Here is a 72,089-nt window from a genome sequence, read left to right on the forward strand (position 1 = left end):
TGGGAGGTGCATGGCCTTCTCTCTCAGTGTTTTGGGTAGGGTATGCTTCCATGATTTCTGAGTCGGAGGAGGAATCACTAGCGGCTATTTTAGGGTCTTGGGTGGTGCTACCTTGTGTCCCCGCTGAGGGTCTAGAGCCTATCGTGGATGGGTAATGGGTGTCCGTATGAACAGAGGCACCCTCAATATGCTCGTGTTCTAGCACCCGCCCAGAGCGTAAGTGCATGTGCTTTTGATACCCTAAGGTGTCAAAAAGCTGCTCTAGGAGGCCTTGTGACTAGTTTTTAGCGTGTTTTTTGTTTGTTTTTTTGCTAGATTTTTTAGAGCGTGTCGTGGAATGGGCCGTGTGATAGCTCGAAACGAGCGTATCGCTAGGAGGGACACGCTGTGCTTTACAGCCCACCGTTTGGTTCTATTTTGCTCTAGAAAAGCCCGAAACAGTCTTTTCCTAGCTGGGGAACTATGCTCCAAATAGCAAGTCTAAAGGTGCAAGTGGGAAGAGAAGGGAGGAGAGTGGAGGACTTGTCCCACATGCTCTCATTCCCTCTTGAGGAGGTAGGGTATATATATAAGAGTGAGTCTAGTCTATATCATAAGACTGAGGACTGAGGCCTGGGCTTGGGCTTGGGGAAATGATCCCGATCTAACTTCCAACCCGTCCGTTTTTATAACTCACGTTTTTTTTTCCAAAAATCTAGCCTCCCCCTCGCTCACGTTTTTATTTTTCGATTTTTTTTTTGAAAACATTTTTTATTTTTTTTCCCAATTTTTTTTATTTTTGTATTTTTTATTTTTTTTGTAAGATATTATTTGGTACGCGTTTTGGTGCGCGTTGACCTCACCTAACTATTTACTGTCCCACCTACCTACTGACCTGCTAATCAGTGGTTCACCTAATTACTAACCTACTTAATTAACTAACTGTGCGCCTAACTGTGCACAAACCAGAAAACACAGAAAACACAGAAAATGCAGAAATTGAAACTTGACAGAACTGTGCAGTGAAAACACAGAAAATGCAAAAAAACGCAAGAAATGCTAACTGTGTGACTAATGCTAACTGTGTGCAAACAGAAAAACAGAATTTTGCTAACTGTCTAACTAATACTAAATGTACGCAACAGAAAAACAGAAAATGCAAGCTGTGCGCAACAGAAAAACAGAATTAACAATTTGCAGAAAAAATACGCCTTCCTCTCCCTCTTCTTTCCTACTGCAAACCACTCATACAAGAAGCACAAAGTGCCTCTTGGGCTTAGTGCAGGGCTATTCCCTGGCAGCGGCGCCAAAAATGTGCGCTCCTTGCCGCACTGTCGAAGCAAGGGACTTGCCGATACACCGTGTACGAGCCGCAGACGGCTCCAAGCACACAACTAGTTTAACTAGTAAGCTCAAAGAGGGCAATGGTGTGTCACTCACCGCCTTATGCTCCTGCCGTAGAGGATTCCTCGCCGCGAAGAAGAGGGAGACGCCGCTACGCCGCGCTCAACCGCCTCGCCGCCGTCGTGCCGCCGCAACACTCGATCGCACACACACTCTCACACACTCTCTCTCTCTCTCTCACACGCACACACACAAGGAGATGGTGAAGGAGAAGGTGGAGATGGAGCAAGAGCAGCTTCTATTGCACAATGAGAGAATGACTCAATTTTAGGTTTAATTGGCTTTTATGTGAGCTCACCCCATTCACACTTGGGCGCCCATGCTTAGCCAACTAACCCTAGCATGTTCGTGTTAGAGTGCGCCTCTCATCGGCGATCACTCTACCTTTCCCTATTGGACCGACAAGCCCGGTGCCTGACTCTACTTAAATAAATAATACGGTTACAGTGTCCGTCGTAGGCGATAGGGTGTCCGTGAGCCACGAGGGTTAACATTTCTATATGTCATTGCATTCACAACAAGTTGAGCTACACTTTAGGCCTTAAAATACTGAGAATCGATGACCTGTAATTTTTGGCTTGTCTTCATACATATTTTTTGCACCAAGTGTTTGCAGGTCTCCTTGAGTTTCGTGAAAATTTGACAACATTAGGTCATGTTTTGGAGAGAGTAGCCGTTGTAAGTAAGGTAGGGATTGTGCATACTTAGTGTGCTTTGAGTTGATCTCCCTTGGTAGTGATTGTCTCTAGAAGGTTGAGTAGGCGATTGACACCCATCTATTTGTTTCCATGCGCCTATGGGTCAAGCTCCATCCTTGGTTGTCATGTTGTTTGTTGGCATAGTTCTCACTTTGTTAGCAATTGCAAGCAGTGTATCTACCCAACAACATCTTTCATCCACTCTCGCAAGAGTGAGGATTGCATATGCTCATGTGGCTACATATTACAGGCAGTCACAAGCTTTGTATGTTTTTTGTAAATTTTTGCGGGCAATATTCTTATAGCGTATGTTTTGAGCTTATTTGCTCATTACTTGTGTATTATTTGCTTTACACTTGATTGAGCTATTTGTCCCAGATTGTATGCCTATAGATATAGGAGCTATTTTATGCATATGTGAGTATCGATTTTGATGTGATTGATATGTTCTATGCATATCTGAGCATTGGTTTTGAGGCAATTGATCATGGTTTTCATGATTGTGTAGTATTCAAGTCGATCTCCCACTTTGACATTCACTTATGGTCGCAGATATGTGTGACAGGCTAGAGTCGAAAGTCATGACTCGTGAGAGACGACAGTCTTGCAATTGTCAATATATGCGATGTTGGGATTGTGGTCACACAGGGCATATTAGGTGGCACTTTTTTAGATTTATGAGGCAACAACGATGATCTATTCATGATGCAGATACGGTTTGACACATGCTAGAGTGATGGCTACATATGCCAGTGACATTGATGTCATGTTTGCCTTTAGCGTTCCTCTTGATTACATGTCTTATAGAGGTGACACTTCTCCCTGGTGGTTGTTGGATGAAGATGCACTTTTTCACATCACACCACATTGTGACTGGTTTAGCACCTTCTCCAATGGGAGCTTTGGTTGTCTACACTTGACCGATGGTTTGGTGTTTGACATTGCAGGTGCAAGAGATGTTTCTTTGTCATTGCTGAGTGGTGCATCCTATACGCTACGACATGTGTGTAATGTTCCTCAGCTGAGATAGAGCTTGATCTCAGATGAAATTTTGCAAATCGTGGATGTTAGAAACTGCTTAGAGAACAATCTTTCCAAATGCATTGCGGATTACTAGTGATTTCCAGGGGAGCCCGTAGTGGCTTGCTATATCCTATGCATGTATCTGAGGTACAGGATGACATAGTCTAGGTTTTTTTGTTCGCATACGTTGAGAGAGAAATGAGGCATGTCTCCTTCATGGGTGAGCTCCACTATGCTCAATAGACAGGGCATTTCACTATGTAGGACATGCTAGTAGACTCTATATAGATACAGGTAGAGAGATAGCGCTCTAATGAGACACAACATGTGTTGTCAGAGTCTTTGCAGGCAGAGATAAAGTAGGTTTTCTCCCTAGAGACACAAATAGAGATGACGAACATGGAGCTCTTTGATATGGGTGATAGGGATGTAGAAATCCCACTCTTGACGATGACACATCCATACACAATGGGTAGTCTTCATGATGTAGTGCATGCATATAGCGCAAGGGAGGCTAGGATAACTAGGTTTGCATGGATTTTGTCAGCATTTGGGCATCTCATGTACGATCTACTAGTGTCGAGGCCCAACCTAGCAATTATAGTGGTATAATACACTTAGAAAATTTCTTGGTTTTGAGGTTAATTTTGGAGCATTTGCCGATATTTACATTAAAACTTGTAAAATTTTATTGGATTTATTCAAGGCAAGCTCATAATCTAGCCGAGATTTTGCAATATTAGAATGTTAATATTCATAACCTAGTTGAGATTTTGTTAATCAATTACCGTGCCATGCAAGGATGGACACACACACCCCCAAAGCACATACGCTCCATAAAAAGTACGAGCATTTAGAACTTAGATTTTTTGTGTAATACACCGTCATAAGGTCTCTATAAAACAAACATATTGCATGAGAAAAGCTTTCTCATTTTTAGTGAAATCTCTTTCTACTCCTTTATGTGTGTGCATCACCTTTGTGTATCACAACAATGATTCCTCCAACCATGGATTCAATAGTGGCTTGCTAGAGAACATATTGAAGAGGTTCTCATAGCATAGCCAACCCATCGCTGACGTTGTCTTGCAACATGATCTTACTCTTACATTAGAAAAAAAACTGAATGTGATTTGTGTCTGCACCCTGAATAGCCAATGCGAGCAATCCTCGTCCAACAACCACCGCGAGAAATCCTCGTTGGTCCCCTGCCTTGACTGTCGTCTGTCTGGATCGTCCCCCCTCAAATGGACCTCGCCTTGGATCAACTGATACTCCCCGTTTTTATGGAATTTACTCGAGTTGGTACCCCCGACTTGAGTGATGATGGTGGTGTGTAGTTAAATCCAATTCCAAGATGATAGTGCTGTGCAATAAGAAAACGGTGGTGAGTTGGTGAATGATTTGTGCGGGATCCACAAAATACCAACCATGATTCTCAAAAATGGTGGTGATTCTCACAATGAAAAGCGTGATGCAAACTACATAATATATATCATGGTCATCAAAGTCAAAGTCAACCATGATAGCTTTCTAGACAATATATATGCTGGCAAGGTAATCAAGACAAGACACAATGATCAAAGTGCCAAGGACCTTGTGCTACATGAGACCACAATAGTTCCATTCACCCATTAGGCCTCAACCCATACTCCAATAGACCTCCCACATGTGCCTCGAGAGGCTACATACGGAAGGAAAGTGTATGCCATTTAGTAAGGGATTCAAAGATGTGGAGGGCATCTTAGAGCTAGTGAGGGACAACATATGGCACATCATCAATGGTTTATGTATGAGCCTACCACTTTGCTCCTTCATCATCTTGCCCAATTGTCCATCTGACTTGTAGGGCTGGCATCCACTATCACAATTATGGGTCTTCCATGATCATATTTAACGTTAACTTTCCTTAAAGCCAATTGAAAGACAAAATCAATTACGTTTTCAAATTTCTCATAGCAAGTTTAGGCACTTCTTGCCATTGAAACTTAAATTTGATTCTTCCTCGAGTGTTGAGTAAAGAAAATATGCTATATGTGCATAGTACAAAATCCATATGAGATAAAAGACACATGCACCTAAAAGCCTTTGAACCTTAGTGATAGATGCACATCTCTTTCATCTCATCAATATTTTTTATTTAATTTTGGCAAGACTCACAATTATGAGTGATTGTATTAAAATGTCACCAACAAATTATTGGGTCCTTGATAAAATCAGAACAAAAATGAGAAGGTGGGACTATACTCTTCTCTCATTCTCGAGCCGGATTAGAGTGATAAATTCATTCATGCTCCCTTATATTGCCTTCACGAGCCCACTTCTTAAGATGGCTAAGTGTCACTAGAAAGAATTCTTAAAACCATTAAAAAGATTCTTATGGAAAAACAACACTAAAACCTCCCGACCATGACAGTGGGTCACATGGAAGCCAGTCGCTTAACCAGTGGACCAAGGAGGTCTTGGAATTCTTAACCCAGTTGCGCATGCTAAGGCCCCGTGTACCAAATTTATGATCTCCTTGGCTAAGCAAGACCAACGCGAATGCGGTGCATGTGCGGAGAGTGAGAAGGGGGGGAGAAAGAGAGAACACATGATGTGGGTGGAGCAGCTCAACACTATGTGTGAGAGAGCCCCTTATTCTTATATCTAATAAAGAATAAAGTGTGTACAAGTAATGGGCGGTCGGACATCTCTCATGTGTCCGACAGAGGTAAGAGATACACCACCTTTATCCCAACAAACTCCCACTTAAAGGCGATGTGCCGATAAGTGTGACCTACTAGTTAAACTACTAGTATGTACAAGAAACTAGGTCAGAGACTCTCTCAACCTATGCCCACTGGCTTACTCTATTAATCTACATGTAGTCGTATCAGCTCTGGTGATAGGCGAGCGTGCGTACCCACGCTAGAGCCTATATGTAAATCTCGCAGACTACTCTGTATGGTCTGCAAAACTCCACTATGCATCATGCTAGTGTCAATCATCACAGGATTGACAATCCCTACTACAAATGCTCCCACTGCAGCTGCTAGATCAGGCCTCGACATTAACAAGTCAAACATGAGACATCCGAATGCTGACAAACTATGTACAAACCTCTAGCTGTACTTGCCTCCACTGTGCTATCTGCAGTCACTGCATCATCAAGACTACCCATCGTGTATGAATGCATCATAATCAACACTAGATAGCTACATCCCTCTCACCCATATGCAAAATTGTCTGTCCTGGTACCAACTCATCAGCCTCTAATATGAGAATATCAAAGAACTCCATACCTGTCATCTCTGTCTGTGTCTCAAGGGAGCATACCTGCTCTACCTTTGCCTGCACAAAGTATGACAACACCTGCTGTGTCTCACTAGAGCACTGCTGCTTTATCTTTGTCTCTACAGAGTCTATTGGCACGTCCTGCATAGCTAAATGCTTTGTCTCCTGAGCATGATGGAGATCACTGTGATTAAAGAGCCAAGTATCGTCTCTCGCTCAAAGCATGCCAGCAAAAAAATTGAGACTACGCCGTCTCGAACCTCATACACATGCATAGGATATACCAGGCCATCACTAGTGAATCACAGTCACTAGTGAACCACAATGTATCTAGAAAGACTGCTCTCTAAGCAGTACCTGACAACCAAAAGCTGCCAACTATCTCACTGAGATCAAGCTCTATCTCAGTTGAGGAACATAGTACACATGTCATAGCGTGTATGACGCACCACCAAGCAAAGACAAACAAACATCTCCTGCACCTTCTATGTCAAATGTCGAGCCATTGGCTAAGTGCACACAACCAAGTCACCCACTAGAAAATGTGCTAAACCACTCACAACACGGTGCGACATGGAAAATTGCATCGCTATCTAGTAACCAATGTGGAGAAAGTGTGATATCCATATACAAATCTGCAAGAGGTACACTCGAGGCAAGCGTGACATCATGTCACTGGCATAGACTGCACTGGAACTGCCTCTCTAACATGTGTCAAAGCCGTATCTACATCTTGCATACATCTCCGCTGCTATCTCATACATCTAAAACAACGATGCCTAATGTGCCCTATGTAACCACAATGCCAACAACACAAGTATCGGCAAGATCGAGACCTCCGTCTCTCATGAGCTGTCATTGTAGACTCAATTGTGTCACACATCATGTCAATGCATACGCGTCAAAAGTGGGAGATCACTCGACCATTGCGCTAATCAAGCATAAACCAACCAATAGCTCAATAGTGAAAACCTGTAACCTTGCACGCTATAGTCTCACGCTCGGAATATGCATCGATGTGAGAACATGAAGCAAAATAAAAGGAAACCTATAACCACTACAAGAATACCATAAATGCACGCCTGCGAGAGTGGATACAAGAACACTAAACTTATGTCTAAGTGTCAAAGTGAAAGTAAATACTCAATCACTGTAAAGTGGAAATATATCGACCACTGTACAAGGTGGCATAGCACTGCAAACTTTTATGGCAAGAAGACAGGGGAAAACGAACAAAGTTTCCTTCGCAAAATTGTTGGAATTAGAGTTGCAGAGAAACACACACAGCTTGGAGAAGACGAAGGAAGCTCAAGGCACACAATAGAGAGTGTATTACTTAGTGTGTAATGGAAAGATAGATAGCCCTAGAGTGATGGGCATATATACAATGCAAGGGGGAAAAAAACCTCCTAAAGAGGGAAAAAATGCGGTCCTAGTGTGTTCACAAACATCACTACCACATGTATATGGTAACAAATCCCCCTTGGAGTGATGTGGTGAACAAGAGCTGGCACATGAGTAACGGGAAGTGCCATGCCTTGAGGACATGATCAATCCACAAAGGGGAGTAAGCCCAAAGCTTTGCGGAAAGCTTCGAGATTCTCACGAGACAATGCCTTTGTGAAAAGATCTGCAAAGTTGTCCTGTGTTGGCAATTAAGCCAAGCTGATCTCTCCTGCTGAGAGCCTCTCCCTGACATAGTGGTAATGCACCTCAATGTGCTTTGTGCGAACATGAAAAACTGGCATTAGGAAAGAAATGGACTCATTTTCGGGCCTTTCAACTCTAGTGAGACAATGCTCCTTAGCCAATAGGAAGAAGGCTAACGTTACGTTGAAAAAACATTTTTTCTCATTTTGAAAATATCCATGAAAACCATTTTGGTGAAATTGTCACTATTATCAGAAAAGTAAGGCGCTTGATAATGACATCTGGCACAAGTGCCAAACGTCTTCTTATGACCCATTGTTGCTATCATATAAAGTGAAGTACTTGTACTTGTGCATCTCGCACAAGTATCAATCACCTTTTTATGAAGTACTCGCAATTTAAATTCGAACAGATTGTACTTGATAGTGATTGATAGGTACTATTTAAGACTATGAAGCAGTCAGAAGCAAGCGAATAGAGGCGCTTGAGGGGTCTCTGGGACCTCTATTCGCTTGGTTCTAACCTTATGAGGCCCTAGGATTAAGATATATCACTTTTTAAGCCCACGGATGCATCCGAAACGTCCAAAAACCATAGGACAACTCTTTAAAACACTGAAATCTGACGTCTCTAGCTCAAGCTATAGCATTTTTAAGCCCAGGGCCTCATGAGGTTAGTACCAAGCGAATAGAGGCCCTTGAGATCCCTCAAGGGACTCTATTCACTTGGTACTGACCTCATGAGGCCGTAGGCTTAAAAATATAGCATTTTTAGCTCAAGATGCAATATCTTGAGCTAAAAATGCTATATTTTTAAGCCTAGGGTCTCATGAGGTTAGTACCAAGCGAGTAGAGGCCCTTTAGGGATCTCAAGGGCCTCTATTCTCCCTAAAGAGCCTCTATTCACTTGGTACTGACCTCATGAGGCCCTAGGCTTAAAAATGCTATATCTTGAGCTAGAGACGTCAGATTTCAGTGTTTTAAAGAGCTATCCTATGGTTTTTGGACGTTCCGGATGCATCGTGGGCTTAAAAAGTGCTATATCTTAATCCTAGGGCCTCATAAGGTCAGAACCAAGCGAATAGAGGTCCCAGAGACCCCTCAAGCGCCTCTATTCGCTTGCTTCTGACTCCTTCATAGTCTTAAATAGTACCTATCAATCACTATCAAGTACAATCTGTTAGAACTTAAATTGCGAGTACTTCATAAAAAGGTGATTGATACTTGTGCCACTATTCCGTGGCATTATTTTTGTATTTTGAAAACAACTCTTATGTGTTTTCTCTCATCGCACATCACATCACTCATTAAGATTCACATACATGGAATTTTGTGTAAACTTAAGTTGGGCTCTCGAAAAGCATTTTGTATGAGCATGCATTTAAGTGATTGAGCAAAATCTTACGTATGTACTATGAGAAATAGAATTCCAAAAAAACACTTTTGCATTTTTCATAATTACCTCTCTCTATGCTGAGTTGGCATTTCTTATAGGGCCCAAAATTGAATCCAAGTTTCTCCTAATGGTTCCTTGCAACTGCCAATGCACTCTGACTGTTAGTGTAGATAGTGTTGGCAGTGTCCTGACAAACACCCAAATAAGCCATAAGGCATCTGAGCCATACACAATCAACCGTAGTTGTGAAGGCTGCCCTGTACTCAGCCTCACAACTAGAAGTGGCCACAGTAGGTTGCTTCTTGCTCAACCATGATATACGTGAACTTCCAAGCATGAAACAAAAACCACTTGTGGACACTCACGTGTCAAAACAACCAACCCAATATGAGTGCGAAAAAGCATGTAAGTCTGGCGGCAATGATCCCCCCTTGGGATAATACAAGCCAAGATGTAAAGTGACACTAAGGTAGCGAAAAGTCCTCTTGACACTTAGACCTTGGGCTATGCATACATCTATTGACCTGTGAAACTGCAAAGTAAATATGCGGCCTCGTGTTGCATACATAAATGAGCCAGCCAACAGTAGTTTGGTAAAGAGTGACATCAGCAGGATCACCAGCATCATGTAGAATTAACTTCAAACATGTTTCCATGGGAGTGGCAATAGGTTTTCAATCCTGAAGTCCAAACTTACATAGAAATGTCTCTATGTAACTTTTCTAACACAAGGCAATACCACCATCACACTGCTTAAATTGTATACCCAAGTATTGATGCAACAGCTCCAAATCTTTCATCTTGAAAGTAGCATTCAAATCAGCCTTAAATTCAGCAATATGTCTCTCATTTGGTCTAGTGATCAGCAAATCATCGACATAAAGAACACAATGAGAAGTACATCACCCTCACGCTTTACATACAATGTGCTTTCTGTGGGACTGTTACGAAAGCCTCGTTTAACCAAATGAGTGTCAACTTTCTCATACCAAGCACAAGGAGATTGCCTCAACCCATACAAAACCTTGTTACATTTGCACACTTTTTTCTCTTGTCCTTTCTTGACAAAACCGCGAGGGTGCGTTACATAAACTCCCTCAAATATGTCACCATTCAAGAAAGCAGTAACAATGTCTAGTTGATGTACATCCCAACCAAAATGAGCTGCAAATGCACATAGAAAACACACAGTAGTCATATGACAAGTGGGAGTCTCTTCATAATCTATGCCTTTTTGCTGTGCATATCCCTCTGCAACAAGTCAGCCTTATGGAGATTGATCTCACCATCCGGCTTGCGTTTTAACTTCTAAACCCACTTCATACCAATGGCCTTTTTGCCAGGAGGCAAATCACATAAAGTCCATGTGTCATTATCTATAAGTGCATCATATTCTGATTGCATGGCAGCCATCCAATTTTTTGAATTCTGTGCTTCATCAAAAGACATAGGTTCTCAACGTCATGTAAGCTAGACACAATCAAAGCATAACAATCTGATGCATAAGATGCAAGGCGAGAGCCTGAACACATACGACTAGACAAAGGTGCATCCAATTTACTGTCACGCAATGTATGCACCAACCATTTTGGCATACCTCTAGCCTGCTCATTTTCAGCCCTTTCCTCATCAAGTACATCATGTACATCTGCATCAGTAATAGGCTGATCTATAACATTTTCTGAAACCCCCATAGGATGTACATTTGCCTCATTGGAATTTACATTCATATTTCCACCGTTGAAAAGAGGCAACAAAGTGTCATAAATGTCTTGTGAGCTTATATTAGTGTCTCTAGTACATGACAACAAGGGTTGAATAGAATATTCCACAAACACTACATCCCGTGAAACCAGAATACGCTTTTTTTGCGGATGATACAACATGTAACCTTTGCTTTCAACACTATAACCAACAAAAATACATTTGATAGCCTTATCATCCAATTTTCTGCGTTGTGTTTGTGGCACCAAAGCATATGCCAAACAGCCAAAAACACGCATGTTCTTAATAGAAGGCTTTCTATCATGCCATGCTTCATATGAATTAATAGACTGCAAAGCTTTTGTAGACACCTGTTTAGTACATAAGTGGCACATATGATGGCCTCAAGCCAAAAAGAATGCGACAAAGCTTGACTTTTGACCATACATCATGCCATTTCCGTAAGTGACTTGTTTTTCCTCTCAACAACACCATTTTGCTGAGGTGTATAAGGCACTGTACATTGGTGTTTTATCGCATGACTGGCCAGAAATGCATTAAATTCATGAGACATATACTTCCCCCCTCGATCGAAATGGAGGGTGCCCATTCGAGACATTTTCAGCCATAGCCAGAAATTGTTTGAAGCACATAAAAACTTCGGACTTCTCTTTAAGAGGAAATACCCATGCATGCTTGGAGTAATCATCAATGAAATTCACAAAGTAAAGGTAATTGCCCAAGGATGGAGTTTGCATGGGCCCACAAACATCACTACGCACAAACTGCAACCTGCATGTGGCCCTAATTGAACCATCCTTTGGAAACTTTAAACGCATCTTACCCAAAATACAGCCTTCACAAACATATGTGACAGGTGCTTCAAGAGACAGCAAGGAAGCAACCATATCAGATTTTTGTAAACGTAGGAAACTGACAAAATTCAGATGACCAAAACGTGCATGCCAAAGTTTTGCATCTGAAATAGCCCTTGAATCAGCAACTGTATTTGCAAAATTTTGTCCACACTTTTCATTCAAAGTGAGCTTATGGAGCCCATGGCACAAAAGCTCAGATGCAACCATTTTTATCACCAAAACTGAGATCATGAACTGCACATCTGTCATCCACAAATTTGACTACAAGTCCAAGTGTAGCAAGTGTAGACACAAACAAAAGATTCTTCTTAATCCTAGGTACATAAAGTGCATCAACAAGTGTGAAAGAACTGCCATTTGCAACAATAAGCCCAATCTTTCCAACTCCCTGATTCGGATAAGAGGCATTGTCGACACAAGTGACTGAATTTCCATGAGGGACAGACTCGAGAGATGTAAACAATTCACGATGTGAGGTAATGTGCTTTGTAGTGCCATTGTCAAAATATCACACATGTGAATCTACAGCCAACTGACATGCATGCATCATGGACATCAGTATTGTAAGTGAACTCTGCACTAAAAGCCCGTTCTGCATCAACACCAACATCACAGTCTCCTTTCACAGAAGACTCAACAATGGCTGCATTTGTAGTGGAACCATTCTTTTTCTTCTTAGCCTCTTTGGCCTTCAACTTAGGACACTGCTTGATCAAGTGATCATTAGCTTTACAATAATGGCAACGAATCTTCTTTTTGCCCTTATCACCAAAATTTCCAGACGAATTGCTGAAGCATTAGGAACAAAATTTTTGCCACTGCACGCTGCCTAGTCTTGTTTTTTTTGGAAAATGACTCTTGCAACAACAATGTGCATAATGCATCAAACTTGACAACTTCAGGATTTCCTTGGGTCATCAGTTTCCAAGTACTAGCAAAAGTCTGGTATGAATCTGGTAAGGCATCAAGAACAGTCTGCACAAGGGAACTGTGTGAAATGAGTGTAGAAATAAGTTGCTCATTGATATCCTTGATACCAGCAAGGAACGTGTCCATATCATCTTCCTCATGCATAATCTTCGACTCCAGCTCTTTACGTAGCAAAGCAATTTTAGCCTCATTGGGACTTGCATAAAGACTAGCCAAAATATCCCAAGACTGTTTCGCAGGTTTTTCTGAATGAATGTGAGGAACAATGGTGCGCTTCACAGACAACGCAATCAATGCATGAGCCTATACATTCTTTATATCCCAACGAGATTGTTCTGCCGTAGGCAAAACAACTCTAATAGTAGCAATCCTTGCAACAAGACCTGCCACATCCTCAACATTGCCTACATCCTCAGAACCAGGACGTACATCAATGCCCTGCACAATATTCCAGACGCCCTTTGACACAAGAACATGTTGCATCATGTAAGCCCACATAGCATTAGGAAAAGTTTGGACTAAAAAATGGGCCTTGTAAGAATTGTTGATGTGGCATAGCTTTCAAAAAGTGGGGATCGGTAAATTTTTTGCAAATAAGATCCAAACTTGTCGGAGGTTGGATATTTAGAATCTACTCTTCAAATGCTATCTATTGATATATAGCATGCATGTATTGGACATTGCCTTCATGTAGATCTAGAAAAAGGTGATTTTAGATTACCGTAACGGTAACAAAACCTGACTGATTGAAAAAAATGGCATAACTTTCATAGAAGTCATCCAAAATTTTCGGACCTTGGCTCTTTAGAATCCATTTTTCAAGAACTTTCCAATGATAGGTCATATCATGGGGTTCTAAGCAATATTTAGAGGGGTCTACCGGGTTGCTTTCTTTTGTACAACTTTGATGATGTGGCACTCTTAAAAGGCCCAAAAATGAGTTCAAAATTTTCCTAATGGGGTAATTGTCCCCATCCAATCTATCCTCAGCAGCAAACATCTTGAATACATCTGTGTTGTTGTTAGCCATGGTAAATGCTGCACCTGATGTGAAAACTACCCGAAAAGAGGAAAAACAAAGTAGGAACAACACATGCTATATAACACAAACCGTAGAAGACTGTAAGGCACTTGTTATGCAGCAAACGACACTAATAGAAATGCTGCACAAAATGAGGAAATAGCCTATGCATTACTGCCTGTAGTGGAAAAGGAGGCCGAAATGAGCCCGAAGCTCACAAAAATTGGAGAAAGTGAGTAGACGTGTGCTGGAGCTGTTGGCGACTGAGCCCGGGAGGATGCAACCTGCTCTGATACCAATTGTTGGAATTAGGGTTGAAGAGAAACGCACACAGCTTAGAGAAGACAAAGGAAGCTTAAGGCACACAATAGAGAGTGTATTACTTAGTGTGCAATGGAAGATTATTAGCCCTAGAGTGATGGGCGTATATACAATTCACTAGGGAAAAAAACCCTCTAAAGAGGAAAAAAATGCCCCGGCGGTCCTAGTGTGTTCACACATATCACTACCACATGTATATGGTAACAAAAATGAGCCAAAACTCAACGCAAACCGCAAGCCAAGAAATTGTAGATAACTTGCAGAGTGGGAGTCAACTCAACCACTAAACTATCAGAGAGTATATTGTGAATACGCAAAACCACGGCAATAATTTGGGAAAGATCGGATAGAGTTTCCCTTGAAAACTGAGCAAAAACTCAAGTACAATCTCTACCCTAAACCATAACACTACTTAATGCCGATGAGTAGAAATGCCAAAATGGCTCTCGACATACATCAACGGATTGACCGCGCATAAGCAAGCGCCAAAAGAGTTGCAATCTAGAAACTTGATCAATGTGAAAACAATACTCTCAAGAGAGCTCACCAGCACTTGAAAGTGCTCGCCAAAATACATGTACAATGGGCATCAAGCCTGTGTCATCACCATATGCAAACCATCTGTAAAGACCATGAATCCAAGTACAAAATTGCTGCCAAAGTATCTTGTGAAAACCTATGAAAGTAGCTCCACATGTGTGCTCCAAAAACCGTGTCTCTCAAGAGACCGCTTCGATGGTGTGTAAACGCCTCCATGACTCTTTGCCTAAATCTACCAAAAAATTGCCAAACCACAAGCTGTACACAAGCTGAAATTTCATCTGCAGCTCAGAATTTATGCCCCTAACTTTGAGGACCTACCGTGCTTCCAAAAGTGCATCAAACTTGCACACTATGCGAAAACAGAAAACTTGCAATTTTGTATACAATCAATCTGAGCCGAATATCAGCAAAATGGTGAGGAATTTGTAAAAAGCTCCTCTCCAAAGTTGTAGACCATGTCAAAACAAATGGGCTTGATGAACACAATACTCAGATCTACATTCTACAAGTAAAAAAATAAAATCTGAAAATAGTGTTGCTGCGCACACATCATTGATGGCAGTACCTTCATCTACACACAATCTTTCACACTACTTTCTGAGCTTCCACAAGAGCATACATCACTCTCAATTGAGCTCACAAGCTCCCATTGCATTCTCACAAAGCTTCCAAGCTTTCTTGATCTGTCCACCACTTCCAAGCTCAAGCCACCATAGCTAAGCTTTGTCGCTTTCGTCTCGTCGAGAAGCTGTCACACACGCGTTCCCGAAGCTCTGATACCAATTGTGAGTGTGCAAATACGGTGCGTGTGTGGAGAGAGAGAGAGAGAGAGAGAGAGAGAGAGAGAGAGAGAGAGAGAGAGAGAGAGAGAGAGCACGATGTGGATGGAGCAACTCAACACTATGTGTGTGAGATAGCTCCTTCTTATTCTATCTAATAAAGAATAAGGTGTGTACAAGTAATGGGCGGTCGGACATCTTTGACGTGTCCGACAAAGGTAAGAGACAAACCACCTTTACCCCAACACAAGCTTGGGCTATCATGACCAAAGATATGTTAGATGCAACTAAACTTGGGTTGAAAGGTGGGAAATGGAAAGGGGTAGAGTTTCACGACAAACTTTTAGCCCCAACGTGGTCTAGCCTAAGTCGAGATGGCATCTTGGGGGAATTGGTGAGGAAGTGCAAAAGAATAGCTGGGGTGTTGGAGTGGGGGAAGAAACCATGTACTTCAAGAACTCTATCTTGCACAGATTTTCCTAGCTTGCTAAATTTTTAGAACCACCACAAAGCCCCTATTGGATAGAAAATACGAGAGGAAAGTGAATAGTAAGGGTCTAAATAGATTTGTTCACTTATGGGACGGTAACAATAAGAGCTGTATAACCATTGATTCGCTGGAAACCAAGGATCAACTAAATGGCTATGAGATATTGTTAGTCAACAGAGTGTTAAAAGAGCCGACCAAGGTTGTAATGCCAATCTACGAATCTGAATTTGAGTGGAACCCCTGGAGATGGCCCGGAAGTAGTCTTTTCTAGAACCCCATTCTAAAGGCATCTATCATGCATTATTCCACAAGAATAAGTGGTCTAGCCCCCTCAACAAAATATGGAATATTCAGTGGCCAGATGGGAAGCAGTCATGGAGAATATCTAGAAGCCAAAGTGGCCGTAGTTTATGAAGATATTTTTGTGGAAGGTGATGTAGGGTGCTCTACCCAACAGGTGTTAAAATCTAGGAAAGAGGAATTGCGTCCGATTGTTGCTTGGGGTGCAGGATAGCTAGTGAAGATCTGGTCCACCTTTTCATGGAATGCCAAGCAATCAGAGGCATGGTAGGGAAAATATGCAAGTGGATTCAAAGGACATGGTAGATCAAATTCTTCAAGACTGATTTGTTCCTTGGTGGCATAGCCCAACTCTTCTTATTTGCACTCAAACTATAAGGTACTTCTACTTTCACCATATATTTGGCAAGCGAGGAACCGCCGTGTGTTTGAGGGAGACCTTGATGTGGTCAAGCTTCTCAGAGATTATACAAGAAAGCAGAGTGATGATCTATATGCTCGGAAGCAAGCAAGAAGGAAGCAAGACTTGGGAGACTAGTCTAGGGCTACCATGCCATGTTGTCAACCTGGGAGACGTGAAAGCCTAGAACTATAGTTCACCTATTATGCCTTGGTGAGAGGGGGTAGATAGCCATGTTGCAATCTTCAACACCTCAAGGCTCGGCCTGAGTTTGAGGCTATTTTGTAATTGCATGCCGTGCTCAATACAATTCACAAATTGTGAGTTTTGAAAAAAAATATGTCACCAAGAAATATATAAATCAGCCTCCAGCTCATGCCAAGCCTTGAGGGACAGAGGGTTACATCCGCGCTTAGTTAAAGTACTATTACAAAAAGCCCAATCCTTTACAAAGCAAGGCTCAACCGGATGGCTTGCAAGGGTCGCCCTAAGCCAATCCTCTGAGTTATGCCTTTTACTTACCACATATATAATCTCCTTGCTTTTCTTGTACAATCTCTGAGAAGCTAGCCGCAGAGAGGTCTCTATCAAAGACACAATAATTCATGGCCTCATCCAATCTCATCAATCTTAATAGCACAAGATTTTCTACCATAAAGACCATATATACGTCCCACAATTAGCACCACTTAGACTCCAATACATATTTTTTCCTTGACAAGGAAAGGTTCACTTCTTCAAACCTCAATAAGGTCTCATCACAAATGTTAATCTGCCACATACTTGCGGCCTCTCTCACATCCAAAGCCTCTCCTTTGTCCCTTACATGGTCATCATATCCTTTGATGACCACGTATGATCAAGAAAGGACATGGTGATTTGGAGTATAAATTCATGTACTACTTTATTCATACCATTCATCATATGTGTAAATGAATAGTTGCTCTTTGAGGTAAGGTACGCAAAGTTACCAAGCACAAAGATGTCCTCATGGTTATCAAATTCCTACTTTCCATTGCGAGCTTCAACTGATCATACATGGAGTATAGATCCCTGAGTGAATATATTTATCTTTCTACAAATAAGTTTGTACACATCCATAATTGGTTGCGTATCTACATTCATTTGTGACCTTGTTCATAAGTTCCCATATCGGTGCTTTCATGGATCCCCTTTTTGAAAATAGAGGACAAGAGGACTCTTACATACGAATCCTTATAGATCATTGAGTAGGCTCAATCAATTTTGGCAACTAAGCATTTGGAACTGGAATAGGGGGCAAACTCCAAGGTACATGAGGGACATTAAAGATCACCATAGGAACAACAATATAAGGTTAAAAATCCTCTATTTCACGTGGCTCAAATACATAATGTATGCACACTGTGAAATATGAACTATACATATTGTAATGTCTGCTTCTTTTACATACATTATACATGCATAATGTATGTACCCTTTGAAATATGAACTATACATACTATAATGTCTGCTTCTTTTGCTTGCCTGCTTTGTCTATGATACGTAGCTCCTCTGTCGCTCCACCACCCATTCCCCCTTTTGTGCATCTCCGGGTTTTCTTCTTCTCCCTTAATCCGCCACTTGTAAAACCGAACCCCCCGCCCACGCCCCCGCCTCGGGGCCCTCTTTCCTTACCCTTTTCCTCTAGCCTTCCAAGAGCACCTTCCTTATAGATTCCCATCAATACAAACCCTCCAAAATCGTACCAGACATACATACTACATACAAATATCAAGCATCAAATTCTTCTTTCATTTGTTGAATGGTGATCCATGAAATTACATGTTGAAGATAATAAGGTGGACAAAGAATTGCACCATCACCCTCTAATATACTAATGAACAAAATCCCACAATGGAAAGTTACTGCATCAATAAATAGTTGCATTGGTTTTGATTTACCAAGGGTTTAGATTTTCCAAATGAACAACGTGGCTAGCATAATGATGGCTACATACTTTGGGCTGGAGAGTTTCATAAATCATACGACTTTATATTATATTGCAACTTGGTATGGATCTTGCACCAACATTCCTTCCCACCTATTGCAAACGGCAAGAAAACATCCAGCAACACGAGTGTAAAATTAACTAACTTGTTATATATGTTGATCCACATGGTAGAGAGAGAGATTTTATTATTGTCCTCGAAGGCCAAATATGACCCAAGGGACCAAAGATACATGTGATGTACTATGTATGGGGCTGATAAGTGATTCTCGATGCTACAAAATTCTGGTGATGAGAATTGCGACAAAGAGCCCATATTGTGGCTAGGAGAGGAAAGTGTGTAGGTCTAAGTCATGATTGAAAATGTGAGGAAAGCAAGTTCGGATGTGAGAAAAAGATGAGTCTTTTAGTAGTGTGCGGTACTTAGACTCTTGAACTTATAGCGAACATAATGTGCAAAGTTGATATGACTCTTCTCCATTGTCTCAATGCCTTGTCTTGCATTGAAGGGAGTGGGAGCTAAGTCTAATGGCTGTTATAGTGTGTATCACGGACAAGGGGATAGGTTAAAGCATATAAGAGTGAGTATAGTTTTCTCTTTCGGGGAAGAACATGATTTCGTAGCTGGACACTATGCGTGGTGTAATCTATGAAGTGCGACCCACCGGATTACTCCCAAGCCGTAATACATTGGCATTGTAGAAAATCTTCATTCATTTGGGAGTCTATTGAGGCATGATCATGTAGCGAGTGTAATCCATCTCATCTCCCAAACCACGTCTTTATATCTTGCATCAATGGTGTGCTCAAGATCTTGCTTTTGTGTGTCTTTTGAACCTTTTTGCTTGTAGGAAGTGGATGTGAGGGATTTTGATGCATGTTTATCATGTACTCCAGAACCCTTTCCATGCTCATAACCTCAATTAGAAGAGTTCTCGAGTCAAGAAGAAAGAACATATATGGTGTTTGTGTCCTAAATTGGAGAAAGTTTGTAAGAATATACTTTTGCGTATTCTCAAACTCTCTCCAAGTAGACGTTGAAATGCTCTCACCCCACACTTCAACTGCATAAAGAAGAACCGGTGTCACCAATGTGTTAAAAAGGTACTTCTTGAGAACCCAACATTTGACATCTCCCGCTTGCTTGTCAAAGATAGACTTCTTCTCTCCTCTAGCCGTCGTCCTGCTAAGAGAGGAAAGGCCACCTCTTGGCTCTTCAAAGATAGAGATTTTCTCTCGTTAGAGAGAGAGAGAGAGAGAGAGAGAGAGAGAGAGAGAGAGAACCATAGATAACCATTTAGAATAATAAGGGGTGGAGAGATAGATTTGAGAGAGAGAGAGAGAGAGAGAGAGAGAGAGAGAGAGAGAGAAACCATAGATAACCATTTAGAATAATAAGCAGTGGAGACATAGATTTGAACTCGAGAGGGGGTCACTATAATTAAAAAGTTCCTATCATGTGGATTCAACAGTAAAGATTTTTTTATTCTATATTTTCTCACATTTTCACATATAGAAATGTGTTGAAAAAACATTTTTAAAAAACATTTAGACATTGAAAAAAAAAGGATCCGTTTTATTTGTGAAAAATTTAAAACTAAGAGATTTTACAAATAGTAATTGTACGCACGCGATATATAAGTTTACATATAGTGTCCCCCCGCCCCCCCCCCCCCCCGCCCCGGATTTGAAACCATAGGAATCGAGATAAAGAAAGAGAGAGAGAGAGAGAGAGAGAGAGAGAGAGAGAGAGAGAGAGAGAGAGAGTAGGATCTCTATATGCATCCTAACCACACTTACGCTAGGCTCTCAATGTGTTAAGTAGCCACGAGAGAGAATAGGATCTCTATATGCATCCTAACCACACTTACGCTAGGCTCTCAATGTGTTAAGTAGCCACGAGAGAGAATAGGATCTCTATATGCATCCTAACCACACTTACGCTAGGCTCTCAATGTGTTAAAGTAGCTAACTAGACATGAAAGGATGTCTTCGTTGGAGACCCTCCTTGCTAGAGCTATCTTGGGAAGCACAAGGAAGAGATTCTGATCCGTGAAGCCCTTCCTTCGCAAAGAATTCTTAATCAATCAATGCGAGAACTTGGATTTGTGATAAGAAAACTGAACATTACATGGACTTTATCAAATAGGTAAATTTGTGCAAAATTACCTTGTGCAACTACTATGGGTGTGAATGGGACAACTGATGTAGTTTTATGCAATGCAATGTCCTTGGCCGTTTGGACATCGCCACCCTTGATCAACATGCATTCATAGGCTATGCATCTATGCAGAGTCTTATTAGGCAGGCCAAAACAAAAGAGGTGAAAAGCAGTTGATGGGTCCATGTCAATTTATCGTCACATGTGACATTTCACTCCTTCGTTAATTAGCTAAACATTGGAGGTGAAGACCAGTACTAGGACTTGCTCAGAAAGGGAGAACCATTCGTGCATCATACATTCACACACTAATAGTATAGCAAGCCGTGTGGAAAAGTCCAGATACTAGCTTCTCTCTCTCCCTCTTACACACACTTGACTTGTCCCTCAAGCTCGCTCTCTCTCTCTCTCTCTCTCTCTCCATGAATCCTTCATATTTAACCATCACGTTTGCACCACCCCGGTGTTCCCATCTTCTTCATACATACTCTCAATCGGCTGCCCGCTGGTTCTACTCGGAGATCCTGCTGCCTCACTTTCCCCCCCGTTTTCCATCTTCTGCACACTCAGAAAGTCATTCACCCTTTGCTTAATTGGGCTGTGATTCGGATCCGCCCTAACAATTAACTCTACATTTGGATTCATGCTGCGCGAAAAGACGTGCCGCAGCCCAGACATGAATATGGGTGCATCCTACCATCCCATGGCAGGGCAAATCACAATTACCCTACCTACATCGAAGGAGCAACAGCAGGTCCTGGTGAGAAGTAGCTCCTCCATCAGCAGAGACTCCTCTGATTTCGAGTTCAATTTCTCAGACCAGGTCTTGTTCGATGAACCGCCAGCTTCTCCCAAGCTAATTGCTGCTAGCGCTTTCTTTCCTGAGTGGAAAAATGCGGCTATATCAAGCATGCAGGCCTCCAAAATGATAAAATATCCCTCTGATGAGCTTGATTACACTGCAATTATTACCCCTTTTCCTGATTCTGGACATATTGAAAGGCCATCAATCCAGTTGAAGCACAACAGGGTGCCGTTGAGGTCGCTAATGCTAGACAAAAGACACTTGGAGCAGTTGCCCCCACTCTTTGACACCCATCACTACCCTTCTTCATGCAAGGACCACACAGCTTGTGGTGATGAAGATGTCAACCATCAGACATCAGCTATGTCAATCTTGAGATGCAGATCGCCTGCTAAGTGTCGGAGATGGTTGTTCAACCTGGATTTCTTGAGGAAGTCGAGTGCAGGAAAGGTTGATCACAGTCGTCTGCCACAGCGGAAACGTCAGCAGCTTCAAAAGGCACTGAGTACTGATGATATCCGCCAAGCTGATTACGATCTAATGCGGGGAGGCGATAGTGATTCAGAGGAACATGTGGGCTGTCTTGAAGAATCCGTAGAGGATTTGAAACATGCAACAGGCACATTGAAAGATGGGTTCTCCAACTACGGATCACCACGTCTCCATTCTACCAGCAGCTCCAGCTCCATGGCTCGCAGCGCTGTTGCAGGAAAGAGGGGAGCGATCAAAGCTGATGATGGTGTGCAGCAGAAGGTAAGGACTGCAAGCGCCCCTGTCAGTCCCGCAGGCTCTCCTTCACGCTACTCACACACTGGAGGTCCAGCAGCAGCGGCAGCATCGCCGACAAGAAGGCCCATATTGTCCCCACACGCACAGCACTACCAGCAGCAGAGGGCGCGCACAGAGGAAGTGAGGAGGAAGACCTCCCTGCCTTATAACCGCCATTCTCTCCTCATGGGCTCCTGCTTCTTCTAGGTGTTGCGGAATACGCACCTCAAACTCAAGTGTCTTGGACTCCGGAGCCGCTGCGTGCTAAACAAGGTGTCTGGAGACGCAGAGAGAAACAAGTGAGAAAATTAAAACCATTGTAGGCCACACAATCTGAAACTCTTTGGCATACATCTGCTTTTTGAAAAGTAATGCGAAAAGTTTCTAATCTATATCTATATCTAAACTAACATAATATGGAGGAAGCGAGAGCACTTGCACGTGTCTAAATCTGTGAGATAAAGGCTAAACTCTAAAAGTGAGAGAAGCCCTTGTGCAAGTGATAAAGTGGGAGAGAGAAAAAGAGAGAGAGAGAGGCGGCCAGCTATACTAGTCTATACTATAATAAAAGGGGGAGGGATTCAGACCCCCCTTGACACGTGGCAGAACCAACATGAACCATCCATGTGCCTTGCTCCTCCCGATTGCACAGCGCGACAGTGTGTGTGTGTGTGTGTGTGTGTGTGTGTGTGTGTGTGTGAGAGAGAGAGAGAGAGAGAGAGAGAGAGAGAGAGAGAGAGGCCGGTGAAGGCCGCTGGCCATACTAAGTTGTAATTAAACTCCAAGGATCTTTCTTGTGGTTCCACGAGTTGAGCACAATCTCTTTTCCTCATGACAATGGAACATACAACATTAAAGAAAGTGTGTGTGTGTGTGTGTGTGTGTTGCAAGGGTGGATCAAGCGTCGGGAAGCTCACGCATAACGATCAAGAAGATCGCAGTCGTGAGATGGCTATTAAAATTAAACTCGGTCACAAATTAAATCTTTTAAACCTGGCCAGTGCATGTTGGCTTTCAATTAAAAAAAAGGGAGAGGTACTACAAGTGCGCGTGGGTGAGCTGGCTAGCCCAGATGTCAAAACCTAGGCTGCAAGGTCTTGGGTTCAAAATTGGGTGGTGGGGGGCTCATTTTTGCACTGGTCGGGTTTAATTTTGCCTTGATTTTCATGTTGCTCGGTTTAATCTACCTCGACCTTCGTGTGTGAACTTCTCGACCGTTGATCCCCTTATCCCTCCCTCTTTAATGCTATGTGACACTTAGTGATGGATTGCCTTTGGAGGCATTGCACGGTAGAAACAAGCAGCCAACCGCTTTAACCGACGTAGGATTCCTTATGCATGGAAGAAAATGCAACCAAACCTTTAAACCACAAACCAAACCACCCCCCCCCCCCCCCGGCCAAAAACACTTCCACCCTCCGCGTACTCTGGCAAAAATGTGTTGGCACCTTACCATTCCTTTTTCTCTTTCAATTTTGGGTTCTACATTCATAAACTTCAACGTTAGCAATCAGCTCATTAAGGTCACATTCACTTATTTCTTGAAAGGGTCCTGGTGACCTGGTTAGTTCCACTGTCTCCAACACAAGTGCGTCTGTACCTTCATCAATATCAACATTTAAATGTGATGGAGTCGAACTTTTGTTCTGTCAGCCACATAAATATAGTCATCCGAATGAAGAATGTGGTAAGCTGAGGACAGAGAACGGTCAAGAAGGTAATGCTTTTGATCTTCATGATCCCATCTTGGCAACACATTGACCTTAGACTCAAAGCTCCCTATTTGAACGACTACTTGCAAGCCTTTAAAGTTAATAGAAGCTTTAAAATTAAAATAGACAGAGTATACATAGAATATATGGTATTTAAGTATATAGTATATAGAGCTATACTAATTTAATATAGTTATATTATACTATAGAATATAAAGGTATATTACTACACATACTATACGTTTAGTTTATAATTATATTATAATGATATAATGTATACTATATAAAACTCCATGTATACTAGTACCAATACCGGTATAGCAATATAGCAGTACCAGTATAGCAGTAAACCAGTACCAGTATAGGAGTATAGAAATATAGAAGTACCTGTATAGCAATATCAGTATAGTAGTATATCAATACCAATATAGCGATATAGCAGTATAGCAATACCAATATATCAGTATCAGTACTAGTAGTATTACCAGTAACAGTAGTACCATTACCAGTACTAGCACTGAAAATCTGAGATTAATACCAGTATATTAGTATCAGTATTAGCAGTATAGCTGTATCAGTACCAGTACTACCAGTACCAATACAACATTGAAAATCTGGGACCTCTGAGGCCAGCACCCGTATACCAGTACCTATACCAATACCAATATAGCTTTAGCAGTATCAGTACTACCAATAGTACTAGTAACAATACCAGTACTAAAAATCTGAGACCAATATCAGTATAATGGTATTAGCAGTATAGTTGTACTAGTATCAATACTACCAGTATCAGTACAACCCTGAAAATCTGAGATCTCTAAGACCCGACAACCAGTATACACCCCACAACCAGTACCAATATATCCATACCAATATGCCCATACCAATATATAATATATTATATTATTAATAGATTATATAATATTTAACTTTATACTTTTACTTATAATGCATATACTATATCGTATATAAAGTATATAATACCAGTATCAGTACTAGTAGTACCAGTAATAGTACTACCAGTTCCAGTACTACTACTGAAAATCTGAGACCAGTACCAGTATCAGTACCAGTAGTACCAGTAATAGTACTACCAGTTCCAGTACTAGTATTGAAAATCTGAGACCAGTACCAGTATATCAATACCAGTGTATCAATATTAGCAGTATAGCTGTACCAGTACCAACATAACACTAAAAATCCGAGACCTTTGAGGCCAGTACCAGTATACACCCATATACCAGTATAATACCAATATAATCAGTACTAGTACTAGTACCAAAAAATCTGAGACAAGTAGCAATATACCAGTACCATTATATAATCTAGTATATTATTAATGGATTATATAGTATATAATGTTATACTGTTACTTATACTTATAGTAAATAGACTGTATAGTATGTAAAGTATATAATACTATACTAGTATCAGTACCAATAGTATCAATAACAGAAGTACCAATACCAGTACTAGTACTAGCACTGATCAAAATTTGAGACCAGTATTAGTATATCACTACCGGTATAACAATATTAGCAGTATAGCAGTATCACAATATAGTTGTACCAGTACCAGAACTACTAGTACCAATACTACCAGTACCAGTACAACACTGAAAATTTGAGGCCTCTTAGGCCAGTACTAGTACATGGGTACCCGTATACCAGTACCAATACCAATACCAATACCAATATAGCAGTACGAGTATCAATAATACCAATAGTACTGGTAATAGTACTATAGTACCAATATTAGCATTGAAAATCTGAGACCAGTACCATTATATTAATACCAATATACTAGTATTAGCAGTATAGTTGTAACTTGTACCACTACCAGTACAACACAAAATCTGAGATCTCTGAGGCCAGTACCAGTATACACCCGAATAGTAGTACTAGTACCAATACTACCAATACTAGTACTAGTACAAAAAAATTTGAGGCCAGTACTAGTATACCAGTACCAATATATAATACATTATATTATTAATAGATTATATAGTATGTAACATTATACTTTTACTTATACTTATAGTAAATAGTATATAGTAATAGACTATATAGTATATAAAGTATATAATACAAGTATACCAATATCAGTACAATTAGTAGTATTAGTACCGTTACCAATACTAGAACCAAAAATTTGAGACCAGTACCAGTATTAGCAGGATAGCTGTACCAGTATCAATACTATCAAGCTTTTATTGCTCTACATAATTCATGGATGCCTTTGCAGAGATCACTCCCATCGAGGTTTTATCATCGTAGGTGATTTTCAATATCAATACAATATTGAAAATCTGAGACCTCTCAGGCCAGTACCAATATGCACCCATATACCAATACTAGTATCAATAGCAATATAGCACTACCAATATCAGAAGTACCTATACTACCAGTACCAATACTAGCATTGAAAATTTGAGACCAGTACTAGTATACTAGTACCAATATAACAGTACTAGCAGTATTGTTGTACCAGTACTAGTACTACAGTACCATTACAACACCTAAAATCTGTGACCTATGAGGCTAATACCAATATACACCCGTATAGAAGTACCAGTACCAATAGCAATATAGCAATATCAGTACTACCAGTAGTATCAACATTAACAATACTACCAGTACCAGTACTGGAATGAAAATCTGAGACCAAAACTACTATATCAGTATTAGTATACCTGTATTAGCAGTATAGTTGTACCAGTATCAGTACTACCAGTACCAGTACAACACTGAAAATCTGAGATCTCTGAGGCCAATACCAATATACACCCGTATTAAACTACCAATATCAGTACTAGTAGTATCAATACTAGTACCAAAACAATTGAGACTAGTTCGAGTATACCGGTACCAGTATATAGTATAGTATATTATTAATAGATTATATAGTATATAACGTTATACTTTTACTTCTACTTATAGTAAATAGTATACAGTAAATAGACTATATAGTATATAAGTATATAATATATATAGTATATAAGTATATAATATATATAGTATATAAGTATATAATATATATAGTATATTGTGTATATAGTAAATAATATATATATTGTACTTATAGTTATTGATATTAATTATGCATATTATCCCTCATCGTACATAATATAGAGTATATGTAATGTTATATAATATTTGTCGTTCATAGTCAGGTCGAGTTTGTTAGTTTGGTCTTTGTCCTTGCATAATGTGAATCGCAAAGCTTAGGTTTGAAGCATTACTACTTTCGGAAACCATCGTCTACCTGCTCGAGCTAACACAGATACCATCTCTCTCTCGTGCGTGCATCGCGTTGGTGCCTCTCTCTCTCTCTCTCTCTCTCTCTCTCTCTCTCTCTCTCTCTCTCTCTCTCTCTCTCTCTCTCTCTCTCTCTCTACTGCCGTTCCAGCGCTAGAAGATAGTCCACAAAGAATCGTTCAACGCGGAAAAAGGGGGGGGGGGGGGGGGGGGGGGGGGGGGGGGGGGGGGGGGGGGGTCCCCCTCTCCTTTTTTTCGCTACAATTTTGGAATTAAATCTTACGGATTATCAGAGACATTTCATTAAATCTTGGGATTAACTCCACAAAATTAACAAAAATTTGACAAAGCTCAACAAATCGACAAAAAAGGGGGATGCAGATCTCCCCCATAATCCGCGCACGCGGATGATGAGGGAGCTCTCCCTCCCCCTTTTTTTTGCCAATTTGATGAGCTTTGTCAATGGTATTGAAGGAAAAATGCTTTTGATTAAGGTTTTTGAAATAAAACATACATTATTTGATATATATTTGTTCAATAACCATATCAAAAATGCAAAAAAAGGGGGAGACAAAGCTCCCCCATCATCCGCGCGCCGTGCGGATGATGAGGGAGCTCTACCTCCCCCTTTTTTGGCTGATTTTGATGAGCTTTGTCAACGGCAGTGCAGGAAAAATGCTTTTGATTAAGGTTTTTGAAATAAAACCTACATTATTTGATATATATTTGCTCAATAACCACATCAAAAACGCAAAAAAAGGGGGAGAGAAAGCTCCCCCATTATCGGCGCGCACATGGATGATGGGGGAGCTCCGTCTCCCCCTTTTTTTTGCGTTTTTGATGTGGTTATTGAACAAATATATATCAAATAATGTAGTTTTTTTTGCATATATAGTATCTATATAAAATAGAGTATATAATATAGTATATTATTAATAGATTATATGGTATATAAAGTATATAATATAGAATACATAGTATATAATATAATATATATAGAGAGTATATAGTATGTATATAGTATATATATGTAATATAGTACTACGATAGAGTAGATATTATGTATATAATATAGAGTATATAATATATAATTATGTATAGTACATAGTATAGAATATATAGTAAAAAATGGACTATATATAGTATACTACATAAAAAAGGTAAAAAATGGGCACACTACATATAGCATATAAGCTACATGATACAGATAGTATATATGTAGCATACTACCTATAATATTATATACTACTTAATACATATTATAGTATACCACATAAGGTGTTATATACTATAATCTACATTCTAAAGCATGTTTTTGAATCGATCTTATATAAACTAAAAGTTCTATATAATATGTGTTTTGGAGTCTTACCAAATGGCAAGTGGATACTTCCGAGCAAGGGAAAAATCGAGCGAATTGCTCCAAACCTAGAGCGAAACAATTTTAGAAAAGAACACAATATCTTTTGATACACTAATGAAGTTTACATCTAGGTGGAGGCTCAAGATTAGAGCCACCTCTCTCTTACATTCTCTAGAGTAGCAGCCAACCAACAACCATAGAATATATTTTTCCTTCTTTTCACATCATATTCTATCAATTTCTAATTACATAGTATTTATTCTGAGTTTCCCCATCATGCCAAAGAAAAGTCATCATATTCCTAGTCATTTGGGATATGGCATGGATGGCTACAAATAGAGCCAATGGGGAAGAGAAACAAGAAAATATGAAGATCATAATTTTTTCATGAGTCTTTCATTAGAAGTAGTTGTTAAAAGTTCCTTCTAGGAACGGAAATAAAATAGGATCCTAGTCAATAGAAGGGAAGCATGTTAAGATAGGAGTCTCTTATATCTTCATGTATCTCCAAAACTCAATGTTTTCATAGGTAGCACTAAGACTTGTAGATAGGAATTCTACTATTGTTGCTTGCCAACGATGTTGCGTGCTTATATTCTTCTTCAAAAATGTTACTAAGTTACAAAACTTGTCTTCCGATCTTTTTGATTTTTTGTCATTAGAAGAGTACCACTTCTCAATGACTCTCTTTTGGAAGGGTAAGGAGTCCTTCAAATCCTAGCACATGCTTCCTTTCATGTAGCAATAAACTCATATGTAGCGAATTTGTGTGTTTATGTTGTAGAAGGCCGAAGTCTATTTTTTTAATGCCTAGAAGCAGTCTTCGAGAAAAATGTGTTTCAATTGATATTGTGCCATTTTCAATTTCAAATATGCCAGTTGAGGGCAAGTGCAAGAGGAGAAAAGTTTCCCCAAAATAGAGAAAAATAGTGTTAAAAAGAATAGGCTAATGTTTTAAAATTTCCTCGTGGCAAATTCAAGAAAAGGAATTTTGTATGTTTGGGAAAATGGCTTTTCTTGAACACTGCCTAGAAGGCCCAAGTGAAGGAGTACGAGCGGAAGTGCGACGCGAGAGAGAGTGCGAGAAGAAGAGCACGACGATATGGTGAACTCGCTCTACTGTAATGTGTAGAGCATAGTGAGTTCTTATTAGGTTTTTACAAAAGAATATGTGTACATACCTGGCGGCCCGCCCACTTACCTGGGCGACCACATTGGGCTTTATACCCCAACAACCTCCCACTTAAAGTCCAATGTGGTACTTTAAGTGTGAGAGAAGCTACTATACAAGTTAATATACAAGAGATGTAGAGAAGTGATGTACTACCCTACACCTATCTGCTTGCGAAAATGCGCAAAGCTTTCTGAGGGAAGTCCTTTTGTAAGTAGATCAGCAGGATTTTCTGTGGTGTGAACTTTGACAAGCTGAAGTTGCTTATCCTCGAGCATTTCCCTGATGAAATGATACTTCACATCCACATGCTTTGTCTTTGAGTGATAAACTGGATTGTGAGCCAATTGTATAGCACTTTGACTATCACAATATAACACAGGCATCTCTTCTTTGATTCCCAAATCTGTTACTAGTCGATTAAGCCAAATTGATTCTTTGCATGCCTCTGATGCTGCAACATATTCAGCCTTTGTAGTAGACTGAGTAACACAATCTTGTAATCTAGAACGCCATGATACTGCCCCACCAGCCAATGTAAAGACATACCCTGACGTAGACCTTCGGTTGTCTAAGTCACCTGCATAATCTGAGTCTGTAAAACCCTTTACACTTAGCTCCTGACTCCCATAGCATATACGCATACTCTTTGTAGCTTTCAGGTATCTCAATATTCCTTTCACTGCCTCCCAATGTTTCTTGCCTGGGTTTGACATGTATCGACTTACTACTCCCACTGCAAATGCAATGTCTGGGCGAGTAGCAATCATTGCATACATCAAACTACCCACTGCAAACGCATATGGAATCTTATCCATTTCAGCCTGTTCTTCCTCAGACACAGGACAATCTTGTTTGCTAAGTTTCACATATGGTGGCAATGGAACACTCAGTGCCTTTCCCTTCTCCATATTGAAACGTTGCAAAACCTTGTCAATATACTCTGTTTGAGATAACCAAATCAACTTCTTTGATCTGTCTCTCTCAATGCACATACCAAGTATATGACTTGCCTCACCCATGTCTTTCATGTCAAACGATTTTTCCATCTTTGACTTCAAAGCTGAAATTTCTTCCAAGTGCTTGCCAACAATCAACATGTCATCCACATACAAAATAAGGATCAGCCAACTACCATCCTTAGCCTTCTTTGTATATAGACAATGATCGAACTCACTACGTTTGTAGCCTTGAGAAAGCATAAACTTGTGGAATTTATGGTACCATGCCCTCGGTGATTGTTTTAAGCCATAAAGACTCTTTAACAACTGGCATACCCAATCTTCCTTGCCTTTCTCAACAAACCCTTCTGGCTGCTGCATGTAAATTTCCACATCTAAATCACCATGCAAGAACGCTGTCTTGACATCCATTTGGTGCAACACCAAATCTAATATGGCAACCAATGCAAGAAAGCATCTCAATGTAGTCCTCTTGACCACTGGAGAGAAGACTTCATCAAAGTCAATGCCTTGTTCTTGCTTAAAGCCCTTGGCAACAAGCCTTGCTTTGTGCTTTGGCTGACTATCATGAGCGGTGATCTTATACCTGTAAACCCATTTACAAGGTAGAGCCTTTTTGCCCTGTGGTAATTTAACTAGCTTCCATATATTGTTTTTATGCAGAGCTGTCATCTCTGACTGCATGGCCAATTGCCAATTCTCGGAGTCCTTCATTTGCACTGCTTCCTTGTAACATGAAGGCTCATTGCAATCAGTCAACATGACATAGTTCATAGATGGAACAAACCTATCAGGAGGTCGCGTGACACGTCCAGATCTACGCACAATAGGTGGCTCAGGCTCAGCCACAACCTGTGGTTCCACTCTATCCTATCCTTGCTCCTCTTGAGCCCTGACATTTTGTCTTGCACGTGCAGGTCCATCTTCTTGGAAGACAACTCTTCTAATCTCCTCAACCCTCTCTGGTTTAGAATGATATTTGGATTCATTAAAGTGAACATCATTGCTGCGGACAACCTTTCTGAATTCGGGATCCCAAAGTCTGTACCCCATCTCACCAGAATTACCATAGCCTAGAAAGATGCACTTTCTACTTTTTGGCTCAAGTTTGTTCCTAAATTCCTTTGGAACGTGAGTATATGCCTCACAGCCAAAGACTCTGAGATGCTTGTATGAGGGCATTTTGCCTGACCATACCATCTCTGGCACTGAATCCTTCTGCAAAACCTTGCTAGGAGATCTATTTACAAGATGAACAGCTGTTGATATAGCTTCAACCCAAAACCCATTTGGCAGTTGTGCATTAGACAACATACTTCTGACCTTCTCTTGTATGGTCCTATTCATCCTCTCGGCAACACCATTTTGAGGAGGATTGTAAGGAGCAGTAAGTTCACGTTTTATACCTTTTGACTCACAAAAGTCCTGAAAGGCCTTTGAAACATACTCTCCACCATTGTCAGTGCGTAAGCATTTAAGCTTCTTGCCACTCTGATTCTCCACAAGTGTCACAAACGTTTTGAAAACACTAAACGCTTCATCCTTGTGCTTGAGAAAGTAAACCCATACTTTCCTCGAGTAATCATCTATAAATGTCATAAAGTAAGAAGCTCCCCCTAGAGATAGGTTAGGCATAGGTCCACACAAATCACTATGAACAAGTGCCAACTGTGTATCTCTTCTACTGCTTCTATGCTTATGTGGCTGCTGTGTTTGCTTACCATACAGACAATGTTCACAGAATTCAAAATCATTAAATGAAAAGCCAGGCAAATAACCAGAACGAGACAAGATTTCACATTCCCTTCTTGGGCATATGTCCTAACCGGCTATGCCACAAAGAAACGTTCGGTTGCTCGGTTACATTGATTACATTTTTAGAGATATTTGATACATAAATCATGTAAAGTCCTCCAGACTTTACTCCATGTGCTACTGTCATAGAACCCTCGGATATCTTCCACATGTTCTATCCAAAAGTGGTGACGTAGCCAAAATCATCAAGTAAACCTGTGTTGATCAAGCTCTTTGTAATTGCGGGAACATGTCTCACATTCTTCAGCGTGAAAGAAGAGCCATTCTGAAACTTCAATTGAACATCTCCAACACCTAAGATCTCACATGTCTGCCCATTGCCTAGCCGAACATGATCTTTAGTGGTCACATAAGAGGTAAACCACTCCTTGTTTGGAGACACATGAAGTGATGCCCCTGAGTCTATAATCCAGTCACTCAGTGCATTTCCATCAGATGCTGTAAGAAGAGCTGAGTCCATTGTATTCTTCAAGAAGTAGATGTCTCCTGACACTAGACTGTCATCCTCTGCAACAGTGTTTGTCACATTTATTTCTTGAATCTTCACTGAGGACTTGTTCTTCTCACCATGGTCTTCAGCTTTCTCTTTGCCTTTTTTTGATTTCCATTCTCTGCAGTCTCTTTTCATGTGACCCTTCTTGCCACAATGGTAGCATTCTATGTCACTCTTGCCTTTAGCACTGCGGGACTTGCTACGAGACTGATTCCTCTTTCCACCTTTGTACTTTTCTTTGGTCCTTCCCCTGACAACTAAGGCTGTTCCTTTGCCTTTGTCCATTGTGTTTCTATTGGTTTCTTCAGTAAGCAGACTTCCTTCTACTCCTGATATGTTCAAACCATCTGGAGGTGCAGAATTACTCAAAGCTGTGCGAAAAGTGTCCCAATTTTTCGGCAATGTGATCAACAGGAACATAGCTCTAACACGTTCATCAAACTTGACACCTTGAGCTGACAACTGACTATAGATTGTGTTGAATTCATTCAGATGATTGGACATAGGTGTCCCTTCTTTCATCTTCAAGTCAACAAGCTTCTTAAGCCAGTATACCTGTGAAGCTGACTCTGCTTCTGATAAAGATCACTCAACTTTAACCATGCTTGATAAGCCGACATCTCGTCTACTACATTGAAGTAAAGGCTTTCTGCCAAAGTCAGCATAATGGTAGAAAGTGCCAATTCATCCATTTCGCTCCATTCATCTTCGTCCATATCTTCTGGTTTTATCCCTTTGAGATTTATAGGTTTTATCTGCTTCTTTTGTACCAACACGTGCCAAATCTGCTTCTTCCACAATGGGAAATTGGTTCCATCCAGCTTCTTGATATTGTAAAGAGCAGTGTCCTATGATCCAGCCATAGCTACGCTTCACACTAGTTTACTTTCCTGGGAAAAATTCGGCAGAGTTTCCCCTGTAAACTGACCTCTGAACCAATATCAACCTGTCAAATGAACCAAGAAAGCTTCAGATTCTGCAGAAATTTTGGCAGAGTCTCCTTTGTAAAATGGCTCTGGTGTACTAAAAACAGACCAAAAACCAGCTCAAAAAACCACTGTCTCTCTAACACTGTAAGCTGTGGGTAAACCTGTCCTGCACCTGTACTGTCTCTGACTGTCCTGTAAGCATAGACTGCGACAATGCCTCAATGGAAGTAAAGCAAAGATGCAATCCCAACTGTCTAACTCACAGTCAATACATCCTAGCTGCCTATCTAAGGGTGCTCGAGGGATCGCTCCAAGACCTGTATCACCGAAAGGATCTCAACATTCGAGAATCCCCCAGCTCAATAAAACCTCACTCGACCCTCAACAAAGGCTGCAGTAAATCTGACAGTACATAGACTTCCCACAAAGTCATACATCCACAAATTTCCCACTGTATGCTGTAACCGCTGCGGCGGTTGTTTGCTGCGTGACTGACAGCCAGCAAACCCTCAACAGACATACATCATCTCTGACACTATATCCCATGTGGAAGTACCTGCAATGTCAGGATGAAATCTAGAATATCAAGCAGCAAACACAAGCTACCTGATGAACTAGTGGATGTCGCCTACAGTCTGTGTGTAGATGCGCCCGTGTCGTATGTGACACGCCTCCAAGAACTGTGAGCCGTCCTTCGATGTGTAGATAGCCACAAATCAACACTCTGGGAGTGTCGATATCCTCAGCACCTGCAGTCGGCACCTGCAGTCGAAGGCCGAAAATCCTAAATTTGCAGAGTCGGATCTGCACCCGCTGAGACCACGTAGTCGAAAATGGCCTGCGCAGAACTTTGTCGAAGCCGAACGGTGACCGAGATGACCTCGGAATGAAATTCTGACAACACCAAGCCCTACGGGCTTGCCCACAAGATTTAGGGCCGTGTCTTTGCCTATCGAATTTCACTCCAATCTGAGCTGGTGACTCTAGCCTCCTGCAGAGCTGCCTCGAGCCTCGATGTGAGCTCTGATACCAGTTGAAGGAGTACGAGCGGAAGTGCGACGCGAGAGAGAGTGCGAGAAGAAGAGCACGACGATATGGTGAACTCCCTCTACTGTAATGTGTAGAGCATAGTGAGTTCTTATTAGGTTTTTACAAAAGAATATGTGTACATACCTGGCGGCCCGCCCACTTACCTGGGCGACCACATTGGGCTTTATACCCCAACACCAAGATCCAAATTTTAAAGACACAATATTTAAAAAAAATAGATTGCATTGTCTAAAAATAAGTTATATTGTTTATCTACCTAGGCTATAGTCATGCAAGGATCAATTATCGGTAACTTGGGCAGATAATTGAGCCCGCAATGTGGTTGCATGCATCATATTTAGCCAATTCAGTTCTACCAAGCATAGCCTTTTTTAACTATGCCAAAAGTTGCATAGTTGCAAAAAGCTACAGGAGTTTGATTGATGACACTGAAAACTACCAACACTGTTGGGCATAGATGCATTGACTTCTCTGGCTACCTTCGCTCCATCAACCTCTACGTGGCAACACTTCAACCTTGATAATATATGCATGACCACTTTGAAGGTTCAGTAGCCGTCTAGAATGTCAAAAACAAGCTTAGTACATGAAAATTTGAAAGTTGTGCCTCGCGTGACCAAAGCCATGCAATCATGACATCCTTTGAACATCTAATTGGTTTGTATAGCTATACACATGCAACAACCTCCTTGGGATACACAATGGAGTGCACATGGGCTTACGACCTTCTACTGTTGGTTAAAAATTTAATAATATTCCTTTTTTAAAATCACAGGCAATAACAGAAGATCATCCACTATTTGGTTATTTTTATTAGTGATAGATGACACTTGTATATGATTTTTTGATAATAACATGTAATACACCATATGTCAGTATCAAGTTTAAATGTCAATTGTAGTCTTAACTTTATCTACTTGTTATCTAATGTATACATAAGGTTTGGTTATTTACACGTCCTGATCTCTAGTCCCATTGTATGGTTCAATAGTTTGTGAAATCAAACTATTGTCAGATAATCTTTCTTAAACACAGGTTCCACATGGTGGGCCCCACCTCCCACCATGTCGATCCTCTCCTCAGGGATGGGGGAGGGACACACACACACACACACACACACACACACACACACACACACACACACACACACACATATTTAAACGTGACAACTTGTTTTTAACCTTAGTAGATGAGAGCTCTATACAGTCTGTACCCACACACGCTTTCTATAAAGCAAGTCATGCTCGCACATTTCCAATCATATCTCTTCCTATCTCTCTCATAAAGAATATCGATCTTACAAAATCGAAGCGTGTAGCTTTACATGCAATCATGACATCCTTTGAACATCTAATTGGTTTGATTCGATTGGTAGTATCAGCTATACACATGCAACAATTGTATCAGCCTCCTTGGTATACACAATGGAGTGCACATGGGCTTATGAACTTCTACGGTTGGTTAAAAATTTAATGATAGTCCCTTTTTAAAATCACAGGCCTCTATTTTTAACCTGTTTTTCCATTCTCTTGCTTAAACATCACATGGCCTAAACATCACATCTGCTATGAAACCTTAATTGAGATATCATGTCATTGGTTCTTACTAGATGAAGTGTTTAAACACCTTTTGTACATAAATGGTATGTCAATTAGGTCCCCACTGTTTTCTTGGAAATTTACTCCGAACAATTTTAACTGAAGCAAAAAACACACACACATACACACACACACATAGACACACACACATTTAGCAAATAGAATAAGTCATGAGTTTTACTCATGCTGTCTAACAAAACCGTACAATTTGGCAAGAGTTAAAGAGGGATTGCACATGTAGATGTGCTTGCACTCACATGATCTTCCACACATATGAACGCACACATTTCTGCTATGAGATATCCTGGATGAGCCAACTAGAGAGGGTTGAAGACAGCAAAAGCAACACCTACTCGCTGATCTACTCCATTGAACGCAAGTCTGCAACATGGTATTTACACGAATGTGGGGCCTTGTAGAGCACGCGTGCGTGACTCTTGCGAAAGGTCTCACGCCTCCATTTGAATAGAACAGAAGACATGCAGGAGCCTCCAAGCTGCATCATATTGGCACTATGAGGGAGGAATCGCACAGTGTTATCCGGATGGTGATGCACCGGTATGGGGACTCGCCATCCGGCCTCCGTGGGGATGCAGCTCAACTGCTTAATTGGTCCCTGCCTGCCCTACCAAGAGGGGTACAATCAGGACAGTCATGTTGTCATTGGCATTGGCCCAATCCATCAACATGTCACACATCAGAGGCATAGAAAGACCCTGCCTCCATTGCCTTGCCACGAAGTCCACAATTTCCTGGCTAGGCAGCCAAATGCCATCAGACATGAGCAGCAAAAACTCCTCGCACCCTGCCAGCTTCTCCTCCATGATCTCTGGGACTGCAATGACTGCCTGTTGCTTCGGGCTGCAGGCTGCGGGCTGCATCCATCTTGAACTCGAAGTCTCCGATAGATCTCCACATTCCCAATGTGGAAGCTTTGTCAAGCGTAGAGATGTACCTGGTGGGTAAGGTCTCAACCCCTGCAGCTTCGATCCTAGCCCTCTCGACCGCATCCTCCGGCTCCTGAGGCCTGGCAAGATCAACGGCCCGTCCATTCCTGGACAGGATGGCACGAGAATCATCGACATTTGTAACCACCACCCTCTGGTTTTCATAGTCCACCACAGCCACGACAATCGTGCTCCCAGGGCAGGGGGGGGATTCCTCGTCCTCGTCCTCATCCTCTCGGCCCCCAGCTAGTGCTGCCGCTGTGCTCTGGTGCTGCTCATACAGAGGTCGAAGGCACTCGTCCATCTTCAAGAAAGAGGTGTGGAGGCCTTTGTGCAGGCCTTCCTCGGATTCCAGTACCCGGGCTTGGGTATCTGAGAGGAAGTTGCGGGCACAGAACTCGGCCACACCTGTGCCACCATGCCCATCGAAAACTCCGAAAAGTGCCATCTTGTTAAGAATCATGCCTGCCGTGTAGAAGTCTTCCATGTCGGCATAGCGGCTGGCGGCTGCAAATGTCTACTGCAATACAGCTGGCCGCGCAGCACCATCGACGCTTAGTCTGAGCACCCCAGCAGAGGCACAAGGAACTTTTAACATGTTACCGTATAGAAAGTTTGATCTTGTTCACGCTATTTCCTAGTTGGAAGTAGCAAATCATAGCTTTTATGTTGGATGGAATTGGCAATTGCCTAAGCTTGTGGTGGAATTGCTAGAAAGAACTAGCAAAACAATAGTTTTTGTGGATTTGCTATATAGTAAGTTCATAACGGTTAGATAGAATTAACAATTATACAATGCCTATGCATTTCTTATCTAATAACTAAGAGGAGTTGCTAATTGAAAGTAGCAAATGCTTACTCCAATGCAATAACCATATAGCAATTTTGACTTTCAACACTTGCTATATAGTAACTATATCTTACTGTATGGGGAGCTCTTCAAAAAGTACATTCGTACTTTATACTCACCCTTGAAGAAATTGGCTTTGATCTATTTTCCATGAAGTAACCATATGAGAAAATCCTTAAAAGCTCCATTGACTCTATATATACACTCACTATATGAGAAAGGGGTTTTGACGTATTTTCCTTACAGAAACCATGTATTCTCTAAAATTTGTTTAAATCCTAAGTTTCTTTTGAGGATTTCATGGTTTCTCCTCATGTGAAATCCTATCACAACTCTCTTTCATCATCTTAAACAAAATTTACTTGATTATTATTGTTGAACTTGCAATATCAAGTACTACAATATTTTCTTGTAACAAAGGAAACTCATAATATTTTAATAGTCTTTATGTTTGGAGCTAAATGCTATAATTTATAATTAGTTCTCACTATGACTAGAAAGGTTTTTGAAAGAAACATAAAAATGGTGTAAACCAACCAAACAGATCACCAAGTAGGTAGAGGATGATTGGCCTTAAAACCCGCACCCCTTGCAATATATTTCTATTTCTTGATAACTCACACTAAGTGCATCAAGTCCAAGAGCTCCTTAGAACAAAGCCCATTTAACCCTAAGTGTCACCCATTCTTTTCCACTAACCTTGTGGCTCTCCATAAAGCTAGGGCCTAACTTAAGCATCAACTTGAAAATTCAACTAGTTTTTCGAATGCAAGGTCTTGCTTTTTATCCATCTTGCGCGCGCGCGCACACACACACACACACACACACACACACACACACACATAACAAATTCTTTTGGTGCTTTTTTTTTTGGGTGATATCATCATTGATGCCATCATCCAGTGAGCTAGTCCCTCTTTTGAAAAATCAAAGTATCCTTGATTGGCATAAAATTAATCAACAAAATCTTGTAGCACTAGTTCTAGGAAGCAGCACAATTCAATAAGAAAGAGAAAAAGGATGAAAATGACCAATCTAATGCATCTCCTTTGTACCTTGAATATGACTTTTTTCTCTTGTAATGGGAATGGCCTATGAACTTTGAGGATAGCGGAATTAAGAGAATTAAGGTGAGCATTTTTGCGAGATCACTTTGAGAACATACAGGGTGAACTTAATTGATGATAGCAACATAAACATAGTACTTAATTAACTTGGCATGAACAATACTTTTGCAAGAGAGAGAGTATTAGAGAACATGACAATAGTTGAGGACCGGATTTACTTGGAGCCGGTCTCCCCTCCAAAAGGCGTTTGTATTATAAACTCTCCCATCAAGAGAGACTTTGTTACAATACAATCTTTGTGTTCCTTGTGACCTTGGTGATGCTATGAAGATGGAAAGCTTCATGCATCATGAGCTTAACATAAACTTTGCAAGAATCATTAACTATCCCAAGCCTCAGTCCCAAGGCCTCAAACACCTTTCGAGGGTGGAGAGAGCTAGTGGGGAATGAGGGTAGGGAAGATGAAGAAGAAACATTCCATAGGAGAAAGAAATAGTTCCTTACTTATCATCACTCTTCTTGCTAAGCATAGCATAATAGCATAGTAATGAAGATGAAGAAGATGGAAAGCTGAAGCATTGAAGCATGGCTCTTGGTTGGATTTGCATTCCATAGCCAAGAGTGTTGGTGTAGGCTCTCCACTTCTCAACAAACCTGGAGAAGGAGATGGAGATCTTGCACTTTGCACTCCACATAATGAGAGAATGTGTGTGTGTGTGGGAGAGTATACCCCCCTCTCATGCTTGCTCCACACCTCTCTCTCTCTCTCTCTCTCTCTCTCTCTCTCTCTCTCTCTCTCTCCACTTCTCAACAAACCCTAAGCGAACTCCACAGCCCCCCTGGGCAAAGGGCAGCCTGGTGGGGAGGCGCCAGGCTTCAACACCACCCCTCCCAAGCTCAACCCTCACCCTCCCCTTTTCGCTACCTGCTCTCTGCTTTAAGCATAGATCAACTCCTCTGCTCATCCCACGCTCTGTAGCATGTCAGATTCTACCTCTTTCTGTCCCGCGCTTTGTAGCACGCTATCAACTCATTATTGGCTGATACACTGCCTATACAGGAGGCAACAATCAACGAATCCTTTTATTTTTTCTTAGCTTTGTTCACGCCAATATGGTTTGTTTTTGCCACTATGGCTTGTTCTCACCCCTTGTGGCAGCAAGGGACAATTTTGTTTCAACAGGTCTGTTTTCAACAATCTGGGACAAAGTTACATTAGGGTTTTGAGCCCTCAAGATTTTGGAAGAGTCCATATGGCTTCCTCCGATACCCCCGTCCCCCGCACACACAAGAGTTTTCTTGCAGTGGCAACTGCACCAAGGAAAGACTCGATTGCCCGCCAAGAAGCAAGGATAGTAGCCCTAGAGGTTCAAATTCAAGAACTTATTGAGGAGGATGAAAGCCTCAAACAACGCTTGCGTAAGCTCGAGGATACGAAAGAAGACGAGAGCCAAGATTTTGTTACAAAAGCACAACAAGTAGAAGCCTCCCTCACCAAGACTATCATGGTAGTCCAAAAAGAAGCCAACGAAGCAACACACAAGATTGACACCAAAAAACAAGTAGCCCTACAAGAAAGCCGACTACAAGAATCTCTTGGCCTCAAGGTCCGAATTGGGGGGCTACCCTCACCATGGTGTTCCCACGAGGACACCCTCAAAGAAGCAATCGTCAAGCTCAATGAAATTCTCCAACCAATTAGTATCCAACATGAAACCATCTCTTGGATCAATGACACATGTAGGCATGTACCACCTGAGCATTGTATTCTCACTTTCAAGGATAGAGAAGAACGGATGAAGCTGCTACAACAATCCCGCCTCCTCAAAGGAAAAAAGATTTGGATTGCCTAAGAATTAACCATGAATCAACTCAAGGTTAAAGCAAGCGAGCTCAAGAAAATGCATGAAGCATGTAAGCAAGGTAAATGGGCAGTCTATCGAGGTGGTAAAACCATCATTCAAGAGTTTTGAACTCCCAAATTGGCTCCCTCCTCACATAAGCCCCCTTAGTTTTTTTTTTTTGTTCTCCCCTTCTCTTTTTACCCTTTTGATGGACCCTCAGTCCTTAACTGATATGTATCTGTCGGATCACTTAGATGCAAAGGTTGCAATGTTTTGTATTGGTCCCATGGGTCATATTTAACCTCCGCGGACGATAATTTAATCTATCTATCTATCTCTCTCTCTCTCTGTCTCTTGTATTATTTTATGATTTCATTTGGACATGTGTCCTCTTTTTCCTCTTTGAGAGTAAGAACTTAATTATTGTTACCATATACCTGTGGTAGTGATGTGTGTGAACACACTAGGACCACTGGGGCATTTTTTCCCTCTTTAGGAGGTTTTCCCCCCCGAGCATTGTATATATGCCCATCACTCTAGGGCTATCTATCTTTCCATTGCACACTAAGTAACACTCTCTCTATTGTGTGCCTTGAGCTTCCTTTGTCTTCTCCAAGCTGTGCGTGTTTCTCTGCAACCCTAATTCCAACATTTGGCATCAGAGTAGGTTGCATCCTCCCGGGCTTAGTCGCCAGCTGCTCTAGCACACACCTGCTCACTTTCTTCGATTTCAATGAGGTTTGGCGAGCGTTCATATGTTGATAAATATTCGAGATCTCGTAGAGCTTAGTCTGTTCAGATTTCTGCTTCAGGCTCATTCCGGCCTCCGTTTCCACTACAGGCAGGTCTGCACAGGCAATTTTGTCATTTTGTGCAAAATTTTTGTCAGTGTCGTTCTCTGCATAACAGGTGCCTTACAGTCTTCTACGGTTTGTGCTATATAGCACGTGTTGTTCCCGCTTTGTTTCTCTTATTTTCGGGCAGTTTTCGCATCAGGTGAAGCATTTATCATGGCTGACAACAACACAAATGTGTTCAAGATGTTTGCTGCTGAGGACAGGTTGGATGGGGACAATTACCCTATGTGAGCTTATATGATGCAACATGGAATATTGTGTAGGGCATTGATGTACGTCCTGGTACTGAGGATGTAGGCGATGTTGAAGATGTTGTAGGTCTTGCTGCAAGGATTGCTGCTCTTTCTCTCGTTCTCCTTCTTCTTCTTCTTCTTCTTCTTCTCTCTCACTCTCTCTCTATCTCTCTCTCTACATAGATACACACACACACACACACAGACACACACACACACACATGTATGTATGTATTTGTGTGTGTGTGTGTGTGTAACAATTAGCAAATGCTTTTGGTGTGTTTTCACATTATTCTGGTGATATCATCATTGATGTCATCAACTAGTGACTTAATCTCCCTGCTATCCCAATGAAATGGACAAGATGAGGAATGACTAATTGAGAGACGCGCTATAATGACATGGGCGCGATCTTCTTGTGAAGTACATCCCATCCAAAAGAGGCTCAGTGTGATCATGAGGTTTCTTTGGCAAGAACTACTACTATGAAAGAAGGATAATGGGCAAATTAGTACTACTAAAACATAAAGAAGAACATAACTATGCACGTGAAAGCGGAAGGATTGGGCACCTCTGCAACAATGGATGTGCAACAATTCCCATATCTTCGAATAGACTGACAACAATAACAATTGCAAATAACCAAACCACCAAGAGCTTTGAAGGTCCCAAGAGAATGGGGAGCATAGATGTCTTTCAGCGTAGATTGTCATAGGAAACATTGACCAAAATCGAGGCATGATAACCAATTGGTCACTGTAGATTCTTGGACTACCACCTTAGCAAATGTCTTCTCTAAACCATCCTTGCCAGTCGCTTTTTATGACCACATAGAGCTAGAAACAAAAATGGTGTCATTAACTACTGCAGCAATTTCAGCCAAGTCACCCCAGAACTCTAAATAGAACCAGTTGTCTTCTAATTTAACAGGGTGAGTGACTTGAATGGAAGAATTAGCAACGATCTTTCCTGAATCAAGGTACCAAATCCTGACATCGCGAATGACCACACCAATGAAGGTGGCTTTGTTGGTGGGCATATTCTCCCACCATTTGATCACTTCAGGCTTCTTGAAGCCTGATGGAGTTGGTGAAGCTGATGCAAAAAACTCCCGTGAACCTGACGCCTACCTGGAGAAAGGTGAAGATATTGGGAGGTTGGTGAATATGTCTTTGATGCTTTGAATTGAGGGATGCTTTTGTTGAGGATGCACACACTCCTAGCGCTGTTGAATGTGCCATCGCCACGGCTCCTTCTCCACAAGGAGCAGCTTCCTTGTCACCTCTAGGACTGGGACTTGTTTCTCCAAGGCAAAGGCCCTCTTCGTCGAGGGTGAGACCACCTCTTGTTCGTCTCGCTGCGATCAAAACTATGGAAGCACAATGGCGTTTGCCTTCTTATCTTCTCTCTCTCTCTCTCTCTCTCTCTCTCTCTCTCTCTCTCTCTCTCTCTCTCTCTCTCTCTCTCTCTCTACCCGTACCCGGTATCAAGCAAGAATGCCATGAGCGGGCTCAAGAAATTAGCAAGAAAAGTAAGAAACGTCCCTAATTGCCTTGGGCATGCCCGCCATCTCCACCAATGTGGTGTACACGGGATTAAGAACAAACTAGGCTCCTTCTTGTATCCGAGAGTAGCTCCTTATATTAACATGAGAGGTAGTTACAAGTAGGTTCACACTCAGCCACAAACCACAATATGCTAAGTCAACTATCCTTTTGCTAATTGAATTTTTTCTATCTAATGAGTTTTCTTAGTAATAGATTGCATTATTTTTGAGCCTCCCTTGCATCTCTCCGGAGTAATGGTAGAAACTTTACTTCCCAAAATATCCCTCAAACTTCAAAAATTCCCAAAATACCCTGGTATCTATTTTGTGTGGATTCTTTATGAATTTTTTAATATTTATTCTTGTTTGACAATTGAGATCCGTTTTTGAGTGCTTAGCATGTAATTTGTCACAAATTACCTCGCAAAAAAGGCAATTATGTTTAAAATTATGAAGCAATTCATTTCCAAAGCATACATAACCAACTCAAATTCTAGGGTTAGCATCATGTATGATAGGCAATTAGTCTTCTTATGAAAAGCTACAATTTTTTTTTTTTGAAGAATTTTACTCTCACAAGTAGAGGTATTTTGGGAATTTTGGAAAATTTGAAGGGCCCAATGGGAATTTATGACAGAACATTGGGGGTGTTTGGAGGAATTTTTGAAATCTGAGGGGTAATTTGGGGATTTCTACAAATTAGAGGGGTATTTTGGTAATTTTCCCCTTGTTCCACTGCGCACTTGGGCGGTGGACAAATGGAAAACCTGGTTTTTTCGAACGCAGGCTTTTTCCTACTCTACAGATAACTGACTACGGGCACAAACCCTGAGCGACCCTTCTACAGAGAATCGACTATGCGCCCAAACCCCGAGCCGACCCGAGGAACCTGCTCTGCCTGCGCCTGGCTTCTGTAGCGAAGTCTGGCGTCACTTCCCCCAACTGGGATCTCTCCCTCTCTCTTCGAGCCTGCCATAAGCACCAGGTATGTTAGTTTCCTGTGTTTGCATGGTGTTTTAATTTCCTTTCTGCTGTTTGTGTTTTGTTTCTTGTCTGAGAGCCATAGTAAAAGCGAGTGGGCTTACGGGCGCGTAATTGTGAGGATGATGATGGCCACAATGAAAAAATTCCTGACTCAAAGGAGGGTCAGATCATTCCCCTCACCTGTTTGGTACGTGCTCATACCCCAGCTCCATTCGACATTGCAACTGCTAGTAATTTGTGTAGGTGATGGTTCCAATCTAACTGGTTGTCATATGAGCTCCCAGTAAGGAATTGACAGGTCTTATTCGGTCTTATTTATGTTGGCTCTTACGAGGTAAGACCATCTAAGAGCCTTCCTATTGAAATACTTGTAACTTTGGTTTAATTTTGACGACTGTTTCTTTTGGCCATAGATCATGGCTTGTGGTATGTGAAATCTTTTCCCTACGAATGCGAGGAGGGCTTTAAGCTTTTGAAGTTTGAAGTTTGCATCAAATGTAGTTGTTATGTATGCGTTCTCCCCCTTGAAGGTATATATTCCACAATTAGGTCTCTTGAAGAAACTTTCTTGATTTTTTGTATGACTACGTGTCCCTTTTTCTTGAAGGTTTACTGCTCTTCTAGTAGACTTCTGTTGGCAACACCATCAATGCTACCCTTGCAATGTCTAATAGTGATGCGGACTTCATTTGCTCTCCAAGCTCGTCTAGGTGCTATCGAAGGCTGAGGACAAGCAAGGTAAACGACTACAAAATCTTTGGATTGAGCTTTGTATATATTTTTCGGCTGTTATAACTTATTTCAACAAATCAGGGGTTGAAAAGTGATGGTAGTTGCTTAACTCAAGTACCAAGGAAAGCTTATATGAATCAAATCTTGAAACTTAATTTGAACATCAAGATGTACTTATGTATGAAGTAGCAAATGTATTTCATAAGTGTAAGCTATCTGTTCTTTATAACTTGGTGGTAATGATTGGAAAGGGTTGTGATGGTTGCAGACAATAGCCTTACTGGCATATTATTTTGGCATGAGAACAAGAGCCATTCCAGTTGTAGGCTACAAGGGTCCTCGAGGACATCAAATTTGCTGCTACATGTATGGTAACCATGGTCTGGTGCCTTGGTCTGCTAGCTTCTGTACAAAACTTGATTGAGCAAGGCTTTTGTGCTCACATCTTTGTCGTATGTAAGTAGTTCTTGCAACCTACCAACAACTATTCTTGGTGCATCTCTTAAGTGAATTACAAGCCTTGATTGTACACAGATTGATTTAAAGTTCATATCATGTAAAGAAATAATCATGGATTATTTGCATTGTGTTTATATGATTGCTTTTATATATAGTTGCAGTGTTGCAAGAGTGCAAGGATGAGTACTGAGCGAAGCAGTTAATGAAGCTGGATTTGGAGTACGCGAATAGGTGGAGTTGTAGCCATTGCTTAGGGCTGGACCATAAAAAATGGTAGTGAGGGCAAGGGTAACCCCTTGTGGTTTGATTGTGGAGTAGCATGTGGAATTTGCAGCTTATATTGTGGGTTGATATATGTGATGGGGAGATTTCTTGTGGATCTGCTCTATTGCCTATGGGAGTTGTCTTGTATTGAATTCTTGTGTATGACCACTATTTTATAAGGCAAAATGCTTTATAAGTAGATCGTGATCCGAGCACGATACATTCGACCATAGTTTTGTGTGGTTTTGTGTAGTGGTTAGTTCAGTCATGTCTCTTGTTGTGAATTTTTGCAACTGCCATGGCTTGATTGATTATTTGAAAGTGTGGATTTCACAGGTTCTAGGATGAGGACTTTCACCGAAAGGTAGGGATGTTGAGATAATTTTGGGAGACACATCGAGTAGGGCTAAGAGGATTGCCACTTTTTGTTATGAAGTTACCAGATGAACTACTATGTCATATCTTTGATTTGCTAGATGTATCACTAGTTTCATAACACATCTCAAACTAGCAAGTGAGCTTGAACTCTCTTTATTCATCTAGCAATTATCTTACCATATAGCTACTCAAGTTACTATATGGTAAGAAGATTGCTACTTGATGCATCTAGGAGTATTCTCGCACTTACTAGTTTGCACTTTTGCTAGATGTGTGTATTGAAACTAGTAAGATATCTAGCAATTATTTATTTTTTGCCATATGGTAAGCCGTCCAAAGCTCCTTGTGAGGCCCTGCCTTCTGTGCCTGTCACCTCCAGCTCAAACTCGGGAAGCGTAGCCATCGCCATATTCGCCACCGGAAAACGCTAGATAGTCGAATGTACAAGATTCAAGAACGTGTTGCTTATTGAAGTAAGCTATGCCTCGCCTCAAACTTCAAAGAAAAGCAAACGCGGAGCTTTTCGAAAGTAGGCCGGCTCAATTTTGAGAATCTAAAAAGATTCAAGAACGTGTTGCTTATTGAAGTAAGCTATGCCTCGCCTCAAACTTCAAAGAAAAGCAAACGCGGAGCTTTTCGAAAGTAGGCCGGCTCAATTTTGAGAAGGACAAAATAATGATCTAGGGCGAGCCTCCATCTCTCTAGCAAAGCCCTCTAAAGCTAGTAAAAAATGAAGTATCCAAGTGTGAAAGGTTTCACTCTCAACCATAAAGGCATTAGTACCGAGCCAGCTAGAGCTATATGTATTAAAAATTGGTTAAATGACACCAGTTTTGTCCCAGATTTTGTCTGCTTGGAACTCAAGGCTACCAATAGCACTTTGGAGTATAATCTTAAAAGAATCAGTAGCAACCATACCTGGTTCTTTACTGACCATTTTGCAGGGAAGGGGGGAGCTGCAATAGGGCTGATTAACAAGTATGCTACATATGTTTCGGATGTCAAGAAATCAACCAGAGGTTATTGGGTGGCCATAACCCTCTCTACCCCTTTTAAGTTCTTTCTGATCAATGTTTATGCCCCTAACTCAGTCTCAAACAGATGTGGCTTGTGGCAAGATCTTTCTTTGTGTACTAACCCTGTGATGCTGGTTGGGGATTTTAAGATGGTTGAAAGTCTCAAAGACAGATGGAAATAGAAGGGATGATGTATGGTAGGGAAAAGGAAGTTTGGAATGATTTTTCTACCAAACTTGACCTTTTAAATGTCTCAGAGGGCAATGGAGTCACCAAGACCAACAAGCAACAAGGCACTTGCTTCAAATTTGCTAGATTGGCTAGGATGTACATGACCGTGAGTCTAATGCAAGCTCATTGGCAGATTGGGTGTAAGTTTGATCCTTCTCCTCTTCTGACAGAATAAGCCAGTAATCTTTGAACTAGACAGGGTTGAGACTTGCTATAAATTTGGTTGGTCCCATTTAGATCAATCTCTTTTTAATTTGAGGGTTATTAAGCATAAGGTCAAAAGCATTTTTGAACATGAGTTTAGTCTTTCTGTTTCTGCTTTCACTGCATGGGAAAGATCAGTCAAGGTTGTGCAGAAAGAGCTTAGTGACTACAAGAGGATAGCTAAGCAATTGAGGGCTAAAGGAGATAAATTACCAGTGAACAGATTCAGCAATTAGAAACTTCTTGCCCTAGCATAGATCCTCCCTCCGCTGAGCTTCTTACCCTTAAAGAGAAGCTTAGATAGGAAGAGCTCCTTTTAGCTAGTAGTGCCCTTGTTTTCACCAAAGACTTTTGGGCAAGAAAAATTGACAGGCCTACTAAGCAAATGTTTGATCTTCTCAAAAAGAAAAAGGCCAAGGACTTTGTCCCCTTTTTCAAGGACAAAGCACGAGTCTTGGCAGCTATTTTTGTGGGGTTCCAATGAATCGAGATCTGAGTTTCCTAAGGCTGCATGGAAGATCTTTTCTATGCACAAGACTAGAGGTGGATTGTGTATCCTTGACCTGGAAAGGATCGCTAAGAAAATGTCAGCCAAGTGGATCTTAAGGTCTACCAGCTCCAATGACTTTTGGGCTTGTCTTCTAAGAAAGAAGGTTGAGAGGAGACATCTGAAAAGCTACAAAGCCTGGTCAAAGTTGTCGGTGTGGAAATTTATCTCAGCACCTGTGGACATCTAGTTTCCTAAGCACTCCATCTCCTCTAGATGCTGGACAACCTGGGAAGAGATAAAAAAAGGCTTGGAAGGTCCCGTCTGAGCTCTACCAGAACCCTTCTTTTTTCACTAATGATTCATTGAGGTTTGGTTATATTGCTAAACATGCAGTTTTAGATTAAGCATCAAAGCTCACAAATGCTTGAAGAAGGACTGAGGACTTGGGGAGATCTTCTAGATCAGGAAGGTTGATGACACATGGAGAAGATAGGACTGAAGTTCAATCTGACTGCAGGTTGTCTTGAAGTAGTAGAACAAAGAAGAATTCTCTTGGGAGTCCAATATCAACAGCCTCTTCAAGCCAATAACCTCATGTTGATGGTAGCCAAACAGTAACTACTGTTCTTTAACAGCTTCTCTCTTATCCCAAAATTTTGCCTCGAGCACAAAGCCAGATTTAACAAAAAAATGGCAGTTAAGTTGGAGCTCAAAGCAGTGGATCTATATATTTAAGTCCTTATAGAGTTACCCAATTCCAATAAAGTACTCCTACCTTAGTTGGTTGGTGATTCATCAAGGACTGTGGACTAGTAAAAGAGCCCTTCAAGCTGGCATTGGTGATAAAACTTGCCCCAGGTGCAACCGGATGGAGGATACTGCTCACAGGTTCTTCTCTTGCCCTAAGTTAAAGACTCTTCTAGATATGCTCCATCATATTTTCTCTCTGTGCCATCCCCAACCCTTCACCTACAAGGAAATACTCATTGGGGAATGATGCCACTTGGATCTACGTAGCCCTTTGGAATTTGTGGAGAAACTCCTTCTTCTGGTTTGCTTGGATACAAAGGCTACATGCTACTTTTCATCCTCTTCAACAAAACACTTATGTGTATGCTTTCTCCTTAGAAATCAAATACTTGGCTAAATTGTCTGTGAAAGACGTTCATGAAGTCCCACATGTCCCTTTAGCCTTCACTCAGAGAGAGACTCCCTAGAAACAGTGGAGATCAAAATTATGTTCTTATTACGGAGAGATGTGCTATGTATTTTTAGTCCCTAGCCCTTTAGTTTTTCTTTCTTGGGAGAGCCTCTTTCCCAACCTTTGAGGCATTGTACTTCTTTCTTCCTTCCTTTTTAATATATTTATGTTTGCTTTTAAAAAAAATGTTTTCGATGTATTTTTTTTATTTTTTTGCGGAACTATATGTGAGTGATATCATATTAATGAGAAACAAAAAATTTACAAGCTACGACCCTACTCAAAATTGAGCTAGGGTGCCTAGATCAACTAGCTAGACGACCATACCACACAACAACATGAGACCAAGTACATCTGCTAAAGAAGGGGAGCCACCCGGTCGATCAATCCAACACCAAAAGTCCATGGTTGAACAGGGTGCCACCCTTGATACAAAAACAAAAAAACTTACATGCCAAAAAGGGGCTCGGGCCTATAGTCCCCACCACCCATCTGGGACTCCATAGGTGCCACCATGGGAGCTCTTGGTAAAGAATAAATATTCTTCTATCCATATAGCACTTAGAGAATATTTACAAGCTGACCGTGACAGTGTTCTGCTAGCGTGAGCGCGCTTTGTCGCCTGGTGAAAATGCTTCCAATTTCGGTAGAGCTGATCCGTTGGCCCCCTCTCTAGACTCTATCTACCTTCTCTTCTCATCCTTTGAGACTTGAGTCCGCGATGTAGTGAAGAAGAAGAAGACAATGCTCACATCAAAATTAATGGGAACACGTCAGCAAAGGGGCTTGGGCCCATAGTCCCCATCACCCATCTGGGACTCCATAGGTGTGGAGATATTTGTATGGCTTTGAGGAGGAAAAAGGGGGGAATGGAGAGAGAGAGAGAGAGAGAGAGAGAGAGAGAGAGAGAGAGAGAGAGAGAGAGAGAGAGAGAGAGAGAGAGAGAGAGAGAGAGAGAGAGAGAGAGAGAGAGAGAGAGAGAGATGACATGTGGTTTGACGAGACAGGAAGCGACGGGGAGAGATTTTCTTGATGGGATATAATTGCAAGCGACTGTCTAGATCCAACAAGCATTACAAGGGAAGAGGTGTGCCATGGTAAGATGCAACTACATGCTGCTTGCCCTGCGAGCTATGGTGGAAGGGACATCAGATCGCACTTCAGAGAGAGAGAGAGAGAGAGAGAGAGAGAGAGAGAGAGAGAGAGAGAGAGAGAGAGAGAGAGAGAGAGGGAGAGATATTGTTTGTGAGGGCATCTACGTGTTGTGGGAAGTTCAGAGCACGAGAGCTAGTCCTTGGCGTGTGTTGTGTGTCAATGGCATGGTGACGTCATCCTTTCGACTAGGTTGTCTTGAGCTACAAGAGCTGCGGTGGACACAACATACACAATGGAGAACTTGCCCATGGTGTTCTCCCCAGCATTGTGAGGCATGGTGGAGTGGAAGGTGCATGCAGTGAGCATTGGATGAGTTGGCGATGGCGAGTAGGGGGGGCAGGGGGTGGGGTTGTATCCATGCAGGAATCCCTTCCACTTTCATTTCCTTTCAAATTTAGAGATTTGTGTTGGAAGACCTGCATTGGCAAGGCCTGAGACACTCATCCTTTTCTCTTTGTTAGCTCGGTGCCTTCCAACAAATGTGTGTTGACGTGTGTGTGTGTGTGTGTGTGTGTGTGTGTGTGTGTGTGTGTGTGAGAGAGAGAGAGAGAGAGAGAGAGAGAGAGAGAGAGAGAGAGAGAGAGAGAGAGAGAGAGAGAGAGAGAGTTCTAGATAGTTCTATTATCGTCCTGGGAGGTCAAATATGACCTATGGGACCAAATGAACATGTCACGTGGTGTGAGTGGAGTTCATAAGTGACTCTCGATGCTCAAAAATGGCTGAAATGAGCGTCGCAATAGAGAGTCCACATCGTGGTTGGGAGAGGAAGGTATGTAGGGAGAGATCATGGCTGAATATATGGGGAAAAGAGGACCTAATGTGGTCAAAAGCTGAGCACTCAAGTAGTGTGTGGTACTCACTCTCTCGCACTTGACGAGGGCATAAGGTGCAAAGTCGATGACACTCCTCGCCAGTGCCCCAACGTCCTGTCTCGCAGCGTAGAGAATGGGAGCTAAGACGAATGGAGGCAATGGTGTGGATCGCACTCAACGGGATGGGCTCAAGGATGTAGGAATGGGTTCGGTTACCTCGTTCCGAGAAGAAGAGAGATTTGTAGTTTGGGGCAACGTGTGTGGTGTAATGGCTGAAGCGAGAACCTCCGGATTTCTCCCAAGCCGTGATACATTGGCGTTGTAAGAAGGCCTCATTAACTTGGGAGTCGATCGACGCATCCTTGACCAAGTGACATGCATCCCATCTTCCAAACCATTTCTTGATATCAAGCATCCACCCCGAACTTAGTATTTTGCTCTTGCATGTCTTTTGAACCATTTGACTTGCTTCATATGCGATTCTAGGAAGTCGATGCAAAGGGCTACGTTGTGTCTTACGCATGTACTCCACAACCCTTTGCATGCCCAAGACCTCAATGGGAAGCAATCCTGACTCAAGAAGTAAGAGCATGTAGGGTGTTTGTGTCTTGACTTGGAGAAAGTTGGTGAGAAAACGCTTTTGGACATTCTCAAACTCTTTCCAAGTAGACTTCCCGATGCTTCCACCCCACACCTCCACTCCATAAAGAAGCACCGGTGTCACCAATGTGTCAAAGAGATACTTTTTGAGAGCCCAACACTTGATCTCTCCTGCATTGCACATGTTCTCAAATGCATAATAGGCCCTCTTTCCGGCTTCCAAGCTACGCATTGCACCATCCTTCCATTTATGATTGGATGGAACCTCAAGGCCAAGGTACTTGAAGTGATCTACCACTTCAAGTTTCTCATTGTTATATACAATGCATGGATTTTCATCATTGAGGGTCTTTACAAGCATAACCTTGGTTTTGGATCCATTCACGATCAGCCCGTTATGTAGGCAAAAGCGTTCCAAGACACTCATAAGCTTTTGTGCATCTTCTAAGGTATGTGCCAAGAGCACTACATCATCGGCATAAAGCAAAAGCATGATCACCGCATTTCCAATCTTAACCTCTTCTATGCCTTCTTGCTGCATAAAGTCAAGAACCATGCATTCCAATTCATCAATGAGTAGCCCAAAGAGGGTTGGGGAAAGTGGGCATCCTTGTTTGACACCAATAGTGCTTGCAAAAAATTCTGAAATTCCATCTCCCATACGTAATCAACAAATCACTTTTTGGTAGATGCGAAAGACTGCATGCATAAATTCTCTCGGCACTTGAAGGCTTTGCATACGTCTCCAAATATTTCCTCGCGGTACCATGTCAAAAGCTTTCTTGAAATCCACAAAGCAACAATACAACTTTTTTCCTTTCAATCGAGACGCTTCCATAAGAACTCGAAGAGTGACAAGGTGATCAATAGTGCTATGATGCTTTCAAAAACCTGCTTAGCCAAGTGCACGTTTGCCATTCTTTTCAGCCCATTCACTTATCTTCATCTCCATGATACATCCAAATAACTTTGCCATTAAAGAACCAACCATTATAGTGCGATAGTTGTTCACATTGTTTACATCTCCTCCTTTGTGCAAAGGTTTGATCCAATTTGCACTCCAATCATGAGGCATGCCATACTGAAGTGCAAGTTTAAATGTATCGCATATCCAATATCTTGTTTTCTTGCTTGTCCATTTAATCATTTCAGCCTTGATACCTTGAAGGTCACCTGCCTTACGAGTAGCAAGTTTTTCAAGCGCCCGGCATACATCTTCAATGGTAAAGAAGGAAGACATAAACGGAAGGGAGCTACAACACTCCATCTTATCAACATTGGGTTGCTCATAGAGATTCTCACAATGCATATACATATCCTCAAGAGTCAAGTCACCAAAGCTCTCAACGCGCTTGCCTTTTAGATTTTGCCAAAACTTGCCACATGCATGTGCTTTCTCTTGTGCTAAAAGAAGTTGTTTTTCGACTTCCCACCTTCTCCTCTTCTTTTGAACAAGTGCTTTGTATGTGTGTGAACATTCCAAGTAAACTTCCTTGTCTTTGATTGCATCCAATCTTAGCAAGTGTTTTCGGGCTTGACTACATTCCATGTCAAACCATTTCTTCTTGGTGCTACCCTTCTTAGACCTTTTGCAAGACATGTGTTTCACCGAAAAGCATTCCTTCGCACAAGAGAGAGAGAGAGAGAGAGAGAGAGAGAGAGAGAGAGAGAGGAGAATCCAAAGACACATAGTTGCAGGCAATAAGGAGAAGGTTGCAAGGGAGGTGTGCAGGATGAAAAGAAATGAACGAGCAAGGTGAGATTGGCCATGCTGTGTAGGTGGGTTAGTTTAGCGTAGCGCGGAGAAGTACCAGATGTTGAGTAGGGGCGGATGTCTACAGCGGAGCAGGAAGAGAGGTGTGTGGGCTGCAGGGCAGGACAAAAGGAGCATGAAGAGAGCATCACACATGGGAATGGTTGCGTGAGGTTGCCTTTATCTTTGCGAGGAAAGGGGCAAAGGGAGGGAATATTCACTTCACATTAATGGGAGATCCTTTCATCCCTTAGAGTCAAACAAGCAAATTAGTTGAGAGAGGGAAGAAAGGAAAAAAAAAGAAAAGGGGGGGGGGGGGGGGGGGGTTTGCTAGACATGAGTTTGTTTTTGGCCTCTGAAGGCCTTAGTATCCATATGGATGAAGGTGGTTCAAATTTTGTTGCTTGAGATGTGTCCCTCAAAATTAAAAGGTCTTGAAAAATAATTGAAATGAAAGAAACCATGTCCTTTCAAATGATCTTTCCCAAAAGTTGCATCGGCTTTGCAAATTTTTTTGGAGGGGGATGCAACAAATGATTTGAAGTTTGTAATAAATTTTTAAAAACTTTTGATTCTTTTTGGCCTGCCCAAAGTGCAGAGCCATAGAGATGGGTTCTCTTTTTGGCTAGCTAAAAGTAAAAAGTGTTTTTTTTATGATTTATAAAGTAGAACAAATTTCTTTTGGCTACTACGGTAATCCTTTCTTGGAGTATGAGGTCAGTGGTTTTGAAAATGATAAGCTTGTAATTGAGTATTTGTTGGAGATAGATCTCATAGCAAGGGGACATTTATTGTGCTATGAAGCTCGTGTACAAAGCTTCGGAGCATCATAGAGAATGTACATCCATGTGTCACTCTCTCTCTCTCTCTTGCCGTGTGTCCCTCACATCCACCATGTGCTGGATTTGAAGCCGCTTCCCCTACCTTGCATCTTTGTTGTGTCCACCCTTGACCACCACAAATCACAAGGTCTTGCGCCTACAAGCCCCCATTGTCTGTTGCATGGTTGTAGCAGTGCCAACACCCAGGCTCTCACCTTGTACGCTTATGCTAGCCCTGTAAGAATGTTTGTGCTAAGCCCTATAATCCTACTGTCGCTGCCTAGAGCTGTATGTTCCACCTCTATCTGCATATTGAGTACCAACCTACGAGGAGCTGCATAGCTCACGCTCCACCTTTGACACATCACCGTGAACCTCTACTTTAGTTTTCTTTCAACAGGGAGCCTCGTTTGTAGATCAATTCGCTACACTCACGGAGTCATGTGTGTGTGAGCTCAACTTGCAGTAGATGAGGGATGATGATGATGCTAGGTACATATGGCTACCTTGGTTTGACCACCATGTTGCAACTGGTTGTGCACCTGGTGCTGGACTTTGTTCAAGTTGAAATGGGGCCTAGGTACATGGTCTGTTTTGATACCAGCAGAGGACATTGTGCCCAAACTAAGAGCCATGCTTTGACTGCTATTGGAAAGTCTTTGAGAAGAGCGAGAACGACATCCGATTGAAGTGTAATTTCAAGACTTAGAATCAAGAGGATCACATTTGGGGTTGGCAAGGTGGGCTTCATGGTGCGCACGTTGATGGCATTGAGAACTTGTCAATATTTTTAAAGGAAAAAAATTGCTCAAGGTAACTTTACCTAGTGAACATATGTTTGATCGTTTGTATTTAATTTTACTAGCAATTCATAAATTTATTTTTCATTAGTGGATTCTTAATAATAGTGCCTCTAATTGGAAGGCTTGGCTTTGTAGAAGGCACAATTTGAGAGGCCTACATGACCCCTTTGCGTGAAAGCGGATCAGGGTCTGATTCAAGGCCATGATCAATGTGAAAGAAAGGCTCTTGGAGGATGGAGCTACTCCACATTGTACTCTGGGCCTGCATATGAAAAGGCTATTGTAAAGAGGTCATGAACATGCCTTGTGGGGTGTGGCCTCCCTTATTCCCTCAACACTAGAATCAATGAGCTTTTCCATGGCTGGAGCTTGTCGATCCATAGGCTCTTGTAGCTTCTCATAAGACTTAAGCATTTATTGATGAGAAATCCCCTCTCATAGAATCAACTCTACATTGTCAAAAGTCCAGACTATTGATTAGTGTTCTCTCTCTCTCTCTCTCTCTCTCTCCCTCTCTCACTCACACACACACACACACACACACACACACACACACACACAAGCACCAAACTATGAACATAACCTTTGTTAAAACTTGGAACTAAAAAATTGTGCAAATTTACCTCCTCAAAAATAAAAAAGAGACCCTTTGATTAACTAGATGAGGGTGGTGCACAATGTTGCATTGTGATGTGCATCGTCACGGGCGCACACACACACACACACAGAGAGAGAGAGAGAGAGAGAGAGAGAGAGGGAGAGAGAGAGAGACCTTGGAGTCCATAACTTCTATGAGGCAGTTGTGCTCCACGCCTTGATCTTCTTGCAACATAGCAATGTAGTTGTCACAATCCCTCCAAGGGTTGAGAAGAGTGAGGAAATAGCAAGCAAAAACCATTGGTATTCATTTGTTTCAACGAAATCCAACAATTCATAATGCTTACGTTAACTTGTTGCTAACAAGATGCAATTTCATCTTTTTATAGAGCCCCATCACACCTGGTGGTGGCTGCGGGGGCTACAGTGGCTCAATGCACCAAAACCTTGCCGTCACACAAGAGTCAATTCAGATGTTAAAGGGGCTAGAGGATACGTTGCAAGCACCACAAAAATTCTAAAAATACAAAATACTTGGAGCGCCTATAGCATTTTGCTTGTGAAAATATTTATTTGAGTGTTGAATGTGCGTGATTGCAAAAAATCCCATGTAGATGGGGTGAAAAGTTATGCACTCAACACTTCATGGGTGCTTGCGCTACACCCCCTATAAGCAGTGGGGTGGGATAGGGATCTAAGTTTTTGCCTCATCCTCTAAGAGTCTTGCAAGCACAATGTACATGTTCAGTCCCATCACCCATCAAAACTAAGTCGTTGTAAAGCAGATGCCACATTAAGAGGCCATAAAACACTTTGGAGAGTAGCAAGTTGCACATTTTACACATGTGCCAAAAACACCTGCAATGGTCAATTGTAATTGTGATTGAGGCCACCTTCCTTCTATGTTGTGCTTGAGTCAGAATGTCAAATAAACCAAACTATCACTAGTGAAGTGTACAAGAATAACCTTTTAACCTGAGGATTTTCATAGAGAGATAATTACTTATTTCCATTACTTGTTGTCAAAGAGACCATCCGTTTTACTCAATGCTTGCTTGAGAGCATGGTGATAGTGACATCCATGTACATTCCCCTCTGTATGGGATGTATATATATGACCACATGTCTTAATTTAGAGTGATCAAGCCACTGTGGCATTTTTGAGAATTTTGGATGGGATGAGCAAGCTACAATTTTGTTATGATTATGCTCAAGTTAGACTAAGATGTGGAGCAACAACATCATAGGTTTTGTGGCTCATATGATCTCTTAACCTCTCTTTAATAGCATGTTCATATGAATTTCACAAGAACTCAATCAAAGTTATGGCCATCAAATCTCTCGATTATTGTTTGACCACATCTTCAAGGGCCCTTTCTCTTTGTTTCTTGCCTTGACTCAGGCTTGCTTAAGCTTCCTTATGGTGCCTCTATATGAGCCATGTATGCAAGAGATGAGAAATATGCATTGAGTGCTTGTGTAAAAAATATAAAGGAGAGGAATGGGATCACATAATGCACCACAAAATTGTTGAGTTGTCAAACAAGCTACGTTGTCTCTTAGGATAGATTTTTAAAAGAAGGGAGGGCCTAGTTAGTAATGTGTCATCAACATTTGTTGTTACGTGAGCTTTGAAAGCTATAGGTTTTGTTCTTGTCTATTCTTCGCCTAACACAAATCCATTTTTCACATGATTAGCTCCTTTCTTTTGTCTCTTTCATGGTAACACACCAACTCGTTCACACTTTTGTAGGCCTTTAGTAGGACATAGTCTAGTAGGACATGGTCTACCATGCCTTGCATAGGAAAGTTTTGATGCCAAGAAAGAAGTCTTTCAATTTCTACACCCTTCACTTTTGTAATTTTTATGTTTTCCGAATTGTGGAGATCTAATCACTTTAGAAAACTACAAATCTACATTTATTCTAGCTACTTAGTCCAAAAACAAAAAAACCCATTCATTTCTTAGATTCAGACCGAATATTTGAATCCTAAAGGAAAAGAATCCTCCCCTTGCCTTGTCCGCACAGAGCTTTGTCACCTCTCTATCTCCATCTCGGTCATCGCTTTCACACAGACGGTTTCTCTGTGTGTTTTCACCACCATGTTTGTACATATCAATTGTCTCTCTAGTTGTGCCCTTAGACTGGGCCATGGCTCTTAACCACGCCCTCAGACACGCAAAGGCTCTTAATAAATCAAGGATTCTAATGAAAGTTATTTCCTAACATAAAGGTGAAATCCCATTGATATCTTTAGAATCCATAAACAACACTTTTTCCCCACGTTTAAGCATAAACCATAAATATGATATGAGACTTAAGCTAAACTAACTAGAAATCTTGTGAAAAGTACCCAACTAATTGGGTCCACCCGTCCGTAGACGTAGATCCGTTACGATACTAGTCTCCCACTTTCCACACCTCACTCACCTGTTCTTTTTATTTTCTAATTACTACCACATTGTTCTACATATACAATTAGTGTTCCTTTATTAATTCTGACCCCAGATTCTTTCATAAAGCCCTTCAAACATCACCAAAGCAATTCTTTCTCAAACATGGTCTAATGAAGACAGTCCTATAATTCAACAAAAATAATTATTCTTAAGAGTATGCCGCTACCCACGGACATTCTCTGTCTAACCATTAGAGCCTTTGCAAAGGATTTACTTATTGCTAATAGCAAAATGTGCAAACTTTCCCAGTCGCTAACCGCAAGGGAGCATCTCGCTAACCTAAAGGCATTTTGCTAATTGCAAGAGACAAAAAGAGAGCTGATAACCTCAGCTTATTCTCCGTTAACCGCGGAATCACCTTACTAACTGCAAGTTCCATCTGGAAACAAGATATTCTTTCAACAATTGTTTTCTTTAAATGATTTCTCAAACATGATTAACTAACTTCTAATATCAAATAGAGATAGTTTATCAAACAGTAACCATACATCAAACAACTCTTTCACTACTCTATGGAATCATATCCTTGTTTCTTGTGATAATCACGTTTCTTGGACAGTTTAAGGAAATTCCTAGGCTTGACTTACGATCATCATGTATAACGATGCATAATTGTAAATTCATCTTATCGGATTAGCAACACGTTTGACTACCTCTCGTGGTCGAGGTTGGACGGCTTCGATTTCTTTTGCAGCCGATACCTTCACTTGAGCTACATTTGGAGTAGTTGATGTCTTTCTTTGCACCTTTCTTGGAGGTGGAGCGGCATGAGCGTCCTTCGAGCTTTGAATCACTTGCTTTGGGGCCATCATATTGCGAAAGAGATGGGGGAAAGAGAGAAAGAGAACTCAAGAATTTGAGGGGAAGCACGGTGATGGTAGGGAATAAGTTGGAGATAGACATGGATTGAGGGTAAGAGCTTGAGGGAGGAGGTTGAAGGAGAGAATATAACTCCGACATCAAGACAAGAGAGCTTCCGCTCTGCAAGAACTTCTATGTGTGTGTTGAAAATGAAGGGAGAGGGGTCTTTATATATGCTCTCAAGGCCAAAAGCACAAGCTAAGAATAACAAAAAAATAGAGAGATAAGTTTTCACGCGTTCACATATTTTTTTTCCCCTTTTGGACACGCATCTTGATGCACGATTTCAAATCTCTAAGTTTAGAAGAAGTTTGGCTTCTAAGAAAAGAAGCTCTAAACTTAACTCACTCCTCTTTCTTTCCTGAAAGTACTCCTTCTCTTCTAAAATTACTCTCTCTTTCCTAAAATTACTTTTTCTTTTTTAAGGGTCAACTCTTGTCTTTAGATATAGTCTGGGGCTTAAGTTTCCCATATCAACATATTGTTTTTAAGTGAATAAAGGCCATAATTAATAGTTCTAGAGTCTGATTTTTGATCTGAGCATTCCACTAGAACGCTCTATGACTTATAAAATGCGAAGCATAATATGTTTACAAAGTAAATGAAATAATTTTTATTGAAAAAAATGTTGGGTACATTACAATCTCCCCAAGTTACGGATTTGAGATGTCCTCATCTTGAGAAAAAGTGAGGATAGTCCTTCTTTAGGGTGGCTTCATCTTCCCATGTTGCATCTTCTTCAGCATAGTCGTGCCACTGAACAAGGTGTTCTCTAAGAAGTCTATTTCCAAGAATCTTCTCTTGAGACTCCAAAATTCTAGAAGGTTGGATCTCCACGATATTTTGAGTAGGCATGATAATTTGTTCATCGTTGAATAGTTGATCATCACTGGGAATATAGGGTTTTAATAAGCTTACATGAAATACATTGTAGACTTTGATGTGAGCTGGAAACTTCACTTGTAAGCTTGGGTTCCTATACACTTGATCACTTCATAAGGACCACAACAACGTGAGCTAAGCTTCTTGTACTTTCCAAGTGATAAGGTACTTTTCTTTGGATGAGTTCAAAGAAAAACCCTGTCACCTTCGTTGAATCTTCTTTCAAATCTCTTACGATCCGCATACTACTTTTGACGATCCAGAGTTGCTTGAATATCCTTTCAAATGGCTTTTGTTTGATTTTTCATTTCTTTCAATATATTTTTAGACGCTTCAACTCTGATGGTAGGGTCAGAGACGTTGAGTGGAGAGACACATTCTTGACTATACAAGACACAAAATGGGGTCATACCAATGCTTTGACGGTGAGAAGCATTGTAAGCATATTCCACTAGAGGTAAAAATTGAATCCATTGTTTAGGATATCTAGTGCAATAAGCTCTAAGAATATCTTTAATGACTTGGTTGACTTGCTCTGCTTGACCCTCCAATTGAGGATGGTATGCGGTACTAAAGTTTAATTCTATTCCAATTGCCTTGAAGGGTGAGGTCCAAAAGTTTGAAGTGAACTTCACATATGGATTGATTACAATCCGTTTGGGAAATCCATGCAAAATCTCTTTAACAAATAGTCGTGCAATATCGGAGGCGGTAAAGGTTTTCTTGACCGGTATGAGATGTGCAGGTCAACAACTATTATAAGTGAATTATATCCTCCTTGTACTGTAGGTAATCCAATGACAAAGTCCATCCTTATACACTCCCACTTCATTTGGGGAATATGTTCAAAGGTGTGGATGCATGCCAATTAGCAAAAATGCCAACCAGGGTAGATAGCATGCCTTTTAAGACCAATGATGGGGGGTAGAGATTTTGCAAAATGGGGCATAGATTTTGTTGGGCCAATACGACCACCTGCTTATAGAACTCAAGCTCAATATATCATTGTAGCTACAGACTATTTGATCAAATGGGCAGAGGCTAAGGCAACTAGAAAGAATGACGCTAGAATCACAATCGCATTCTTATATGAGAATGTATACACAAGATATGGACTTCCAATGGAAATTGTCAGTGATAGGAAAACTCATCTCCTCAATGAGGTAATTGAGTATTTGCTGAATGAATTTATGGTCATTCATAACAAATCCGCTCCATATCATCCACAAGCAAATGGACAAGCTGAGCACACGAATAAAATTCTTAGCTCAGTATTTACTAAAGTGGTTAGTTCATGACGAATTGATTGGGAAATGAATCTATATGTTGCTCTAGGGGCTTATAGAGTTTCATTCAAGGAAGCTTTGAATGCTACACCCTTTAATCTTGTTTATGGTCTTGATGCCATACTACCAACAATTTTTTTTTTGCCGACACTAAGGGTGGCAAAAGATCTTGAGTGGACCAGACATGAACTGTCAGAGAGGCTCAAAGATTTAGAAAATCTTGATGAGAAGAGGCTAACAGCTGTAGCTCAAATCTATGCACAAAAATGGAAACAAAAACAATTTTTTGATTCACATGTAGTCATAAAAATCTTCAAAAAAGGGGACCTAGTTTTATTCTATTCCCTTAAGCAACACATTTCCAAGTTCAAGAAAAAGGGAAACGGACCTTTTAGACCTTTTAGCATTGAAGATGTATCTCTCTCCAAGTGGAGTAGTTAAGTTGTCCACTTTAGATGGTGAACCAATGGCTAACTGGATTAGTGGATGCTGCTTAAAGAAGTATCATTTGCCACTAACCAATGATTTGGTAGAGAAGATGCATACAAAAAAGCAAATAAAGATGAATGACAAAAAGTTAATGATGAATCCCGAGAGGAAGCTTGACTTCAAGTACTCAAAAGGAAAGCTGCGTTCAAAAATCAACACACCTATTCCCATCAACAAATTGGAACTAGATGATAGACTATGGGAATTGAAGAATGATGCAGTGTCAATGAATGATGAATGGTTGGATAGAATGGACCTTCCCATCAAAGTACAAATGAACAATCATAGCACAAATGCATTTGTAGATACCGGAGCTTGAATGAATGCAGTCAGTCACTCCACTTACAAGAAAGTGATGAATCAGTCTTTAGCATCGGGAATATCTGCTATCAAAGGATGCAACAAAAACCCAACACAAGCATTGGGAGTAGTCAACTTGAATGTGATAGTACGTGGATGTTCATGCCCTCATCAAATTCTATGCATACCAGATGAACATATGAATGAAACAATGATTCTTGGCCCATGGATGCAGATGTACAAGACAACGCCAAATTGGGACGCCAATCAACTCAAGCTATCATCTAAAGGAGGACAACTCATCGTTCCAATTGCACCGAGCAAAGAGGAATGGAAAAGAGGTCACCCATGGAAGAAACCAGGGAGTAATCAATCTACTTCCTCCTCTAGTCAAGCAAATGCTACAAGTAGCATGCAAGGAGTCAAGCAAATATGGGTACCAAAAGCACAAATCAAGGACAATCCGTCTTAGATTTGGGTGCCTAAAAACTCATCTACCATACTGAAGAAAGTTTCCCAACTATCGACTCAAAGAAAAACATCTTTGAGAAGGGAAACTAGCACTCCATGGGTTTGGAAACTAAAGGAGCATTTATCTTCTCCACAAACTGTAAATCTAATGAAGCATTGGAAAGTTAAATCTAAAAACACTCAACCACAACAATTCATCAACGGAAAACCAAAATACCAATGAAGAGTTAAATCTCAGCAACCGTCATCATTGATACCTACAACTCAAAAAATCAATGTGCCAAAGCATTCAGATGGTACAATCAGACAAAGAGCACACAAATTACAGAGTCTGCTATTTAGAAGACATCAACAAGAAACCTCGACCACTGAAACCCTTGAGTTAACTACTCAAGACTCAACTCTTGCAAAACATACTGGTTTAAATTGCATTGACCTTCAAAGCATGATAGAGCCAACCACAGCCATGCATAGGCACGATTGTTTAACTCATGCACAAAGTCGTCCCGAAGTACTCCATCTAGGAGGGGTGGAAGGGAACTTCAGTAATTAAGGGCAATGTTTGAAGAGGGGGGGGGGGGGGGGGGGGGGGGGGGAAGATGGATGTTAACGTGCAGTTTTTTGCAAAAAATACCTAATAATGCTCTTAAAAATCATCAACAGGGGAATTTCAACTGATAACATCTCCCTGATGAGTGTAAATAATATATATAATATCAAAAAATACATAAAAAATAGCCTTTTTTTTGCTTATTTTCATCAATTTTTCTTGATATTGGAGCTTAAAATTGGCAAAAGGTAATAAATAGTATTCTCCAATGGATTTTCTTAATTGTTGATTTTTCAATTTTCTTTTCTAGTATATTTTATTATTTTCTTTGATTTTTTAATAAAAAAAATAAATAATTAATAATAAATAGCAAATGAGCTCAGATGGAAAAATTGAAGATATGCTGATGATTAGAAGAACAAGACGGACAGCCACAAAAAATTTTCAATCAAAATGACAGACGGAAGCGGGAAGCCTAATTAGGCCGCCAAGGCCTGTTTCTGCAAATTCTTGCAGAATGAGCTAACGAAGTCCGATGAGGAAATTTTTGAGTCCAACATAGATTTCACGGTCTAGTAGGACTAGAGGGGAATCTGGAGAAAAATATTTTGGGAAGTCCGAGTATAGATATCCAAGGTAGCCCAAAATCACCTCATTTCCACTAGGTAGTCTTGGAGAAGAGAGCTCTCTACCTTCTTCACGTGTGATTTTCAGAGTCTAGACTCACCCATTTTCAGCGTCGTCTCACACGAAACATGAGGGGTAAGTTCTAAACTTATCAAAGAACATTTCTATACAGTCGGGTAGCAAGTCTAGGCACAAGAAAAAAACCCTATAATCCCAATTGTGCATGAACTCCTATGACACAAAAACGACCATAGCGGCTTGTTAGCTCAACCCAATTGGACGACACTTGAACTGTAGCATGTCCCTAGATAGTAGGACACTTCCATATCATTAGATGACCATTTGGCAGAGATCAAGAGGGTCCCAAGTAAATAATCTAGGTTTTTGTCACATGCCAGAATTGGATTCTAACTGCACGGGCAGCTTATAGACAAGGTCTATACACAATGTACCTAGATAGTTTTAAGAAAATAGTCAAGGCAAGATATCAAACAACAGGAAACAACTCAAAGGCTACAAAGTGTCAAATTTGACATATGAAGTCAAACTGACTCCGAATGAGCCCAAAGTGGATGAGCTGCATCAGGACTATGTAGTGGACAAGTCCATGGCTTTAAAAGTGACCAAACAACTCTACACACCAAGTAGTAACAAAATTGGTGATTTCAGATTGGACAAGAGCATGAAGTGATGCCAATATGACCAAATCTTACCAAATTCATTTTAGGACTTGTTTTAGGTGTAATGAAGATGTGTAGGTCAAAAAAGTATCTTTTCATGCAAAAAATGTGAATGTAGTTAATAATCACGATTATTTACTTTTGTGCACATTTGGCTTGAAAATATTTTGTCACTTCACCTATCACTTGTACACATCTATTACATGCCATATGTCAAGTATGAGCCCAAACGATCAAGAGAATCTCTGATTTTGTCAAAAAACGCACTAAAGACTCTTCTGTCCAAATTTTGAGTTAACTATCACATTTTTTGATCCAAATCACCCCATATCTCACACAGAGGCTCTATATCATGTCTAGAATCAGCTTGCAACAGAAAATGTCTAATTTGTTGAAAAATTTAATAATCGTGATTATTTACTTTTTCACCAGATGAATCAAAATTTCAACTTTGACCTTATGGGACCAAAGTACATGATGTTCCATGGCTACCAATCAATTTGATCACAAAAACCCAAAATCCCTTTATATCTATTGTTTCAAAGTCTGAAGCCTAAATTTGACACCATTTCCACTCTGTGCACTCAAATGAGCCCACACTTCACTCAGAGTATCTAAATCACATATGTTTCAAGCCTATGATGTCAAAAATGCAAAAAGTTGGAAAAATTTCGCAGCTGTAAATAATTGTGATTATTTACTTTGGTTACAAAGTTTGCCTAAATTGCATGGTATCGATCCTTACATGTTTTTACGCATGCTCCAAAATTGATATGAAGCAAAATGGTAACATTTGCCAGTAATTCAGACTCCGGGCATTTCAGAGTGGAATCCGTGGAATTTTCTAACTTTGACATTGTATTCTCCTATTAGGTGCAATGCAAGTGGCTGAAAAAGCAAAGAAGAGGATGACTCAGAAAGAGAAGCTGCAAGAATTTCCACCATACCTGGAGCCGAGCTCTATGAAAACGGCAAAGGCAACCTACCTATCCAAAGAACAGCTTGAAGAAAACAACACTATAGTCTTCACCGGTAGGTTCAAGAGTGAACATGGACACCAAGTAGAGTTACCCAAGGAAGTTTATGATGTAGCTACAAAGCCAAACATTAAAGGAGCCAATAGAAGACTGGGACTTTGAGAATTCTACGACCAAGAGCCATGTGGAGTAGATTTCCAGCGGGCCTATGAAATATTATCCACTATTAAAGAGGATAGATTTGCTCAGATCATGGATCAATAAGGCCAGAAAGTTGAAGTGGTTATAAAAAAGGACATAGTGGCCGAGGCACTAAAGTTGCCAATGGAAGGTATGACAATGAGGGCTAGGGATAGGAAGATGGATGGCACATTCACCAAGTATACAGTTGTGCTGCCACTTTCTCTGACCTAATACTGAAGCAAGTAGAGGATCCCGTCCGTCTTTATCATCAACACTTTCATTTTCTCTCAAAGAGACCACCAAGGTACACAACTCTGAATCATGGAGTTGCAACTACTTTCACGCAAGTGTTAAAGTCAACAACAAGGCAAGCAATAGATTATGCACAGCATGTTCTTACAACACTCAAGAGCACAAAAAAGGAAGGAAAGATAACATATATGGGCATTCCAAAAGTTCTAACCCAAATCACATACCATGCTATTGGAATGGTAGATAACTTGCCCCCAGCCCAAAATCATAATACATGGATAGTATTAGCTCAACCTTCTCCATGAACCACTAGATCTAAGAAGAAAAGGGTATACAAATCAGATATGAGGAGTCAACAGAAAGCTCGCTTGAAGCCCACAATAGTGAAAGCTCTGACATTGAGGAAAAGACGGCAAGGAGAGAAGAAATGAAGAATAAAACAGTGGCAGCTCATCAGGAAGAACCTCAGCAGAAAGCAAGGTTTGAAAGAGGAAAAAGTCTTACGAAAAATGCTGCCAAGCTACAAGAGAAAACTCAAAATCATGGAGTCCGAGAGAGATCAAGGGTCCAAGGATGAAGAACACTGCACAGAAAGTCCCAGAAGATCCGAAGGATTTTCTTGAGCGAATGTATGCAAATCAGATGCAACTAATGAATGAAAAGATACAAACAACAGCACTTAGTCGTAGTGCCAAAGATAAAGAATTGGAATAGGTAATAGATGCTCTACAAGGTGAGCTCAAAGACAAGATGAACATCATTGAGGATCTTCAAGGATAGATCAAAAAACTAAAAAATGAAGTAGAACAATACCAAGCTGTCAAGGAAAGGCAACAGAAAGAGATGGAAGATTTAGGGGAGCTTGTCACAAAGCTTTCAGATGCATGCAAAAGCAAGGACCAACAACTGACAAAAGTGACCAACAAACTTTTAATCACTACTCAGTTTATCCAGAAGATCCAAGTGCCATTAGATGTAGCCAATGCCTCATTGCAATACTCCAAGCAAAGAATCAATGACCAAGCGGCATTTCTAAGGTAGACCAGGGAAAACCCAGTTGTAGCTTCAGTCAAGGGGACATACAAAGTCTACAAGACTTTGGAAAAGAGAAACAAGGACCTGTAACTTGAGTTGAATCTTGAATAGGCACAAAGACGAGACCTTGCCTTAATGCGGGTACAAAGAGAAGAGTAGTTGCTCAAGGAAATAGAGGATTTAAAGAGAGCCAACCAGTTGCTGAGAGAGGGACATACAAAAGCTCAAGATGAGGCAGGAACCTCCGAATAGTCAATTATAGACATACCATCAGTCTCCTTTACGGATATGGAAACACAAACAACAGAAGGAAAGACTAGAGATTTTGAATTCTCGGTACCAATCACTAGAGAATATCAAATGCCAATGGTCCAACTTTCTAAAGCTAAAGAAGATGCACTAAAAGAACAGATTGTCCATGAGGTAGATGTTGAATGGAAAGCAACAATGGATTGGGAGTTGAGAGTTCTTAGTTCAGTCAATGTAGCCTAGTTTACTCCCAACCAAATTAATGCTCAATGGCATCAACAGTCACTTCCCTACCCTTTGATAAAGGTGGAGGGATTGCAAGTCAAAGAAAGACTTTACAAGGATATACAGGAAGAAGGTTCAGATGCTCTCCACCCCAAATGGATAAAGAACTGGCTCAACAAGAACTCAAGATACCTCATTCTATTTACAAGAGCACCTGCAGCAATACAGAGAGACTCTACATTCTGTCCTGTACCAAGGGTAAGGACATGGCCAGCACATGAAGTACTAAGGAAGAAGAGACCAATGTGGCTCAACTGCCCCAAGACTGCCAGCTCTAGAGCAAGGACCAACAACGGAGGAATACATGATGAAAACCCTAACGAGCACCATGAACTTCTTCAAGAGCCTCCCTGACCTCTCATGTGCAATGCTATATAAAATCTACAGAATGCTTCTTACATGCATTGAAACTTTTCATGAGCCTGAGCAAGAACGAGCCCGTTGGACATCTTTTTTAGAAGGTAACAAAGGCTTATGCTATGATTTGAGTGGAAAACCTTCTACGGATTCTATGCCAGATGCATGTTCCTGCCATCAAGCAATATGTTAGCATTCAAAGAGGCTTTTTATACTGGATTCTTCACATGGTAGAAAAATATTTTTGGCCCAATGATCGCCAATCTAACATCAAGGTTTGTTGGCTATTCTGCCATCAAACTTAAAAACAAAGTCACTATTCAGTTTTTGCAAGTCCCTAACAAAAAAGATGCATCATATTAAACTTTGTTTTCTTAAGGTACATTTGAATGAGCCAACACAAGAACATGCCATGCTTGGAGCATCCACTCCTTGTGCAAGTGGAATTAATTCCATGTTCAAAAAATCCATTATAAATTTGCACCTTTTTAAGAGATCTGTTGAAATATTACAAGCTATTTTGTGTGTGTGTGTGTGTGTGTCCTTGAGTTGGACGTGACTATCTTGGAGATCTTCCACTTATGTGACTGCCTCCATTTGGGCATCTTTTAGATCAAGCTCCCTCAGGCTGGTGATGGTTCTTTAGCACTTGAACTGTAGCTTGATGTGTTCTAACTGCTCATCAATGTCAAATTTTGGATCCATCTTCAATGATTGCCCTTGAGCATGGAGATATTGGCCCTCTTTCTGAAGTAATTTGGTGTTGAGAGGTGCTAGCCTCCAACTCTATTTTCTTTAATCCTCTTGCTTGTCTTGCTTTGTCTCAGTAGTTGGAACATGCTCTGTCTTTTTAGTTTCCTTTTCCTTGTGAGCTTCTTGATGCTCTTTTGACTCTTGCTGCACTATAGGGATCTACTGGGTAGTTTCCCTTTCTAATATTTTCTCTTTATCTTCAACAATCGGCTGCTCCCAAGGTGGCTTCTATGAAAGTGTTTCTTGCTTGTTTTCTTCATTCTTGGTGTTGTCAGCAAGAAGAGGGGTGGTTGCCTTGGGGGAGAGAGGTGGCATTGTGCCTGTATGGACTTCTAAGGGTTCCACACCTATCCCCTCCCTTTGTGGTTCCTTGTCGTCCTTCTCTTTGCTCCTTGAGAAGTCATCCAAGAATTTGAGGTCATCAGTCTTCTCCTTTTTGGACTACTCTTGATCTCTCTACTCGGCTTTATGTTTGAGTATGTTGTGTTGGCACATTGTGATGGCACGATCCACCTTATCTATTGCTGTCCTCCTCTTGTACCACTTTATCTTTTCTAACCTTTTTGATTTTCTTTGTTCTAGTGGCTTGTCTTGATTGTCTTCCTCCTCATCATATGCATCATCACCCTTTGTTTCTACTTTTTTCTTTTTCTCAACCATCTTTTTCCTTCTTTCATCCCTCATTTTCTGTGCCCTTTCTATAGATCTCTGAGCTTGAGAGATTGGAATTTGGTCTTTTAACTCAATTGATCTACACTTGATCCGTACTAGTGGTATGGTAAAATCTTCTCCTTCATCTTCATCTTCTTCATCCGCCGTGGTTTGGAATTTTGACGTGGTGGCTCTATTTATGGGTTTGATCTCACCGCTAATCTCAATGTCAATTTCAATCTTTTCATTGTCTGAAGTCTTTTTTTTTTGGAGTTTTGTCCTCTTGTTTTCTTTATATCGTGTCAATGATGGACCACCTACTGTTAGGACCGCATGATTTGACTTGTGAAAAAGATCAATTTGCGAATCGGCTGGCGATAGTTGGTCGATCATCCCTAGGTCTTGGTATCAATATCCTTGTAAGAATTGTCCCTTCATTCATGTAAGTTTTGTTCCTCTCATTGCTCTTGAGATTGACCTCGACCTGATTTTCCAAGATGTAGCTTTTCAACTCACAGCAGTGGGCCACTGTTTTCTCAGAAAGCCCCATTGCCATGACTATTGTAATGTGCAAATTTGGTTTTGTGTATCTTGGTAGCTTCCATACTTTGATAGGTTGAGATATTAGCCAAAGTGGCAATTCCATCTCTGAATAGACCAAGTCCTTGTATGTGAATTTGTGCCCTTGCTGTTTAACAAATGCTTTATCATTGTCGGTGGCCTTTGTCTTGAGCAATAGGTTGTGGTCTCTCTCTCTCTCTCTCTCTCACACACACACACACACACACACACACACACACACACACACACACACACACACACACACACACACACACACACACACACACACACACACACACACACACACACACACACACACACACAAAGTGACTATCTGCAAATGAGGCTTGATTTGCCCATTTTACCCATATGTGTTTGGCTTGTCCCAAGTGCATTGTCCCTCCTTATCTGACATGTCCACCTTTTGCATGTCATACCACTTGTGGCTTAGGAGGCTTGTTAATTGGAAATGTAGCCATTAATTGGTCGTGATTATGCAATTTTGGTCCAAGTTTGCCCAAATTTCAATATGTGTCAAATTCTTCCATATTTGACATGCTTGAAGCTCTTGCTTTGTGGGTTTGGTGTTTTCTACTTGAATCTAAATTTCTTGGCTCTGTTTATTCATTTTTTTAAAATCATTATTAGTTTAAAAATGTAAGAAAATTATTGAAAATTATTATAAATTGGCAAAAATTCTTGCCAAAATTATTCATCACACTTGTATGTATATACTCTCACTCTAGGCATCTCACCCGTCAAAATTTGTCAATATGGCTCAATACTATGCCTGATAACAGAAATTTTTTACTAAAAGTCGTCAAAAAGGAAAAATTCTAAGCAGCAAAACACACTTTATACATTGTACACATAATCTCTCATCGTCTTGCGGCCTCATATCTTGCAATATGTTGCTCCAGCTACGGTTACTCCCCCCTTCCCATTCTAAGTCACCCCTGAAAAAGTTTTGTGCAATGTGCATGGGCACAAGCAATGTTTTTGTGCAAGAGTAGGAGTCGAAGTGCAAATATGTTCTTCTGGAAGGAATATGAATTGATGCTCTCTTCCCCTCCTCTCTCTCTCTCTCTCTCTCTCTCTCTCTATATATATATATATATATATATATATATCAAAACAACTTAGTTGATGCTCTCTCTCTCTCTCTCTCTCTCTCTCTCTCTCTCTCTCTCTCTCTCTCTTGAAACAACGATTGTATTTAAGGTGGCCTAGGTAGTTGTATGTAGCCCCTATGTAACCCCCCCTTCCCCCCTTATGTATACGGTATGAGTATGAAATAATGGAGGGATACCCCTATTGTATACACTTAATGTGTACAAAATCCAAACCCCTCCTCTTGTACACTCATGTGGTACCGTACCCTCGGGATCTGATGGTGTTTTGGAGGACTGTGGTGAGCGAGATGAAGTAATGAGTTGTTGTTTAAATTCCTGCCACCGTTTTGGCTTTGGCTAAGGTTTTTGAGAGACTTGAAAA

General features: G+C 41.0%; 2 protein-coding genes and 1 pseudogene across 2 annotated transcripts; 1 reads left to right on the forward strand and 2 right to left on the reverse strand.

Annotated features, from left to right (window-relative positions):
* Positions 1-6,267, reverse strand: part of LOC147456579 (uncharacterized) — an 18,977-nt pseudogene extending 12,710 nt beyond the window's left edge.
* Positions 6,268-37,471: 31,204 nt separating this feature from the next.
* LOC147456580 (putative protein phosphatase 2C 58) lies at positions 37,472-38,416 on the reverse strand. Its single transcript, XM_086515505.1, has one exon. It carries the CDS (start codon positions 38,276-38,278, stop codon positions 37,619-37,621), a length of 660 nt encoding a protein of 219 aa, XP_086371631.1. The 5' UTR covers positions 38,279-38,416; the 3' UTR covers positions 37,472-37,618.
* Positions 38,417-43,643: 5,227 nt separating this feature from the next.
* Positions 43,644-45,796, forward strand: LOC147456581 (uncharacterized). The gene is made up of 6 exons (XM_086513864.1): positions 43,644-43,798; positions 43,866-44,027; positions 45,255-45,359; positions 45,457-45,506; positions 45,586-45,702; positions 45,780-45,796. The coding sequence occupies exons 1-6, from the start codon at positions 43,644-43,646 to the stop codon at positions 45,794-45,796; spliced, it is 606 nt and encodes a 201-aa protein (XP_086369990.1).
* Positions 45,797-72,089: the final 26,293 nt, after the last annotated feature.

Source organism: Adiantum capillus-veneris, chromosome 6 (assembly GCF_014529385.1).
Source record: "Adiantum capillus-veneris isolate H3 chromosome 6, ASM1452938v2, whole genome shotgun sequence".
NCBI classification, from domain to species: domain Eukaryota; kingdom Viridiplantae; phylum Streptophyta; class Polypodiopsida; order Polypodiales; family Pteridaceae; genus Adiantum; species Adiantum capillus-veneris.

Bases quoted from the DNA above. Each gene is read 5' to 3' on its own strand.
- LOC147456580 (XM_086515505.1), bottom strand. From the start codon at position 38,278: ATGGAAGACTTCTACACGGCAGGCATGATTCTTAACAAGATGGCACTT.
- LOC147456581 (XM_086513864.1), top strand. From the start codon at position 43,644: ATGACCACACCAATGAAGGTGGCTTTGTTGGTGGGCATATTCTCCCAC. The intron at 45,360-45,456 runs GTACGTGCTCAT...ATGAGCTCCCAG, and splicing joins TCATTCCCCTCACCTGTTTG to TAAGGAATTGACAGGTCTTA. The intron at 45,507-45,585 runs GTAAGACCATCT...TTTTGGCCATAG, and splicing joins TTTATGTTGGCTCTTACGAG to ATCATGGCTTGTGGTATGTG.